The sequence below is a fragment of the Pinus tabuliformis genome, chromosome 5_1 (genome assembly GCF_031772625.1).
Source record: "Pinus tabuliformis cultivar Carrire ecotype Pingquan chromosome 5_1, CPIR1, whole genome shotgun sequence".
NCBI classification, from domain to species: Eukaryota; Viridiplantae; Streptophyta; class Pinopsida; order Pinales; family Pinaceae; genus Pinus; species Pinus tabuliformis.
Window position 1 is genome coordinate 666,176,844 of NC_142305.1, and position 72,089 is coordinate 666,248,932.

Consider the following 72,089-nt stretch of genomic DNA (forward strand, 5'->3'; position numbering starts at 1 on the left):
CATATCTGGATAATTTTGACTTCTTTTGTGGATGACGATCTTGTTCATGGTCACTTGGAGCATCCCTTCTTCTTTCATTTCTCCCATTGTTGTCATTCCTTCGGTCATCTCTCCTTCTTTGATCATTGAACCTGTTTTTCTTGCTTAGTATTATATCATGGTCCATTATTCTTCTCGGGGTAATCTTGAGCATAATGCCCTTTCTTATGACAATTGTAGCATTCAATTTTCACATATTCCTTTATTCCACCAGAATTTCGAGGAGGAGGCTTTCTTGAATTTGATGGACCTCCTTTCCCTTTCTTCTTCTTGTCATGAGCGACGTATGAAGCGGGTTATCCTTCTTCATGCTTTTGAATCCTTCCTCTTGCTATCATCCTTGACTCTTCTTGACTGAGATTTCAAACAATTTCATCAAATGAAGGGAGGACATTTGTGTTGCTTATAGTAGTGATGAATGTTTCCCAAATAAAGGGGAGACCTCTTAGAGTCACAACCACTAGTTCCCTGTCTAGCACAACTTCTCCAACTCTTAGAAATTGATATCTAACACGAGAGATCCTCATTATGTAGGATTGTATGGACTCTCCTTTGTTCATCCTGGTGTCTTCGAGTTGATCTTTCAAGGCTAGGATTTCATTCAAATTGTTGATCTCAAATATGTCAGCTACATTATCATACATGTCTTTAGAACTACTCAAGTTTCCAACATATGCAAGTAGATTATGTTGTAAACCATCAACTATAATTTGTTTTGATTTCAACTCACCTTTCTTGTGTTTTTTCTTGGCAGCAGCGGATGCATTCTCTAGAGGCTTGGGTATATTTCCTTAAATTTAGTCCAAAACATCATTGTTATTAGCTATGATCTCCAAACTAACTCTTCTTGGAGAAAAATTAGATGAGTCACATAGCTTCTCATCATCGTTGAAGAAGGAAGTCATCTTGACTTTGACTAGATCGGTTCTTTCAACTTTCCAGAGATGAGTGCTTTAAGGATTGTCTCCTTTTGGGCTTGTCCTTCACCTTGGCTTTGATACCATGTTAATTTTTAGATTTTTGTATGTTGTATCAATTACTTTAGCCCAATTCCAAAACTCAATTAGCAATATTTCCAATTACAATTAGTCTTTCCATTCATCAACAGTAATTGAAGATAGAACAATATATGCAATGACAAAGAAGAAAATCATCATATCAACAAGAGACACCAAATTTGATCAAAGACCAGGGGAAAACCCCACTAGGGTAAACCCTTTAAAATCCTTCTTCTATTAGATTGTAATAAATTGTTTAGTAGAGAGTACAATTATCCTGATACAATATGATCACCAATACAACCCAACAACTTCAGAAACTGGTTTACAGTGCCAAAATATATCAAAGACAACTTGATACAAACTTTAGGAAGCTTCAAAAAACTTCAGATGATGGTCAACTATAGTCAAACCCATGGATGCTCCCTTCAAGTTAGCATGCAAGTGTCTATAGATTCTTGGATGTTGTCTTGACCATAGCATGCCAGCATCTAGGGACAAAATTTCCCAGTTCTATGTCAACGTCCAGAATAGAAACCCTAATTTTGTGTGAGCTTCGGATCTGAGACTTCGTACCTCCATACGACCTTTTACTTCTCCAATGTGTCAAACCAAATTATATGGAAGAGAATAAGATGCTTGATGTTGTGATATCCAAATGAGCTTCTAGGTCAATTGTATTTACAAGCTTCTAGTGGTGTCCAACAATGCCCATTTGATGTTGAGGCTGACATGTCCAAGTGTGCATGAAAGTGAAGTCGACCTGATCCAATATCCATGAGTGGGTGCACAAAATCAAAAAACCAACTTCTTCTTATCCGAACTAGGTGATATTTACATCGATTTTGATCCTCTCAAAAAGAGGAATTCAATGTCATCATCATCTCCATCAAATGAGTAGTCCAAAGTGGAATTTTATCGCAGTTGCATAATTTTAACAATCAGTAGTCACCTTAATTAGTTTAGCATGGCAAGAGGTGACAATTTCATAATCAAAGTGTAGGAATTGAAATTACAGAATTAAAGTTGTAGGAAGCAAAGGAAATAAAGACAAAAAAACAAAAATTATAGAAAGTAAAGTTGCAAGAATTCAAACTATTCTAATTGCAATCAAGAACCTACATTATGTTGCAAGGAAAAACAATGTTATGTTATTATTACAGAAAATTAAACTAATCCAATCAAGTAAGATAGAAATAAGGATATATGTGATCCTACGATAAATCCAATAGTTGTGACAACTTCTTATTCAGTTCCTCCTATTTCACTTAATCATGCTAAATTGAATAAGTTAGGGGCTTTGCAAATAATCAACATGATATCCCATGAACTAATGCGAAAACAAATATTTCGATTATGTTCTACAAGAAACCATATATTTCTATAGGAAGGCCTGTAACTCCACAAGAAACTCCATAAATGATATAATTGCGGCAGTCCAATGAAATAAAGATGAAATATGGTGCATAAAACTAATTCTAACTCATAGAAACTATAACCATCACTCAATAACTAAGAAATTTTATATTCCAAGCATATCCTAGAACATCAAACTATACTAAGATCATTATATAGAAAACTAAAACAATAAAAGTTTAAGGAAACATGTAAAATTACGCTGAAAGGAGTACCAAAAGGGTTCTAGAGTTCTTGTGGGTGGGTTGTCACCAAGGTGCTCAAGAACCTTGAACAAAATTAACTTAGAATACTTGCAAAAATATTTTCCTCTTCAATAATGGAAAATTGTCATTACATAAATGGAAATTGAAATCTATAAGACTGCAAAGTAACAATATAATTCTTCATCTACAAAGATTACTTCCTTCACTGGCTCAAGCTCCCCCTCTTATACAAAATGTTAAATTAGTATCCTCCTCAATAGGAGGGTTGTTTCTCCCTCCAAAAATCTTTAGAGCCATGGAAACTAGTTCCCTAGGGTTTGTCTTTAAGTTTTGATAGATATGGCTTTTTAGTGATCTTATAGATGTATATTGATAGTTGAGGGGACAGGGCCCTTTTCTTCATGGAAGGTTGTTGGAGGGGATATTGTAGGAGCTCATTGGCCTTCAAAACCCTATCAAAATTAGGATGTTAAGGTTTCCGAAGTTCAAACAAATCATCAGTATGGTTAAATCTCTTAAGCACACACTCAACATAAGAAATAACGTGTAAAATTGCAAAATGCATAATAATCAAGGATGGAAATGATGTTATTCCTGGTGATAGAGGTTATATAGGGGTCTTTACATGTATAATTCAAGGGCCCATCACTCTCCATTTCCAAACACTTATTTGTATAAGAAATTCATTCTATAAGCAAATGAGGAGAAGTAGTTATCACAACTGCTAGAGTAGGGTGTTATCTTACCAAGTACCTCATCATGTGGGACACCCATCATATTTGTGCATATAAAGGATGAAACTTGGTGAATATATATCTACTACGAGGAATTAAACAAAATTACACTCAATAATAGTGCCCTCCATCCAATACTACTGACCTATTGGACCAATTGGACCAATTGCAATAATCCAAACACTTCACCAAGTTAGATTTAAAATTAGGGTATCACCATGTTTAAGTCAAATAAGATACCTACAAAATTACCTTCAAACCCAAACAAGGTTTTTACAAGGGTTTACTCACGCCATTTACTCTATGTAATGCAACAAATATGTTCATGAGATTAATGAATGATATACTACATCCATATCTAGATTCATTTTTTATTGCTTGTTTAGATGAAATACTAATATATAGTGCTACTTGGGAGGAGAAAATCTCACATTTAATGTTGGTGCTAGAGAAATTGAAGAAGCACTAATTATTGGAAAAATTAAGGAAGTGTGAGTTTGCCTCAAATCTTTAGTGTATTTAGGCTATGTGATTGGTGGAGGAAAACTTAATACAGATCGTGTAAAAAGGAAGGCCATCATGAAGTGGTCAGTGCCTACGAATGTTTTATAGGTAAGTAGTTTTGTTGGGGTAGAATAGTACAAGAGAAAATTGATAATTTCATTTTTAGCAGTAGCTGCACCACTCCATGCCATAATATAAGGTTGCACGAGTTTTCATTAGGGGAAGGGTCAACATCAGTATTTTGAAGAGTTAAAGAAGAAAAATTCAAGCATCAATTTTTTCATTACCAAACTTGTAGCAACCCTTCGAAGTAGAGAAAGATGTGAGTGTATGTTACGAGAGTGGTCTTGATGCAAGGAGGAAGGCTTGTATGTTAACATTCCAAAGTGTTTCATGAAGTGGTTCACAACTACCCTACCTACGACAAGGAGCTCTATGTCCTAGTACAAGCTATCAAAAATTGAAAACGTTATCTAATGGGAAAGAATACATTCATCCACATAGATCACCAATGACTACAATACATGCAGGGCCAAATTAATTTAGACAAACTAGGCATTACAATTGGATGGGGTTTTTACAATAGTTCCATTTAATGATCAAGCATAAGAATGGAAGCACAAACAAGTTGGCTAAAATTCTTTCAAGTCCATCCACATCAAAAATAACAACTTTGGGAACTTTGATGTGCATGGAGCCTTTCACCCATGAAATATACAAAGAAGAATAAACAAAATATGAGGAATTGAGGGAGATGTGTTAAAAACTACAAGGACAAATTCATGTGGATGATGGTGGTGGAACAATTGATTATCATCTCCATGATGAATTACTCTAGAGGGTGGAAAATATATGTGTTACTAAAGGTAAGTAAATATAGCTAATTAGAAAGGCTCGCACCTCCAAGGTCGTTGGACATTCTGGTGTTGGGAAGATAATTGCCAATTTGTAGAGGTATGTGTACTAGCCCATGTTGTAAGAAGATGTAGCTAGGTTCATTAGAGGATGTATACTTTGTTGTACTAGCAAGCCCAGTAATAGGAAACAGAATCTATACCATCCCTTACTTGTGCCTAGTCATCCTTGGGAAAGCATTTCCATGGAATTTATGGGAGCAACCAAGAAGGGACATGAAAATATATTTTTGGTAGTTGATAGGTTTAGTAATATGTGCATTCTCATGCCCTATAAAAAGGCCATCAAGGGGAATAAGAAAAAAATAAATCTTTGAACATGTCTCAGTACATTCAGTGGAATACTGAGCATCATTTTAAATAATGACACTATATTTCTCAGTGCATTTTAGACTACGTTGTGGGAAAAGATGGACACAAAATTGAAGAGGTCTACAACATTCCATCCACAAAAAGATGGGAAAAAAGTAGTCAATAGGAATTTGGTATAGCTTTTGAAGGGTTATAATCATAAGCATCCAAATACCTAAGATGAAAATCTAGTTTATATGTAACACCCCTACACAAAGTAGTCAACACTTCAACTAGTAAGTGAACGTTTAAGAGTTGTTTTGGATTTTTTCCACCTTCACCTTTAGATGTAATATATGGACAACAAATAAGGGTGAGGAAGTATCTCACAAGGTATGCCTTGAGGGAAAAAAATGTTTATAAAATTAAGAAAATCAATTTGAAAGTATAGGAGACATTGAAGAAGTCACAGGAAAAGTACAAATCTATGCATGATCAACACAGAACAAAAAAATTCATTTAAAGTGGTAGATAGTGTATGGTTATAGTTGAATAATTGGAGGCTATAGGAACCTAGCAAGAAAATCAAATATCTGTGATATGGTACTTTCAAGATACTAGAAAGGGTGGAAGATAATTCCTACATTCTCATTTTATTCCCGTACAAGCACATTTACTCAATGGTGAATATGGAAAATATGAAAAGTTATGAGTCTTACATGTTGGACCAGGAAGAGAATTAGGTCCTACCCTCCATGGAAGAGTAAGCTCCAAATTCTTAGGTATAGTTGACATCATATATAGTTTTGTAGAAGAGGTGTAAAACTATAAAACAAGCGAAGAATGGCCTTTGGTATATTGGGTTGAAAGGATAGCATCTAGGTAAGGCTAATTGGTAGGGAGAAGGTAGAGGAAATTTTTCCTCACCTCATTTAGTAAAGATATTGGGGACTAAAAGCCACCAAAGTAGGAAGATATGATCCAAATTGAAACACTATATAAAACATTTGAAGACTAATTTGAAGACTTAAGAAAACATTTGGGGCATAAAACATTCCCTCGAGTATCAGACCCTATGACACTATTATACACTTGAAGGCATTTAAAATGGTGCAAGAATCAAATCAATTGAAATTTGTTGGTCAAAGTTGTCATTGATGTCAATATGGTATTGTTGAAGATGGCTAAAAAACTAATAATGGCCTAACCCTAAGTGATTGAAAACCCTAGCCTTAACCTATGGAGACACCCTAAGTGTATACCCTAAAGGATTCATGACAAAGAAAAGGCAATATTTCTAACAAGAAATAATGAAGCAATTAACACCTAAGGCACCAACTATGAATGTTGAGGTGAAAAAATTGAACAATATTTGTATCAATACACATCCTTTTGTTATCTACAAGGACACATCCTTTGCAAGAAACAGACATTGTTCTTGTTACAACAACCAATTTTGGGAGAGCAGAGTTCTTCATTTACACAAATTTATATAAAAATTAGTGGGAACAATCACCATAAATAATAGCAACCAATATTTATGTTGTGAAATTTATAAAATATTTTATAGTACCATATAGAGTGTATTATAAATTCTACAGATAAAAGGCTCATAAAGAATTACGCTAGCTATCATAAGTATCTTCTCTAGTACCTGGATCAAGACTAAAAGGCTTCGACTTATGAAATGGTGTGGATGAAAGAAGAAATTCAATTAAAATCAATAGTTATTAACCTCGACAAGTTGGCCAACATGTCATCCCTCCTCTCCCAAGAGTCATGACTGTTCAGAATTTTGACTATTATAAATACAAGCCTACATTCCAATTCGGCTCAATGGATTTTCGAACAAAAAAACAACAAAGCAATGTGGATTTGAGCTATTTCCTATGGCTTTTTGTATCATTGTTAAGTTTTTGGCATCTTGAAGAATATGTTCCTATAGCTTTTCACAATTTTGGAGAAAACAACTTGATGGTCTTTTCATGGAAAATTTTCGACACTTTTGAACAGACCTGTAGCCCTTGAACGTAGAGAATATCAGACCTGTTGAGGGAAAACCTTGTCTCTTGGGTGCAAAGGACTTTGGCCTTGTTTCTATGTTTTTTTTATGTGGTCCTTTTGTAATATAAATTTTGCAAATCTTAGTCTTTTGAACCATTACAAAGTCTAGACCTATTGGATTACAAAGCTCAGAATTATTGCATTACAAATCTTGGACCTATGTCATCACAGAGCTTGGTCCTAAGGTAAATCATAGGTTGTTCCTAAGGAAAATCATACAACTCAGACTTGAGATCTGTTGCACCTAGGAAAGACCTTGAGATCCTCTAACTTACATTTCACAAAGATTGTAGTTTTGTTGCAGCTTGCATTGATTATGGTTTTCCTGTGGCTCTATACATTTGTTATCCATCCGAAATTATGAGATGTAACCTTTGTAAAAGGCATCTGAAATTATGTGGATATTTTCATTATGATTGGAATACTAACTTGATATAAGATTTGAAGCAACCATTTGTGTCTATTTTGAAGATCTTCATCGGCCAACTTGTAAGTATTCTAGAGAAAATTTTGAAGATTTTCTAGCAGCCTTGAAAAATATTTATTGATCAGTATGTTGAAGAGATTTAAGTATCTTATTGAAGATGGAAATACCTTTCCCCTTTTGAAGATTGGAATTGGTCTTTGAAGAGAAGTCTATTGAGCATCATTTGGAGCATATTTTAAGTCTTGAAATCAAGAAGTTTTTGGGGCATAATTTGAGCAGGCTTTGAAGAATATCTTGGAGGAAAATTTGAGGAAATTTTGAAGACTGTTTATTGCACACTCTTGAAGCAACTTATTAAATATTCTTGGATATATTTGGAGAGCATGATGAAATCATGAAGGCCATCATGGAATATCATTGAATGAAATTGTTTTGGGTATCATGAAGAGCTTTCAAGATTCCTTCATTGATTAATAAAGTTGTCATTGATGAGTTAAGCGAGGACATAGTTGAAGGAAAACTTGAAGATATTGTCAGGGATTTTTGGAGAAGCTGTTGAGGAAGCTTTGAAGAACCATTGAACATATCTTAAATAATTTAATCATAGGGTTGCAGCTCTAGAGGATAAGAGTCCTCAAGAAGATCAAGTCGGAACTTGTGATAGTGTAGAGGCTGGAGACTCATAAAAACAAGGTTGGAGCCTTTTGGAAGATAGGGTTGGAGCCTCGTGAAGTCCAAGTTGGTGCTTTGAAAATTACAAGTTGGAGCCTGATGGATTGGAGATTGGTATCTTCATCTTGAGTTGGAGCCCTAAACAATATTGCATTTAATTTATTGTAAATAAATGAATGGAGTCTGTTAGTGTGAAATTTATTGGAAGGTGTACCAAAAATACTTCACTTAAATCACTAGGTGACAAGTGACCCTAATAACAAGTTGATGGCTACTTTTGATTCAGATCTACCATAAAAATGGAAAACCTAAAACAAAAGTATAAACAATCCAAAATAGAAAGCAGCAGTAAAAATATCCAATGCAATAACCCAAAAGGAAAGACTTTAATTGAATAAATCTTTTATTAAAAACACCTGGTGAAGGAGATATAAAGATGGGTCTGTAAGTCCCCCTCTATGGGATGGGTCCCTTGATGTCCTTGACGCTTCAAAAAATGATATTCTCTCTCAATATGTGAAAAACGCAAACAAAATGTGGAGAACTCGAAATGGGAGCTGAAAGAAAAAAGGCGATAATGGTGACGATGATTATGATCATGGTGAATGAAGAATGAAAAACCTCCTATTTCTAAAAAAATATTGAGTTAATCTCGAAAATGGACAATAATAAAATAATATTAACCAAATCAATCTAAATGCTTGGAATACTTTATTATTTTTATTGGAGAGGGAAAAGAAATTTAAAATGGTTAAATATCTTTATTTAGAAATAATTAACAAATGAAATGAGTTATTAATTATTTCACCAGAATTAAAAATGGTATGAAATTGAAATAAATATTAAATAGTGATTTAACAATTATTCCAATAATAGAAATAAGAAAAATTAAATAAATAGTGATTTATTTAATTGTTCCTAAAGGATTTAGTCAAATGTGACAAGGAATAATTATTTAACTAATGATTTAATCATTATTCCTAGGGAAAATTAAATAAATAATGATTTATCTGATTATTCTCATGGGTCTTTTTATTTAAATGAGAAAATAATTTAATAAAAGTGGTTTACTAAATTCTTTTCCATAGTGAAAGTGATTTTACTATGGTAAAATTAAATCTGCATGGTGTATTTCGATCCACCTAGTTAGAAATGGCTAGGTGATAATTTTTTAGTGATAACAGAGTCCTCAATATTCTCATTAATAAAATTATTATTCTATATTGTTCATTTTGTGTTTTGTTTTTAAGTGATCTAAAACTGGCAAAGTAGAAATTGTAAAAGGAAATACTGTTCCTCCCCCCAACCCCCCCCGCCTCATTACTTCCAACAATTGGTATTAGAGCCAATACCTGTTGAAAAATCTAGGGAAAATTATTAATGATTCTTCCATCATTGACAACTGCTTGTGATGTCTTTTATTTTTTTGAGTTAACTTTCTTTATGTTTCCTTGTTCTTTAATCATCCAACAGTTATCAAAACAAGAAAAAGAAAGTACACGTACACAAAATGTTGGCTCCAAGCCAGGGAAAAACCTCTCCTCTTGAGAGTAAAACACTTGAATCTCTTCTTATAGATATTTAGATGATGAATAGCAAGACCCTTGACAAAATTGATACTAGGTGACCTCCAAGATGTTTGTCACTATCCTCTGCACTGTTTGGCCTATAATCCACAGTTTATAGACTTGATATCACTGTAATACCTCAGTTCTTAGTCCCCTAATACCTTCATTGTCTAGTAACAATCCTCGGTTCCTTCTTTCTTGGCTTCCATAGTTCTCTGCTTAGGAATAGGTTACTTCATTCATGAGACAGTCCTTCATGCTCTTTGTTTATGATAATGGTCAAACAAGTCACCACTGAGAGCTATACCGAAAGCAGTCACTGTATATATATATATATATATATATATATATATATATATATATATATATATATATATATATAGTTCTTTGATAGCAATGTTTTGAATTCTGAGAGCTATCACTGTGTGTGGATATATATAATTCTGAGAGTTTTGTATAAGCTTCCTAGAGCTATCACTGTGTGCGGATATATACCTCCGAGAGTTCTGTATAGACTTCTGAGATCTTGACATGATATATATGTAGAGACTTCACCAAGATATTACCCTTGCTCACTGTGTATGTATATCTTCTTCGTTGACTGTATTATCAATTTATCTGAAGACTTGTTTATTGAATCAACGTTTCTCCTTATATATATCGATCAGCTATGGTACATTAAGCCGACTTGAGTGCCTTAATGTTAGGTCGACATATCATCAAGGAGATCATTGTTTTTTTGTAGAGCCGACTTGCACGAGGATAGTGACACTTGTTCTTGGAGCGTAATCCTTTGACCTTATGAATTTTATAATAATTATGATGAGACATAAAATCCTAAAGACATCAAGAATAAGTCTTTGACCTATGGTAAACACATATTTCTCATGAAACCCATGATGCAAGGAATAATAATTTTTCTTCTTTTACATAATATTATAATTACAAGTCATAATGAAAACCGAACCTAGTTACATTTTCTTCAACACTCTCTCGTAACGATGGAGGTATTCATTAAATGGTACAAGGCTATTCAACACTAAAGAGATATCATAAAAAGATTTGGACTAGTAATCCATCTGTATAGCATCATTATAACCAACATTTTCACATAGCAAGGCCTTGAATAACAACTCTATCTCTTAATAGATCAGAGGACAATGTTGTCAAGACCAATGATGGTAGACACCTTCATCATTGCCTCTCAAGGTACATATCCACCCAAGTGTTCACCGAGTATGACCTTCTAGGACTATTCTTGTCTTGGGTTCCTAGCCCTCAAAGAATATTGATCCTCTTGCCTACTCTTATCTTAGATTCCCTACACATCCTCAAAGAGTATCAGATGCTAGATGAGTATATCTTAATTGAGGAAGATATACCCAAGTTTCCTGTAACCAGGAACTTGACCAAGATACTTTGTGATTGGGAACTTGTTGTAAGTCCCTCTTAGCTAGGGACTTGTCCATTCATTAGAAACATCTTCTTCGTGGGTCCTTCAATTGCTGGATTTCCTTCTTGTTTTGATGTCATGAAGTCTTTGTTTAAACTTCTTCTTGGTAGGGCATTGACCATCGACCACTTTCATTCCTGACTTGTCATGCCATTCCTTTCTTTATGGAAAGTGGCCTTCTTCATATTAGTAACCCTCATCATATGGCTACTTCTTCATCATGCTTCCTCTATCCACCACATGAATGCTAGTTGTACTTGTATTTACAACTCTTGTTTGAGTGGCCTTGCATGAACTTATCCAGATATTTTTCAATAAATAAAAACATATTAAATCAATTCATACCTTACAAGATGACTCTTCATCATGACATATTTATGTAGGTATCAGCATCCTGCATACATGTTGACACATCTCCCAAATATATCCATTGTCTAGGGTTTTCATCTTTTCCATTAGAGTCTTCATATCTTTCTGGTAGATTTTCTAGTCAAGTCTTCTTGATATTTTGGATGTTGATTACCTTCATCAAGGTTGCATATCTCACGATCTCTTCCCTCCTCACACATTTCACTCCTAGTAGCTGTCAATCTAATTTTCTTCATTGTAGTCAACTACCTCATATATGAGGAGATATTATGTTGATTTCATCTAGTGTGACTTATGTATTTCTGCATCCTTTCGGAGGAGGAGATCATTTTCCTTTGTTCATGCTTCTCAAGATAGAAGTATTGATCTACAATCATACAACATGACATTATAAAACTTAAATACAAGTATACATACCTCATTTTACCTTTAGGTTGTCCAGGCTTCTTTCAATAGCTTCCTTGATTGAAATATCTTCAACCCCTTGAACTTCTCTTACATCATCATATCATTATTCATGAACTCCACAGGTTGGAGTTTCTATTGAAACATGTGCTTCATCCCTGGATCAGTGAATCTTCTAGTGAAGATTCCACCAGAGAGTCTTGAGGATCTTAAAGATCCCTATCTATCAGATGTTTCCCTTTTTTTGCATGATGATAATTCTTCAAATGTTTGAGTTCTACAAAGTTGTTGCCTACAACTTTCCTTCTTTCATAGAGACCCTAAGTTGTTGACAGAGGTATCTTACTTATCCTTGTGATTATAGTCACCCTCATGATGATGTCAAGAGATCTTGTTTCTAATACTTCCATAATGTCACATCATATCTTGATAATATATTGTAGTCACATTCTTTGCAGGATCTAGGAGCCCAAAAGGAACTTATAGAGAAATACTAACTTAAATAATCCTACTCCCTCTTACCATGGGCTGCATTCACCTCCTTCCATTATATTCAGTATCATGAATTTTTTTTTTCTTTCTATCAATGTTCTTTTAAGAACCATGTTAGTGTTAGTTTTTCCAACCTTCCTCCAGTGATCAAACATGCTCTTACAAAGTGATTTTAAGGTGTCAAGGTCAAATTTTTTCATTTCAATGAGTCTTCAAGTAAAATTTGGTCACTAGGCATTAGGTTTAGGGTTTGCTTTTACTCCTGTCAAAGTTGTCCAAAACTCGGTCCATGTCACCATTCATATGAGTGTGCCATCATTCAAAGAGTTGTCATCATCATGTCAAGTTCCATTGGGTCATTTTACACCTTGTTCATGCTTCAGTTGTGCCTAGGTAAAGTTCATTTCCCTCTCCTAGGGTTTTGAAGGCAATTTCTCTTGGACGGTCAAATCATCAGCAAAACTTGTATCCTTATGTTCATCCACCTTCCCCTATCCTTAATGTACCTTATTAAACACTTCCCATCACTGAGATCCCCCAAATTTCTCATTTTCACACAAACCCTAGTTTTTTGCTACAAACCCTATTTTTGAGGCTAGGCCTGTGTTTTGCCATTTTTGACCCCTTCCCCTCACTCAATTTCAAATATTACACTTTCCCATACTTCCTAACATCCCTCCCCACCTAGAAAAATTTCCTCAAGAATTTAGAAGCCCCCTATCCCCTTCATTTCGCTTCATTTCGACAAATCCCCTGTTCCACACATCGGGATAGGTTTTAGTCAAATGATGTTTCTGAGCAAGGAAACATGAATTTGGAAAAACTGAGAGAGGTTTTTTTCCAAAATAGGCCAAGAAAGAAAACATTAATTCACTTTTTACACAGGTGTCATGGTTTTAGAGAAATGTAAAAAATACAATTGCCTTGGGAGAATTGATGCACCTCTGAAGTGACCTTGGGAAAATCAAGATTTCTCCTAGCTTGGTTGGCCAAATGACTTGCTTGATGAGTCAAATGATAACTAGACACAAAGAGATTTACAATGGGCTATCATGAGCTCAATTTGGAGTTCAAGAAGACATTAAAAAGTTGACTGTAACAGCACTCTTCCTTGAGGCAGCCTCATTTGGCACATTTTGACCAGTCTTGGGAGATTTGATTTTTGATAGGGAAAATGAACTCCAGATTGAAAATTTCTAGTTGGGTTGGAAAGTAGATTCAAATACCTTTCCAACAAGCTATCCTGAACCCAATTTGGACATCGGGAAGGCCTCCAAAAGTCACCTGGAAACATGTGCGGCGCACTGGGAGAAATTTTCTAGTGTAAATTTACACTAGCACGGCGCAATGGGGAGGCGCGGCGCACTGGGCTAAAAGGCTTGAAATTCATTGAAATCTTTCTCCAAATTGCAAATTCTTCATTCCACAATTATGTAGAGCCTCCATTTTTGTGTTTCATCCAATTTTGTGCTAGGGTATGGTGGTTTATGGATGCTAATGATTGAAACAAAAATTCAAACCCTTTCATTTTGAATTCCTCACATGTAAACTGCTACCTAGGGTTTCAAAAATTGTTTGCCACCAAGGTTACTCTTTTCCATTATTTCTCTTGTCCTTAATTCCCTTTGTTCCTTTACTCCATTTTTCCCCATCCCCTAAAGTTACTAAACCCCTATCCTAAATTCCCTTTCCCAAAACTTTCAAAGGTGAAACCCTAAACCCTATCCCACACATAAAACCCCTCAAACCCTCCTATATTTCCCAAAAAAATCTCTCCCAATAGTCCCTAATCCCTCACTATTTTTCCCTCCCCTTACTGTCCCTCATGTCATTATTTTCTCTTGGTGACAAAGGTCAAGCACATCATCAAAGGCATTACAAGACAGTGTGACATATCAACACCTATTTGTCCAAGACAGTTTGTCCACCAGCAGACATGACATCTGATCCATCATATGATCATGAAGAAGAAACACACAGTGATTCACCAATAGAGGTACATGCACCCAGGAGGCCTCATAGAGGTGGCAAAACATTCGTGAAGACCAGCAGGCTGCCCAACGAAGCCTAAATGAGAGGACACCCATTCAGCAGGAGATAGAAGCTGATCGAGAGATTTAGCTCGAGAGGATCAACATCCAATTAGAGAAGTTGCTGGTGAAAGAAAACAAGGATAAGTACATGCTCAAGCACATGAAAAACCATTATTGGGCATGCAATCATGTTTGCAAGGTACGAATAAGGAATTTAAAGGCAAAACTAAAGAAGGCAATAAGGAAGCAAAAGAGGCAAAAAGAGCATGATCGACTCTGGATATTGGCTGAGGCAATCCTTGGCCCACCATAGCTCTTGATGAAGAAGCTCCAGCCAAAATTTCGAGAAATTTGGGGCACTTTTTGCATTTTGAAATTTTTTGCACTAAAAAACAGGGTTTTTCTCCCTTTGGCGCGGCGCACGCTTTTCCTAGAGAGCTCCAAATTGCAAAAAGTTTACATAATTAGATTTTTCATGAAACATCATGAATGTTGGTGCATGGCCAAGAATTTTGGGCAAGTTTTGAGTCCTCAGGAGGTCAAAAACACTCAAAAAATGACCTCTCTACCCCTATTTTGACACACAGGAAGCAGTCTTGGGAGATTGAAGTTTTGGAGGGGAAAATGGGCACCAAATTTAGAAATTCCACTTCGGTTGGAAAGTAGACAGGCTGGGATTTCCAATGAGCTATCTTGGGCTCAATTTTTACTTTAGAAAGTGCCTCAAACTCAGCCTCAAAGTGGTGCGACACATAGAGAAATTGGCACAGCGCACAGAGGATTTTTGCTCAATTTTTCACCTTCCAGCTCAGAAATTCGGCCAGTTTGACTAGTTTTGCTTTGTGATGTGATTTTTGATCTAAATTGATATAATTGGATAAAAATGATGTAATTTGGGCACTTATTTACTTGTTCTAGAGGATTCATTCACTAAAAAGTGAAAATTTAATGAATGAATCAGTTTCCTACCTTATAGAGGCAGGTTGTTTTGATTGCCTAGATTTTAGTTCTTTGTTTAGAATTGGTTGAAACAGCTCCTATAATGATGAGCTCGACCCCTAGATGCAAGGGAATGGGTTGGGCTAGTCTATATCATGTAATTTCTAAGTCATTTTCAGGGTTGGACACTAGGGATTGCTTTGGAATACCTTGTACATTCTATCTCTGCATTTTTGGCTAAGGAAAGACCAGGGTTTTGCAGCGCTGTTTGGGATCCATGTGGCTTTATGTTTTGATGGTGTTTTTCTCTAAGTAATTGTAATTTCATTAGTGTTATGTGTATCATTTTCTTGTCTCTTCTTCTAAATTTGAACAAATAAGTGATTAAGGTAGAATCCATTAACTGTTATGCTCTGCCTTTGAATTTGTTTAAATTTCCATGTTTTCATCTGTTTAAGGAGAATTCTTGAGACTCTCTTGCTCTCCTTAGCTCATCAACAGTCTGATCTATTCCATTCACCCACTTCAAAGCATCAAAATGATTGCCTTCCTTGCCCCAATCAGAACTCTGCAGAAACTGTGCCTGATCCCCGGACCCAAATTTGCCTGTCCCTTTTTTCCAACAAAACCCCCAAAAACTAAAATCAAACCCTTTTACTTTATACCTAGCCTAAAATTAGCTGTCATTTCAGTCATCTCGAAGTCCCATCGCTTGTCTTTCATCGAGATCGACCCGGAGAGAGCCCTCTCTTGTCCTCGTAGGGCTAGCTACGAGGCTGAGCGTGGTTTAATGTGGACCTAGAACCTTGTCTTTTCAGCCTGAGACAAATCTAAGCTCTAAAAAACCATATTATTAGTAATTCCTTTACTAGCTTCCCTAATGTATACCTTATGAATTCAAAGGAGACCATATTTAACGACTTTACTCATCTATGAGGACTAAGACTATCCTCCTCATTTTATGAAAGGACCTTTTCTATGAGGATTATGACTGTCCTCCAGTATTTCTATTTCCTTGCAAAAAAAAGTCATTGGACCAAAAACATGAAAGATACTTACTTGGTATGTGAAGAGGAGATCTTCACCTTAATGTTTCATTTGCTTGAGTTTCCCATCATGAACCACTAGTATCCTTTGATCAGCACTTCCTTGGAGACTTTCTAGCACCATAGCATGACATTTGTGATCTTGACATTATCTTGACTCCTAATTCATCTTCAAGGTGTTTTTGACTCCTACATTTGAAAACATTGTTGATATGCTAGTGATATTGTTGTCCCACAAGTGGACTTTATCACACTCAGCATTCCTAGGAGTGCATCAGCAAACACCTATATTGAGCATTATCCAAATTATGATAGTGATATAGAAGGACTCATGTGTTGATTCGAGCACCATGCTATTGAGATCATGTTTATAGACAAGATCCTAAATTGTGACAAGTATATTGTTATGAAACTATACCAAGACAGTGATGTCTATGAGAACTATACGAGTTGTGTAGAGAGGCACAGTGTTGTGAGCCCAAACTTGTCACTAAATTCATGATTGTTGCTCCATCGTTACAACTTCACTGAGATCTTCATTGTTATTTCACTGAGATCATACCTTTACTCAAATCATCATTGTAACACTGAGATCTTGCACGGAGATATAATCAATACTTGTAACTATGTCTAGAGGTCGGGATTATAACTTCATTCAACTTGTTACTGTGTGACTCATTCATCATGAATATACCTAGACTGAGTATGCTTCATTGAGATACTTTATATCACAGTTAAGCCGAGACTTAGGACAATGATAATAGTCACAATGAAATGCTGAGACATGGTATGCTGAGATTCGATCTTCTTCATAAGCTGAGACTATAACAATGATTAGATATCATGCCGAGATTGTATTACAAGATCATAGGTACTGCAATTTTGTATGACTATTATCGTGATCACAGGAATTCCTAGATTGTATATTCTCGTTCTTCACCGAGACAGAGTATCTACCATGATTGTATGCCGAGATACAAACCTTCACTCTATTAACCAAGATTTATATAAGAGTTTTTAATACTTTCATTCCTGTGATGACCCTTTGATGATGACTGTGGAGACACAAGATCTTGATGTTTGTAGATTTCTTGTTGTAGACTTGATCCTTCATTTTGACAAAACGCTTCATCTTGCCTTAGATACCCTGCCTGATACTTGATTGTTGAATGTCTCTTTTATGCCCTTCCTTAGACTATAACATAGCTCTGATACCATATTGAAGAATCTAGGGTAAATTATTAATGATTCTTCCATCATTGACAACTACTTGTGATGTCCTTTATTTTCTTGAGTCAACTTCTTTATGTTTGCTTGTTCTTCAATCATCAAACAGTTATCAAAACAAGAAAAGAAAAAAAGTACATGTACACAAAATGTTGGCTCCAAGCTAGGGAAATACATCTCCTCTTGAGAGTAAAACCCTTGAATCTCTTCTTATAGAAATTTAGATGATGAATACCAAGACCCTTGACAAAATTGACACCAATTTACCTCCAAGATGTTTGTGACTATCCTTTGCATTGTTTGGCCTATAATCCATAGTCTATAGACTATACTCCTTCAGTAATTGGTCTCCTTATACCTTTTTTGTCTAGTCATAGTCCTCTGTTCCTTCTTTCTCGGCTGCCACAATTATCTACTCAGGAATAGATTACTTCATTCATGAGACAATCCTTCATGCTCTTTGTTTATGATCAGTGGTTTGACAAGTCACCACCAAGAGCTATACCAAAGGCAGACATTATATATCTATCTATATATATATATATATATATATATATATATATACAGTTCTTTGAGAGTAATGTTTTGACTTCCGAGAGCTATCACTGTGTGTGGATATATATACTTCTGAGAGTTCTGTATAGACTTCCGAGAGCTATCGTTGTGTGCAGATATATACCTCCGAGATTTCTATATAGACTTCTGAGATCTTGACACAATATATATGTAGAAACTTCACCGAGATATTACCCTTGCTCACTATGTATGTATATCTTCTTTGCTGACTTTATTATCAATTTATCTGAAGACTTGTTTATTGACTCAATGTTTCTCCTTATATATATCGATCATCTATGGTACATTAAACTAACTTGAGTTACTTAACACTAGGCCGACATATCATCGAGGAGATCACTATCTTTTTGTAGAACCGGCTTGCCCGAGGATAGTGACAATTGCTCTTGGAGCGTAATCCTTTGACCTTATGGCTTTTATAATACTTATGATGAGACATAAAATCCTAAAGACATTAAGAAGAAGTATTTGACCTATGGTAAGCACATCTTTCTCACGAAACCCATGATGCAAGGAATAATATTTTTCTTCTTTTACATAATATTATAATTACAAGTTGTAATGAAAATCAAACCTAGTTACATGTTCTTCAATAATACCTTCACTCATAGCCTAATATCTTGAAGGTACATCCTTAGAACACAAATGGAAAAGTCAAGAAAGAAGGCTTACAAACCCTTTGAAGGTGTCGCCTCCTCAGTGGATAATCAAATTAGGAAATCTCCATTATTCAATGGAAACTTTGAAATATGGAAGGAAAGAATGAATAATTTGTTAATGGCTTAAGGTGTTGAAGTCTCAGAATCAATGGTTGTTGGAAGCACAATATAAGAAAAAGAATCCAAAGTGAATAATTCAATAGCAATGTAGTCATTTTTGAGTGGGCTACCAAATCCTATAAAGGAAAAAATGGAAAATTGTTCATCAACAAAACAGCTTTAGGAAAAGCTTCAAGATCTTCACTCTAAAGGATTATGGCATCATTTGAGCAGGATTTGAAGAATATCTTGGAGGACAATTTGAGGAAATCTTGAGGACTGTTTATTGTACATCTTGAAGCGGCTTATTAAAGATTCTTGGAGATGTTTGGAGAGAATGATGCAATAATGAAGGCCATCATGGAATATCATTGAAGGAACTTGTTTTGGGTATCATGAAGAGCTTTCAAGATTCCTTCAATGGTTGATAAAGTTTTCATTGATGAGTTAAGCGAGGACATAGTTGAAGGAAAACTTGAAGATATTTTCAGGGATTTTTGTAGAAGGCATTGAAGAAGCCTTAAAGAATCATTGAACATATCTTAAAGAATTGAAGCATAGCGTTGCAGCCCTAGAGGATAGGAGTCCTCAAGAAGATCAGGTTGGAACCGGTGATAGTGTAGAGATTAGAGACTCATAAAAACAAGGTTGGAACCTTTTGGAAGATAGGGTTGAATCCCTAGAGGTTGGAGCCTCGTGAAGTCCAAGTTGGTGCTTGGAAAAGTACAAGTTGGAGCATAGTGGATTGGAGATTGGTATCTTCATCTAGAATTGGAGCCCTAAACAATATTGCATTTGATTTATTGTAAACAAAGGAATGTAGTCTATTAGTGTGAAATTTATTGGAATGTGTACCAATAATACTTCACTTAAGTCACTAGGTGTGTTATGAAACCAACTCACAAAAAGATAGAAAAGATAAATCAACGTCTTAGAATCCAGCCTCTTCGAGGGGGAAACCTCCTTCACATTACACAAATGAACAATTCTTGGATGATACAAATGAAAAAACCTCCTTTCTATATATAGGATTCTAAGGGGTCACAATATAACTAAGCCAACCTAACAATAATAATATAAAGGCACAAAAATAATAATAGTGGGATTCTATGGGGCACAATAATAACAATAAGGGATACAATGACAATAGTAATGGAGGAGTCACTAGTATTATAGGGACCTAAAATGCCCTTCTCCTTCAAAAAAGCATCCTCAACGCTTGAGTAGTTCTGGATGCTTCTATATAAAATTCTCATCCTCTCATGTGGAATCTTCAATGGGTAAGTTCTTCCACTTGATGAGATACTCTCAAATTGATCGATTTTGTAGTTGTCGAGTTCTTGTTTGTTTGACTGCTTCAGGTTCCAATATGATTTTTCCTTCCTCATCAAGTTCTGGTAATATTGCTTGAACTGGAATCTTGTTACCTATAACCTTCTTTAAGCATGAAACATGGAAAACTGGGTGCACTCGGGAAGCTGTAGGAAGCTCCAATTTGTATGCCACAGTACCTATCTTTTGCAACACCTTGTACGAACCATAATACTTTGGTGATAATTTATTATCCTTTTTAGCTTGCTTGAGGGACATTCGTTTATATGGTTGTAGTTGTAGGAATACCCAATTACCTACATCAAAACTTATTTCACTACGATGTTGATCTGCTTGTTGTTTCATCCTATTCTGCACCAAGGTGAGGTTATCCTTTAAGAGTTGGAGAACTTGTTGTTGATGCTCAATGTGATCTTCCACTTCTTGAACCTTAGAATTTTCTCTTAAATATGATGTGATGGATGGTGGATGATATCCATAAAATTCCATAAATGGGGTCATTTTTGTTGCAATATGGAAGGAAGTGTTATACTGTTAGGTCCCTATAATACTAGTGATTATCCCATTACTGTTGTAGTTATATCCCTTATTAATATTGTTGCGGCCCTATTGTCCCAATATTTTTATTATTGTGCCCCATAGAATCCCTTTATTGTTATTTTTGTGGCTTTATATTATTACTGTTAGGTCGGCTGGGTTATATTGTGACTCCTTAGACTCTTATATATAGAAAGGAGGTTTTGTCATTTGAATCATGCAAGAATTGTTCATTTGTGTATTGTAAAGGAGGTTTCCCCCTTGAAGAGGTTGAATTCTAAGGTGTTCAACTATATTTTATATCTTTTAACGAGTCGGTTTCATAACATTTGGAATCAGAGCTTTAGATTCTAGGGTTTCGCTGCTTCAAATATGTCATCATCGCATTTTCGCTATAACTTTTTTTCTGCAACGTTTCAGAAGTGAAAAAAAAAAAACCCATTTGAGAAGAAATCGAATTGAACCTCAAGTCAAAATTTTAGAGCTCTTCGCGCTACATTTGCAGAGATATGATCTGAGGAAGTTGGTCTTTTTGTAGACTCCTGAATTACGTTCCAAACAGGTGACCTAGGGAAAATCGTCATAACTTTCTCTCTGAGCATCAGATTGAAGTTTCGTCAAAAGCTACAGAAAGAGGTCAGACTATAGTTTCTTGTATATATTTTTCAAAGCCAAAGGTCGAAACAGGGACACGTGGCATGTCGTACAAGTTCGCTCTACTGAAGTAGTCTATAATCAGGTCACTGTGGGAGATTTGGCATAACTCTTCCTTGGAGAATCCAATTTGGATCAGACTGGTGGAATTAGAAAGAGGACATAGAGGGCTACTGCAGGTCACAATTTCAGAACTGGATGATCCGAAATTACAGAGATACATCAAAGGAAATATCAAGCTCCTTCAAGGTGAAAAAAGGTGTGTAGATTTTTTAAATTTTTTCTTAAGCTTGGTTTGAAAAATTCAAAAGTCATAGTAGAGCATTGTTATCGGTAATTGATGCCCCGACGAAAGAAAATTCAAACACCTAGTAAGTAACCTGAAAGCGCTAGCATGACTCATGAAGAAGAGGAAGAAATGCTACATGATATATCAAAATTACAAGACCAAGTGCAACAAATGTCACTCTCACAAAAGCTAACAGAAACAAAGATAAATGGTGTGGAATCTAAGATAAAGGGCGTGGAAGCTAAGATGAATGGCATGGAATCTAAGATGGATGATTTGAAGACAGATTTGAAGACAGACATGGAAGAATTGAAGATAAATATGAATAAGTTGCTACAAGAAATGGTCACTAATGGTGAAAGGGTAGTAAAGGAAACTCATGATGAGAACAAAAGAAATGTTAATCATGATTACATAGACTCTAATGTTGGATCGAAGACCCACCATATTCCAAAAATCGATATGAGGAAGTTTGATGGCAAGGACCCCGCAACATGGATATTACAGATGGAGAAAATTTTTTATCTCAATAATGTGCAAAACACACAAAAGGTACATATTGCAACTTTATATTTGGAACCAAATCAGTTTGTATGGTATCAATGGCTTTGCTCTCGTAAAACAATTATCACTTGGGCAATTTTTACGGAAGAATTGACAGCACATTATGAGGACACAAAAAGCAACACTTTTTTTAGCCAATTGATAAGTCTCAAACAAAAGGCTTCAATAATGGAGCACATTGAGGAGTTCCAAAAATTGAACATAAGAGTAAAAAATATTCCAGAGGAGCATAGGATTGATGTGTTCATAGGGACTTTAAAGGATAATATCCAACATGATGTTTGCCTTTGGGAACCTGTTTCATTAGAGAAGGTATTCAGGTTAGCAAGAAAAATGGAAAGCAAAATTATGGCAACCAGGAAGCATACTAGTCACAACTATAAATATGGAAGTGTTGTTACCCCTAGCCTTCCACAACCTATAAGGTTGACACCACGACAATTGGAAGAAAAAAGAGAAAAAGGGCTTTGTTACAGTTGTGATAGCAAATACACTAAAGGTCATAAGTGTGCTGAGAAGAAATTATTCTACATAGATTGTGAAGGGGAAGAAGAAAAGGAGCAAGAAAGGTCAAAAGAAGAGGATATACTCCAGGAACAAAGCCTAGATAAAGAAGAAATGAATCTGACCATATCTTGTAATGCATTGGCTGGAATTACCACTCCTCAAACCATCAAGATAGAAGGGTAAATCAAGAAGAAAAAGGTAATAGTGTTGATTGATTTAGGAAGTACCCAAAATTTTATTCATTGTAAGGTAGCAAAAGAATTGAATTGCTTCCTATATCCAGCACCAGAGTGTCAAGTGATGGTTGCAAATGGAGGAACGATAAATTGCTTTGGAAAGTGCCATAATATCAAGCTATCCATGGGAGAATATGTATTGACGAGCCCAATGCTTTCCATTCCAATGGGAGGTACTGATGTTGTACTAGGAGTCCAATGGCTACAGTCCTTGGGTACAATAGCTTTTAATTTTCAAGAACTTTTCATGAAATTTTCTGCGGAAGGAAAGGAAGTTGAATTAAGGGGTATTGCAGGGAAATTCGGAAAGATAATCAGCTCTAATGGTATGACAAAGCTTCTAAAAAGGGAACAAAGAGGTGTAATTGCACAATTATGTTTGCTAGATGTTTCCACATCGGAATCATCTATTTCTCCAAATCCCCAAATAGTCTTGGACAATCATTCCAAGGTATTTGAGACTCCCAAAGGTCTCCCACCTATTCATGATCATGATCATGCTATTCATCTAATTCCAGGAAGTGTTCCTCCAAACATCAGGCCCTACAGATATCCCTATGCCTAAAAGAGTGAAATTGAACATATGGTTGCAGAAATGCTAGAGGCTGGTATAATTCAACCTAGTCAAAGTTCTTTCTCTGCTCCAGTAGTATTGGTGCACAAGAAGGATGGGTCATGGCGCATGTGTCCGAATTATAGGGAGCTCAACAAGCTCACTATTAAAGATAAGTTTCCCATTCCTGTCATTGATGAATTACTGGATGAATTGCATGGATCCATTTACTTCACCAAGTTGGATCTTCGTTCAGGATATCATCAAATCAGAATGAAGACTGAAGACATTCTGAAAACAACATTTAGAACTCATAAGGGTCATTCTGAATTTTTGGTCATGCCCTTTGGCCTTACCAATGCACCTTCTACATTTCAAGGTTTGATGAATTCCATTTTCAAACCCTTCCTTAGAAACTTTATGTTAGTATTTTTTGATGATATACTAATCTACAACAAGTCTTGGAAGGATCATGTTGAACATGTTGATAGGGTACTATAACTATTGGAGGAGAAAAACATATATGAAAAAATATCCAAATGTTTCTTTGGAGTACAAGAGGTGGAATATCTGGGTCATATTGTATCCCATGAAGGAGTTAAGGTAGACCCTAGCAAAATTAAAGCCATTAAGGAATGGAAAATCCCCACATCCATAAAGAATCTGCGAGGATTTCTCAGGTTGACAGGGTATTCTCGTAAGTTTGTTAAGAATTATGGGAGAATAGTAGCACATCTAACAACATTATTGAAGAAAGATGCATTTTCATGGACTCCAGAAGCAACAAAGGCCTTCGAACATCTTAAAGAGGTAATGTGCCAAGCACCGGTCTTAGCTACACTAGACTTCACAAAAACCTTTATTGTGGAATGTGATGCTTCAGGAAATGGAATTGGTGCTGTTTTAAGGCAAGATGAAAGACCCATTGCTTTTGAAAGTCGTCCAATCAAGGGAAAGTTTTTACACAAAGCTATTTATGAGAAGGAAATGTTGGCAATACTACATGCACTTAATAAATGGCGACCCTACCTAAAGTGAAGATACTTCAAGGTAAAAACGGATCATGATAGCCTTAAATACTTTTTAGAATAAAGATTATCCTTTGAAGAGCAACAAAAGTGGGTCACAAAGATGTTGGGTTATGAATTTGAAATCATCTACAAAAAAGGGAAGCAAAATGTGGTGGCAGATGCACTCTCAAGAAAGGATGAGGATGTGGAAGCATTGTTGTGTGCCATTTCTATTATCCAACCAAATTGGATAAACGAAGCAAGGGAGGAATGGAAGAATGATGAAGAAGTGTGGGGACTTATTCAAAAGTTACAACAAGATTCCAGTACATCTGATACATTTAGTTGGAAAAATGATTCGTTATGGTACAAATATCGCTTATACCTCTGTAAGAATTCCCAACTCAAACAAAAGATTCTTATGGAATTGCACACTTCTCCCTTAGGAGGGCACTCTGGATTTTTAAAAACGTACCACAGTGTTAAGAAGGAATTATTTTGGGATGGCCTTAAATCGGATATTCAAAAGTTTGTGGCAGTTTGGTTTGCCAACAAAATAAAGTTGAAACAATTAAGACCCAGGGCCTATTACAACCTTTATCCATTCCAAGCCAACGTTGGGAGGAGGTTTCAATGGTTTACCCAAGTTTGAGGGAAAGAGTGTCATCATGGTGGTAGTTGACAAACTTACCAAGTATGCACACTTTTGTGCATTATCACATCCATTTAAATCCAGTACAGTTTCTACTGCATTTATGGAAACAATTCAAAAGCTACATGGAAACCCAAATATTATTGTAAGTGATAGAGATACCATTTTCACTGGAAATTTTTGGACAGAATTATTTTCTTGTCTTGGTACTCAATTAGCTCATAGCTCATCTTATCATCCTCAATCTAATGGGCAAACTGAGATAGTAAACAAATGTTTGGAAGGATATCTTCGTTGCTTTGTATCTGATAAACAGACACAATGGGTCAAATGGTTGCCTCTAGTTGAATGGTGGTATAACACTTCCTTCCATATAGCAACGAAAATGACCCCATTTATGGCACTTTATGGATATCAGCCACCATCCATCACATCATATTTAAGAGAAAATTCTAAGGTTCAAGCAGTGGAACATCAACAACAAGTCCTCCAACTCTTAAAGGATAACCTCGTGTTGGCATAGAATAGAATGAAACAACAGGCAGATCAACATTGTAGTGAAAGAAGTTTTGATGTAGGTGATTGGGTATTCCTATGGCTACAACCATATAAACAAATGTCCCTCAAGCAAGCTAAGAAGGATAATAGATTATCACCAAAGTATTATGGTCCGTACAAGGTGTTGCAAAAGATTGGTACTATGGCATACAAATTGGAGCTTCCTGCAGCATCTCGAGTGCACCCAGTTTTCCATGTTTCATGTTTAAAGAAGGTTATAGGCGACAAGCTCCTAGTTCAAACAATATTGCCACAACTTGACGAGGAAGGAAAAATTATACTGGAACCGGAAGCAGTCATAGAAATAAGAACTCGACAGCTACGAAATCGATCAATTTCGGAGTATCTCATCAAGTGGAAGAACTTATCCGCTGAAGATTCCACATGGGAGGATGAGAATTTTATACAGAAGCATCCAGAACTACTCAAGCGTTGAGGACAACACTTTTTTGAAGGAGAGGGGCATGTTAGGTCCCTATAATACTAGTGATTACCCCATTACTGTTGTAGTTGTATCCCTTATTAATATTGTTGCAACCCTATTGTCCAAATATTTTTATTGCTGTGCCCCATAGAATCCCTCTATTGTTATTTTTGTGGCTTTATATTACTATTGTTAGGTCGGCTGGGTTATATTGTGACTCCTTAGACTCCTATATATAGAAAAGAGGTTTTGTCATTTGAATCATGCAAAAATTGTTCATTTGTGTAATGTAAAGGAGGTTGCCCCCTCGAAGAGGCTGAATTCTAAGGAGTTCAACTATCTTTTCTATCTTTTTTCTAGCTGGTTTCATAACATATACCACCATTCAGCCGGAGGCAACCATTTGACTCACTGTGTTTGTTTATCATATACAAAGCAACGAAGATATCCTTCCAAACATTTGTTTACTATCTCATTTTTCCCATCAAATTGAGGATGATAAGATGAGCTATGAGCTAACTGAGTACCAAGACATGAAAATAATTCTTTCCAAAAATTTCTAGTGAAAATGGGATCTCTATCGCTTACAATAATTTTTGGGTTTCCATGTAGCTTTTGAATTGTTTCCATAAATGCCGTATAAATTGTACTCGCTTTAAATGGATGAGATAATGAACAAAAGTGTGCATCCTTGGTAATTCTGTGAATTACCACCATGATAACACTCTTTCCTTCGGACTTGGGTAAACTTGTGATAAAATCCATTGAAACCTCCACCCAACGTTGGCTTGGAATCAATAAAGGTTGTAATAGTCCTGGGGTCTTAATTTTTTCAACTTTGTTTTGTTGGCAAATCAAACATTTCGCCACAAAATTTTGAATATCTGATTTAAGGCCATCCCAAAAAAAATCCTTCTTAACCCTGTGGTAGGTTTTTAGAAATCCTGAGTGTCCTCCTAAGGGAAAGGTGTGCAATTCCCTAAGAATCTTTTGTTTGAGTTGGGAATTCTTACATAGGTATAACCAATCCTTGTACCATAACGCATCATTTTTCCAACTAAATGTATCATATGTACTAGGATATTGTTGTATCTTTTGAATGAGTGCCCACACTTCCTTGTCATTCTTTCATTCATCCCTTGCTTCGTTTATCCAATCTGGTTGGATAATAGAAATGGCGCAAAGAAATGCTTCCACATCCTCATCCTTTCTTGAGAGTGCATTTTCCACAACATTTTGCTTCCCTTTTTTTGAAAATGATTTCAAAGTCATATCCCAACATCTTTGTGACCCATTTTTGCTTCTCCTCTGAAGATAATCTTTGTTCTAAAAAGTATTTAAGACTATCATGATCTGTTTTTACCTTGAAGTGTCTTCCCATTAGGTAGGGTCACCATTTCTTAAGTGCATGTAGTATTGCCAGCATTTCCTTCTCATAAATAGCTTTGTGTAAATACTTTCCTTTGATTGGACGACTTTCGAAAGCAATGGGTCTTTCTTCTTGCATTAAAATAGAACCAATTCCCTTTCCTGAGGCATCACATTCCACAATAAAGGCTTTTGTGAAGTTTGGTGTAGCTAAGGTTGGTGCTTGGCACATTGCCTCTTTAAGATGTTCAAAGGCCTTTGTTGCTTCTGGAGTCCATGAGAATGAATCTTTATTCAATAATTTTGTTAAAGGTGCTTCTATTCTCTCATAATTCTTAACAAACTTGTGATAATACCCTGTCAACCCGAGAAATCCTCGTAGATGCTTTATGGATGTGGGGATTTTCCATTCTTTAATGGTTTTAATTTTGCTATGGTCTACCTTAACACCTTCATGAGATACAATATGACCCAAATATTCCACCTCTTGTACTCCAAAGAAACATTTGGAGATTTTTGCATATAATTGTTTCTCCTCCAATAGTTTGAGCACCATGTCAACATGTTGGACATGATCCTTCCAAGACTTGTTGTAGATTAGTATATCATCAAAAAATACTAACACAAATTTTCTAAGGAAGGGTTTGAAAATGGAATTCATCAAACCTTGAAATGTAGAAGGTGCATTAGTAAGGCCAAAAAGCATGACCAAAAATTCATAATGACCCTCATGAGTTCTAAATGTTGTTTTTGGAATGTCTTTAGTCTTCATTCTGATTGATGATATCCTGAATGAAGATCCAACTTGGTGAAGTAAATTGATCCATGCAATTCATCCAATAATTCATAAATGACAAGAATGGGAAATTTATCTTTAATAGTGAGCTTGTTAAGCTCCCTATAATCTAGACACATGCGCCATGATCCATCCTTCTTGTGAACCAATACTACTAGAGCAGAGAAAGAACTTTGACTAGGTTGAATTATGTCAGCCTCTAGCATTTCTGCAACCATACATTCAATTTCACTCTTTTGAACATAGGGATATTTGTAAGGCCTAATGTTTGGAGGAACACTTCCTGGAATCAATTTGATAGCATGATCATGATCACGAATAGGTGGGAGGCCTTTGGGAGTCTAAATACCTTGGAATGATTGTCCAAGACTTTTTGGAGATCTGGAGAAATGGATGATTTTGATGTTGGAACCTCTAGTGAACATAATTGTGCAATTATGCCTCATTGTTCTTTCTTTAGAAGATTTGTCAGTTCGTTAGAGTTGATTATCTTTCTCGGTTTCCCTGCAATACCCCTTAATTCAATTTCATTTCCTTCTACAGAGAATTTCATGAAAAGTTCTTGAAAATTAAAAACTATTGTACCCAAGGATTGTAGCCATTGAACTCCTAGTACAACATCAACACCACCCATTGGAATGGAAAGCATTGGGCTATCAATACATATTCTCCCATGGATAGCTTGATATTATGGCACTTTCCTGAGCAATTTATGGTTCCTCCACTTGCAACCATCACTTGACACTCTGGTGCTAGATATAGGAAGCAATTCAATTCTTTGGCTATCTTACAATGAATAAAATTATGGGTACTTCCTAAATCAATCAACACTATTACCTTTTTCTTCTTGATATGCCCTTCTATCTTGATAGTTTGAAGAGTGGTAATTCCAGCCAATGCATTACAAGATATGGTCAGATTCATTTCTTCTTTTTCTAGGGTTTTTTCCTGGTGTATATCCTCTTCTTTTGATGAATCTTGTTCGTTTCTTCCTCCTCTTCACAATCTATGTAAAATAATTTCTTCTCGGCACACTTATGACCTTTAGTGTATTTTATATCACAACTATAACAAATCCCTTTTGCTCTTTTTTCTTCCAATTGTTGTGGTGTCAACCTTGTAGGTTGTGGATGGCTAGTGGTAACAACACTTCTATCTTGATGATTTTGAGTGGTATGCTTCCTTGTTGCCATAATTTTTCTTTCCATTTTTCTTGCCGACCTGAATGCCTTCTCCAATGAATCTGGTTCCCAAAGGCGAACCTCATGTTAGATGTTATATTTTAAATTCCATATGAAAACATCAATCCTATGCTCCTCTAGAATATCTTTTACCCTTATATTCAATTTTTGGAAGTCCTTATTGTGCTCCATCATTGAACCCTTTTGTTTGAGATTTATCAATTGGCTAAAAAAGTGTTGCTTTTTGTATCCTCATAATGTGCTATCATTTCATCTGTAAAAATAGCCCAACTGACAATTTGTTTACAAGAGCAAAGCCATCGATACCATACAAACTGATTTAGTTCCAAATATAAAGTTGCAATGCATACCTTTTGTGTGTTTTGCACATTATGGACTCCATCTATAGTATCCATGTTCCGGGATCCTTGCCATCAAACTTCCTCATATGGATCTTTGGAACATGGTGGTTCTTCAATCCAACGTTAGAGTCTATGAAATCATAACTAACATTTATTTTGTTCTCATCATGAGTTTCATTTACTACCCTTTCACCATTAATAAGCATTTCTTATAGAAACTTTGTCAAATATGTCTTCAAATTCCATGCTTATCTTCAAATCTGTCTTCAAATCGTCCATCTTAGCTTCCACGCCATCCATCTTAGCTTCCACGTCATTCATCTTAGCTTCTACACCTTTCTTTAAACCATCCATCTTAGCTTCCATGCCTTTCTTTAAACCATCCATCTTAGCTTCCATGCCTTTCTTTAAACCATCCATATTAGCTTCCATGCCATACATCTTAGCTTCTATGTCTTTCTTTAAACCATCCATCTTAGATTTTGTTACTTTTTGTGTGAGTGACATTTGTTGCACTTGGTCTCATAATTTTGATATATCATGTTGCATTTCTTCCTCTTCTTCATGAGTCATGCTAGAGATTTCAGGTTGCTTACTAGGTGTTTCCATTTTCTTTCTTCGAGGCATCAATTACCGATAACAATTCTTCACTATGCCCTTTGAATTCCTTCAAACTAATTTTTCAAACCAAGCTTATGAAAAAAAATTTAAAAAAACTACACACCTTTTTTTTCACTTTGTAGGAGCTTGATATTGAATCTGATGTATTTCTATAATTTTGGATCTCCAAGGTCTGAAATTTCTTCCTACGGTAACCCTCTGAGTAATATTTCTAACTCCACAAGTCTGATCAATATTGGATTCTCCAATGAAAATCTATGCCAAATCTCCCATGATGACCTGAGTATAGACTTTTTTAATAGAGCGAAATTGTACGACATGCCGCAGGTCACTGTTTCAACCTTAGGTTCTGACAATGGTACCCAAAAAGCTACAGTCTGTCCTTGTTCTATAAATTCTTATGAAAATTCAATCTGATTCTCAAAGAGAAAGTTATGACTATTTTCTTAAGGTGACCTGTTTGGAATGTAATTTGGGGGTCTGCAAAAACCCTAACTTCCTCAAATTATATCTCTGAAAATGTAGCAAGACAGGATATGAAATTCAGAGCCAAGGTTTAGACAAATTTCTTCTCAAATGGGTTTTTTGTTTAGCTTCTGAAACTTCGTAGAGAAAGCGTTATAGCGAACATTCCACAACGACTTGTTTTAGATGAAATTCTGGAGCTTGCAAAAACCCTAACTTCCTCAGATCATATCTTCGAAAATATAGTGAGACGAGAAATGAAATTCGGACCCAAGGTTCAGCAAGATTTTTTCTCAAATGGGTTTTTTTTTTCGCTTCTGACATGTCGCAAAAAAAAAGTTATAGCGAACATTCCATGATGACCTGTTTGGAGAAGCAAAACCCTAGAATCCAAAGCTCTGATACCAAACGTTATGAAACCAACTCACAAAAAGAGATAAAAGGTAGATCAACGCCTTAGAATTCAGCCTCTTCGAGGGGGCAACCTCCTTTACCTTACACAAATGAACAATTCTTGGATGATAAAAATGACAAAACCTCCTTTTTATATATAGGAGTCTAAGGGGTCACAATATAACCAAGCCAACCTATGGGGCAAAATAATAACAATAAGGGATACAATGACAATAGTAATGGGGGAATCACTAGTATTATAGGGACCTAACAAGGTGACATGTGACCCTAACAACAAGTTGATTGCTGCTTAAGATTCAGACCTGCAATAAAAATGGAAAACCTGCAACAAAAGTATAATGATCCATAATAGAAAGCAACAGTAAAAATATCCAATGCAATAACCCAAATGGAAATACTTTAATTGAATAAATCTTTTATTAAAAACACCTGGTGAAGGAGATATACAGATGGGTCTATAAGTCCCCTTCTATGGGATGGGTCCTTTGATGTCCTTAACGCTTCAGAATATGATATTCTCTCTCAATATGTGAAAAAACCAAACAAAGTGTGGAGAACTAAAAATAGGAGCTTAAAGAAAAAAAATGTGATAATGGTGATGATGATTATGATCATGGTGAATGATGAATGAAAATCCCTACTATTTCTAACAAAGTATTGAGTTAATATCGAAAATGGAGAATAATAAAATAATTTTAACCAAAGCAATCTAACTGCTTGGAATACTTTATTATATTTATTGGAGAGGGAAAAGAAATTTAAAATGGTTAAATATCTTTATTTAGAAATAATTAACAAATAAAATGATTTATTAATTGTTTCACTAGAATTAAGAATGGTGTAAATAGTGATTTAACAATTATTCCAATAATAGAAATAAGGAAAATTAAATAAATAGTGATTTATTTAATTATTCCTAAGGGATTTAGTCAAATGTGACAAGGAATAATTATTTAAATAATGATTTAATATTTATTCCTAGAGAAAATTAAATAAATAATGATTTATCTAATTATTCTCATTGGTCTTTTTATTTAAATCATAAAAAATAATTTAATAAAAGTGGTTTACTAAATTATTTTCCACAATGAAAGTGATTTTACTATGGTAAAATTAAATCTACATGATGTATTTCGATCCACCTAGTTAGAAATGGTTAGGTGATCATTTTTTGGTGATAAGAGAGTCCTCGATATTTCTCATTAATAAAATTATTATTTTATATTGTTCATTTTGTGCTATGTTTTAAGTGATCTAAAACTAGTAAAGTAACAATTGTAAAAGAAATATTTATTCACTCCACCCCCCCCCCAAGTATTTCCAACAATTGGTATCATAGCCAATACCTGTTGAAGAATCTAGGGCAAATTATTAATGATTCTTCCATCATTAACAACTGCTTGTGACGTCTTTTATTTTCTTGAGTTAACTTCTCTATGTTTTATTTTTCTTTAATCATCAAACAATTATCAAAACAAAAACAAAAACAAAAAGTACACATACACAAAATGTTGGCTCCAAGCCAGAGAAAAACCTCTCCTCTTGAGAGTAAAACCCTTAAATCTCTCCTTATAGATATTTAGATGATGAATACCAAGACCCTTGACAAAATTGATACTGGGTTACCTTCAAGATGTTTATCACTATCCTCTGCACTGTTTGGCCTATAATCCATAGTTTATAGAATTGATATCACTGTACTCCTTAAGTTTTTAGTCTCCTTATACCTTCACTATCTAGTCACTATCCTTGGTTCCTTCTTTCTTGACTTCCACAGTTCTCTTCTCAGGAATAGATTACTTCATTCATGATACAGTCCTTCATGCTCTTTGTTTATGATAATAGTCAAACAAGTCACCACCAAGAGCCATATTGAAAGTAGTCATTGTATATATATATATATATATATATATATATATATATATATATATATATATATACAGTTCCTCAAAAGCAATGTTCTAACTTCCAAAAGCTATCATTGTGTGTGGATATATATACTTTTGAGAGTTTTATATAGACTTCCAAGATATATCACTATGTGTGGATATATGCCTCTGAGAGTTCTATATAGACTTCCGAGATATTGACAGGATATATATGTAGAGACTTCACTGAGATATTACCCTTGTTCAATGTGTATGTATATCTTCTTCACTGATTTTATTATCAATTTATCCGAAGACTTGTTTATTGACTCAACGTTTCTCCTTATATATATTTATCATCTATGGCACATTAAGCTGACTTGAGTGCCTTAACATTAGGCCGACATATCATCAAGAAGATCACTGCCTTTTTGTAGATCTAACTTACACGAGGATAGTGACACTTGTTCTTGGAGCGTAATCCTTTGACCTTGTGACTTTTATAATACTTATGAGGAGACAAAAAATCCTAAAGACATCAAGAAGAAGTCTTTGACCTATGGTTAACACATCTTTCTCATGAAACCTATGATGCAAGGAATAATAATTTTTCTTCTTTTCCATAATATTATACTTACAAGTCATAATGAAAACCAAACCTAGTTACATTTTCTTCAACACTCTCTCTTAACTAGGGAGGTATTCATTAAATGTACAAGGCTATTCAACACTAAAGAGATCTCATAAAAATAGGTGGAATCATAATCCATATGTATACCATCATCATAACAAACACTGTGACATAGAAAGGACTTGACTAACAGCTCTATCTCTGAATAGATCGGAGCACAATGTCGGTGAGACCAATGATGGTAGACACCTTCATCATTATCTCTCAAGGTACATATCCACTCGCGTGTTCAATGAGTATGACCTTCTAGGACTATTCTTGTCTTGGGTTCCTGGCCCTTAAAGAATAATTATACTCTTGCCTACTCTTACCTTGGATGCCCTACACGTCCTCAAAGAGTATCGGATGCGAGATGATTACCCAATTCTCCCTTCTTTCTTCCAAAGTGAAGACAAGAATGATGTGTATACCTCGTCCTCTTAATTGAGGAATATATACCCAAGTTTCCTCTGAACAAGAACTTGACCAAGCTTCTTTATAATTGAGAACATGTTATAACTCCCTCTTAGCTAGGGACATGCCCATTCATCAGCAACTTCTTCTTCATGGGTCCTTCAGCTATTGGATTTCTTTCTTCTTTTGATGCCATGAAGTCTTTGTTTGAAATTATTCTTGGTAGGGCATTGACCATTGATCACTCTCCTTCCTGGCTTGTCACGTCATTCCTTTCTTTATGGAAAGTGGCCTTCTTCATATTTGGAACCTTCATCATATTACTACTTCATCATGATTCTTCTATCCACCACATGAATGCTAGTTGTACTTGTATTTACAACTCTTGTTTGAGTGGCCCTTCATGAACTTATCCAGATATTTTCAATAAATCAAAACATATTAAATGAAGTCATACCTTACAAGATGACTCTTCATCATGACATATTTTTGTAGGTATCAACATCCTGCATACATGTTGACACATCTCCCACAGATATCCATTGTCTAGGGTTTTAATCTTTTCCATTAGAGTCTTCATATCTTTCTCAGAGATTTTCTAGTCAAGTCTTCTTGATATTTTGGATGTTGATTGCCTTCATCAGGGTTGCATATCTCATGATCTCTTCCTTCCTCGCACATTTCATTCCTAGTAGCTTTCAATCATATTTTCTTTATTGTATTCAATCACCTCATATATGAGGACATATTATATTGATTTCATCTGATGTGACTTATGTCTTTTTTCATTATTTCAGAGGAGGAGCTCTGTTTCCTTAAATCATGCTTCTCAACATAGAAGTATTGATCTGCAACCATATGTCATGACATTATAAATCTTAAATACAAGTATACATACCTCATTTTACCTTTAGGTTGTCTAGGATTCTTTCAGTAGCTCCTTGATTGAAAGATCTTCAACCCCTTGAAGTTCTCTTACGTCATCATATCATTATTCATGAGCTCCACAGGTTGGAGTTTCTATTGAAACACTTGCTTCATCCCTGGATCAGTGAATCTTCTAGTGAAGATTCCATCAGAGAGTCTTGAGGATCTTAAAGATCCCTATCCAGCAGATGTTTCCCTTTTGTTGCATGATGATCATTCTTCAAATGTTTGAGTTCTGCAAAGTTGTTGCCTACAACTTGCCTTCTTTCATAGAGACCCTAAGTTTTTGACAGAGGTATCTTACTTATCCTTGTGATTATAGTCACCCTCATGATGATGTTAAGAGATATTGTTTCTAATACTTCCATAATGTCACATCATATCCTGATAATATATTGTAGTCACATTCTTCGCAGGATTTAGGAGCCCAAAAGGAGACTTATAGAGAGAGACTAACTTAAATAATTCTACTCCCTCTTACCATGGGCTGCATTCAGCTCCTTCCATTCTATTCAGTGACATGAATTTTTATTTTCCTCCTATAAATGTTCTTTTGAGAACCATATTATCATAATTTTTTTACTTGCTTCCCTAATGTATACCTTATGAATTCAAAGGAGACCTTATTTAACGACTTTACTCATCTATGAGGACTAAGGCTATCCTCCTCATTTTATGAAAAGACCTTTTCTATGAGGACTATGACTATCCTCCAGTATTTCTATTTCCTTGCAAAACAAATTCATTAGACCAAAAACATGAAAGATACTTACTTGGCATGCGAAGAGGAGATCTTCACCTTAATGTTTCCTTTTCTTGAGCTTCCCATCATGAACCACTAGAATCCTTTGATCAGGACTTCCTTGGAGACTTTCTAGCACCATAGCATGACATTTGTGATCTGGACATTATCATGACTCCTAATTCATCTTCAAGATGTTTTTTAATCCTACATTTCAAAACATTGTTGATATGCTAGTGATATTGTTGTCCCACGAGTGGACTTTATCACACTCAGCATTCCTAGGAGTGCATCACCAAAAACATATAGCAAGCATTATCCAAATTATTATAGTGATATAGAAGGACTCATGTACTAATTCGAGCACCATGTTATTGAGATCATGTTTATAGACAAGATCCTAGATTGTGACAAGTATATCATTATGACATTATACCGAGATAGTGATGTCTATGAGAACTATACGAGTTGTGTAGAGAGGCACAGTGTTGTGAGCCTGAACTTGTCACCAAATTCATGACTTTTTCTCCATCATTATAGCTTCATTGAGATCATCATTGTTCTTTCACTAAGATTATACCTTTACTCAACTCATCATTGTAACACTGAGATCTTACATAGAGATATAATCAATACTTGTAACTATGTCTTGAGACTAGGATTATAACTTCGTTCAGCTTGTTATTGCGTGATTCATTCATCATGAATATACCTAGACAGAGTATGCTTCATTGAGATACTTTATATCATAGTTAAGTTGAGACTCAGGACAACGACAATAGTCACAGTGAAATGTCGAGACATGGTATGCTAAGATTTGATTTTCTTCATAAGTCAAGACTGTAACAATGATTATATATCATGTCGAGATTGTATCACGAGATCATAAGGACTACAATTTTGTATGGTTGTGACCATGATCATAGGAATTTCGAGACTGTATATTATCCTTCTTCACTGAGACAAAGTATCTACCATGATTGTATGCCGAGAGACAAACCTTCACTGTGTTAACCACGACTTATACAGGATTTTTCATTACTTGCATTCCTGTGATGACCCCTTGATGATGACCGTGGAGACACAAGATCTTGTTGTTTGTAGACTGCTTGTTGTAGACTTGATCCTTCAATTTTGACAAAACCCTTCATCTTGCCTTTGATTTCCTACCTGACTCTTGATCCTTGAATGTCTCTTTGTTGCCCTTCCTTAGACTGTAACCATAGCTCTGATACCATGTTGAAGAATCTAGGGTAAATTATTAATGATTCTTCTGTCATTGACAACTGCTTGTGATGTATTTTATTTTCTTGACTTAACTTATTTATGTTTGCTTGTTCTTTAATCGTCAAATAGTTATCAAAACAAGAAAAACAACAAAGTACACGTACACAAAATGTTGGCTCCAAGATAGGGCAAAAGGTCTCCTCTAGAGAGTAAAACCATTCAATCTCTTCTTATATATATTTAGATGATGAATACCAAGACCCTTGACAAAATTGACACCAAGTTACCTCCAAGATGTTTCTCACTATCGTCTGCATAGACTTCCAAGATCTTGACACAATATCTATGTAGAGACTTAACCGAGATATTACCCTTGCTCATTATGTATGTATATCTTCTTTGTTGACTGTATTATCAATTTATCTGAAGACTTGTTTATTGACTCAATGTTTCTCCTTATATATATCTATCAGCTATGGTACATTAATCTGACTTGATTTCCTTAATGCTAGTCCAACATATCATCAAGGAGATCATTGTCTTTTTGTAGATCTGACTTGCATGAGGATAGTGAAACTTGTTCTTGGAGCGTAATTCTTTGACCTTATGACTTTTATAATACTTATGATGAGACATAAAATCCTAAAGACATAAAGAAGAAGTTTTTGACCTATGGTAAACACATCTTTCTCATGAAACCCATGATGCAAGGAATGATATTTTTTCTTCTTTTACATAATATTATAATTACAATTCATAGTGAAAACCAAACCTAGTTACATTTTCTTCAACAATACCTTCACTCACAACTTAATAGCTTGAAGGTACGTCCTTAGAAAACAAATGGAAAATTCAAGGAAGAAAGCTTGAAAACCCCTTAAAGGTGTCGCCTCCTCAATGGATAATCAAATTAGGAAAGATCCATTTTTCAATGGAAACTTTGAAATATGGAAGGCTAGAAAGAAAAATTTCTTAATGGCTCAAGGTTTTGAAGTCTGGGAATCAGTGGTTACCAGAAGCACAATAGAAGAAAAAGAATCCAAAGTGCATAATTCAATAGCAGTGAAGTCAGTTTTGAGTGGGCTACCAAATCCTATAAAGGACAAAATGGGAAATTGTTCATCAACAAAACAGCTTCAGGAAAAGCTTCAAGATCTTCACTCTAATGGATTATTAGTCATAATCTATGATCCAAAAGATGAACCAAGAATACAAATGAAAGAAAAAATGAAGGGACTAGTTGTATAAAGGAAGATGATGATAAAGAAATTCTTGAAGTAGAAGTTGGAATAGATCTTAAGGAAAAGCTTGTAGCTTCCCTAGAAGAGATAAGCAGATTGAAAAAGGAAAATGAGGAGCTCAAGAAGCAAGTGCAAGATGGTGACCATGACCTTCACAAGACAAGGATGGAAGTTGACCTTCTCAAGCTTCAATTATAAGAAAGATATGAGGAGCTCACCAAGCTAAAGGAGGAATTGCATCAAAACAAGAAAATACATCATGAAGAAGTCATATCCATGACAAATCATACGAATAAAGCAAAGAATGATATTTTGTCAAACCATCTTGAACAAAGACATGAGAACTTGAACAAACTTGAAGCAAAAATTGGTCAATATGAGAAAGAAGTTTCCTCCCTTAGAGCTCAAATAGAAGAAGCAAAGAAATAAGCACAAGGAGCCGAATAGTGATGGAAGGCTTGGCCCTCCAAGAAGGACAAGTAGGTGAAGCAGAAAAGGACAGAAATCCCATGGCATACCAACTTGAACAAAAAGATAAAGAAATATTAAGATTGAAATTAGATGTTTCCTCTCTCAAGGCCCAAACATGTGAAGCAACAAGGATGAAGGAAGAAATGGAGAACCATCTAGCAAAGAAGGATGAATAATGTAAGATGATGAAGGAATAAATTATTACCCTAAGAAAAGAAGTTGATAAGTTGAATAAGAATCTAAGGAGTTCACAAAACTTGGATGACATTCTAAATCATCAAAGATCCCCCCTCGATAAATCTAGTCTTGGTTATGCAGGTGGACCCTCTACAAAAGTTAATGCAAACCCTAATGCACAAAATACCAAGGATGTGGAGAAGCATAAAAGTGATGTTAACACCCCCAATTCCAGCAAAATCAAGGAGAATAATCAAGATAACGTTGGAAGAAATCCTACTCTAAGAAGGCGTGCAGAAGATGTCAAGGATGCAAGAGGCAACAGATATCATCAAGGGATCTTGAGGCAAAGAGACTTGAAAATTAAAACAAGGCAAGAATCATCTTCCAAGTACCAAAGTATATTTTTTGGTTATCGTTGTTCTTGTACAAATTTTGGGCATATGGAAAAGGAATGTAGGGCATATCACAAGGAAAAAAATAATGGTCCCTATCAGTCTCCTAGAAGTAACTTTGTAAGAAGAATTCATGCTTCCTCATTGATGAATAATATGTAATGCTTAAAATGTCATAGTATTGGTCATATGGCTCGTAATTGTAATGTGGCATGGGTTCCTAAACAAGCTAAAACCATGATTACCAAACAATAAATGAAATTTACACAAGTATAGAGAAGGAAGCAAATTGGATCAAAAAGACTCTTGAACACTTAAAGCATCAAATCATGTTGTTGATCTGATGAATAATCCTTGGCATATATATTCCAAGTTTTGATAATATTTTTCCAAAAGGAGACTATGCAAATTGTTAGGGGGAGCTTGTGATTATTTGACCATTCTTGAAAAATGCATAAGCCCTAGGAAACTTGTAACACCCTCCTCCCACATCTACCCAAGTAACCAGTCAAACGGGGTAAACATTTGATGAGTATTTACTATGATATGATTTGAACTCCTCAGTCGCCTTAGAGAAGTGGAACCAACAAAAACACACCATACAAAAATTCCACATCAACAACAGGACTCCTAGGAGCCAACCCAGCCACTCAAGTAACTAGCCCCTTAGACAAACTGAAGTTTTAGACCATTAAACCCCTGAACACTCCCTTGATATGGACAAGCATGCATCCAAGAGGCTCCATATGCTCCCACATCATGGGTATGCATGCGTCCAAGGACTTTTCTTCCTAGTGTTGTACCTGCATCTGTGGGATTTGAGCCACCTTTTCAGGCCTAGAGCCCAGGTCACTACCCAGAACTCAATGACACTCTCAGAACTAAAAGATAATGAAAAAATAATCATACAAATGCAAATACTTGAATAAGGACTTAACTAGACCCCTACTAGCCATGACAAGAATTTCTTCAAACATGTCACAATTATGTAATCTACAGGTTCAAACAACATATCTAAGCATTGGGGTCTCATACTCATCTGAGAATCACTAAGAAGCATTGATTCCTCAATACATTAGTTGTAGTTTCATCCATTAGGACATGGATACATTGTTCATTTGTTTACAAGTAAAAACATTATGAGATCCATACATAGCCATTGTCATAATACATGTTCATAACCAACATAATAGCAATAGAAATACCAAGGAAATCGCAACTATATCATCCACATATAAAAAAGTATAATACTCATGAAATAACAAGGATAAATAACCTCATATTAATGATGAAAAGGCTAACCATTTGTGGGACTTCTACAAACTACTCGACCATAGACATGGCTGATCCAAATCTCTCTTCATCTAGTCACCCTGTGTCGTATTCCAAGCATGAATGTGAGGTCTCATAAAACACATCAATCAAAAACCATCCAGGGCTTCCAAAGGCCAAACCACCTCAACGCATCGAACAGTGATTCCACCTCATGGTCGGACATCAAATAACCTTCATCAGGTCAGTCTCTACCCAAGCCTTCTAGGGCTCTAGAGAATTTGTTCCAACCAAGGCTCCAGGAGTAGTAACTCAACCCACAACTAATGTCATGATCCAGAGGATTTGTACAACCAAGGCTCTAAGACTAGTAAATCAACCCAACAAGGGCTCCAAAGTGTTTGCCTAACCAAGGCTATAGGACTAGTAACTCAAACCAAGTTGTTACAGGGCTTCAGATCGTTTGTCCAACCAAGGTTCCAAGAACTACTCACACTCAACCCAAGCTAAAGGAAACATGAGAACCAACCATAAAACAAAGAAATAAACCCACAACATCGTGGCTATCTAGGAAATGGCAAGGCTAGGAAAATCCAATGCTAATCCAGGAAATCCTCCATGCCAATGACAAATCATGACCAATAAACCACATGCATATGCCATGCATGCCAAACCTAGTGAGGAAAACATACATGCAACTTGGTACATGCAAGAAAAACCCATTGTAGTTTTTCTCTCGATGTCCTCTTGTGCTTTCCTGCTCTTCCATTTCCTTCTTGCTCCAAAACTCCAAGTATTCCACACTCCTCCAAGAGTATGAGAAAGAGAATAGAGAGAGAGCTCCAAAACTAAACTGAAAAAGGTTTGTGAACTAGTCCTCGAAAGCCTTTTTATTAATGAGGCCTCTATTTTCTTCATTTTCCATTATTTTCCATCATTTTCCTCCTCACATGAAACATGTGACCTTTCACCTCCCTTTTCTCTCCTAATTTCCATTGTTTTCATAAATAAATGTGCCAAAATTCCATTTTTCCATTCCAAAGCCTTTTCCATTGCCTTTTTCAATTTCCTTAGCCATTAATCAATCACCAGTGATCTCTATCACTATGTTTTTTCCCAACATTCAGCTTGGAATACATGTCCCATAAACCGTGGTTATTATTTTTCCTTTATTAACTTTTATTACATGGAGTTTTCACCAGGGTTGTTACAGAACCCTCCCCCTCAACGGAACACCACCCTTGGTTTTCAACAACACCTACAACCAACAAGGTTGTTATAAGAAAAAAATACTTCCCATGGAGCTTTATAACTTAGCTCGTTGCAACATTTACAATGATCATCCTGCTGAGGATAAAACTAACATGACAACACAACAAGTATAACATCATAATGACATGACACCCATGCAGCTTATTAGAGCTTTATAACATAGGCCATGGCGGTATTTACATCCATATACATATGTACATATACCAAACATCACCAAAACATGAACCAAAAACATATGCGAAATACATATACCAAAATATCTACTCAACAAGTGAATAAGGAAGGATACATAGCCCACATCTGGTCCGCCATATCTCATGTAACTTCATTGGGCTGAACCGCTTCCATTGCACTTTAACTTGCTCAATTGTTCAGTTCCAGAGCATGAGAATCTTTCTCTGCAAAATGCACAATGGTTCCATCTAGAAGTCTCTTTCTAGCTCCACCTTGCAATACAAACCATTCAATCATATGATCATCATCTTTAACATACTTCTTAAGAAATGACACATGGAAAACATCATGGACATTCACTGTTGAAGATAATGCAAGTCGATAGGCTACTAGCCCAATCCTCTCAATAATCCTGAAAGGTCCACAAATTGGGGTACTAGCTTGGCACATGATCTAATCCACAAGGAGATCTTTTTCGATTTGATGCACAAATACACTTGTTCCTTAAACTGTAACTCTTTGAACAACCTATTCCGATCTACATATCTCTTCTGTCTATCCTGCACTTCTTTCAAGTTCTTCATGATTACTTGCATTTCTTGCTCCATGTTTGCCAACATGTCCAATCCAATCAACACCCCGTTAACTAGATCACTCCAACTGATGGAAGTATTACAACTCCACCCATACAATGCCTCAAACGGACTCATCCTCAGTGACTCTTGGTACCCATTGTTGTAACCGAAATCTACCAGTGGAAGGTACTCTTCCCACTTCCATTGTTGACGTATCATATACCTCCTCAACATGTCCTCCAATATCTTGTTGACCCTCTTTGTCTGTCCATCTGTCTGTAGATGATAAGTTGTACTAAAGGCCAACTATGTGCCCAAACCTACAAATAGCTCCTTCAAAAACTTGGAAGTGAACTTCGCATCCCTATCTAACACAATCTTCTTCGGAACTCCATGCAATCTGACCATGCCCTTGATGAAGACATGTGCTACATCACTCGCTGAGAATGTAGACTTCGATGGAATGAAGTGCGCTACATTTGTCAACCTGTCCACCACTACCACGATGGAATCATGTTGTCTCACTTTCCTCAATAAATCTGTGATAAATTCCATGGAAATAACCTTCCATTTCCACTCTAGAATCGAAATCGATTGTAGCAGTCCACCTGGATGCTTACACTTTGCCTTCACTTGTTAACAATCCAAGCACCTAGCCACAAAATTTGCTATGCCTCTCTTCAAATTTAGCCAATAATATAATTTCTTCATTGTTTTCAGTATCTTCTAATAACTCAGGTGACCTAAAAATTATTTCGCGTGAAACTCTCTCAAGATCACCTTCTTGAGCTCACTACTATCTGGCACATATATCTTATCCCAAAATTTAACTAATCCATTTGTTGTGAGATGATAGTTCACATCCTATGCACCTGCATTTGTAACTGTACCTATACTCTGTTGCAACTTATGTGCAATCTCCATATACCTAACATCTTGCTAACCTACCTACAAGACCCTATCCTATAAGTTTGTCCCATAGGATCTCATAGAGGCTATGTGATTTTCATGTATCTTCCTATTAAGAGCATCTGCTACCCTATTCTCTTTACCTTTGATATAATTGATCTCAAATTCGAACTCACTAATCATGGCCAACCAGTGAGTTTGCCTACCATTTAGATTCAGTTGGTAAAATAGATACCACAAACCACTCTGATCAATCATCAATACAAACCTCCTGCCAAGAAGAGATTACCTCCACATCTTGAATACATGTATGATCACTTCCAACTCAAGATCATGTGTTGGATAGTTCTACTCGTGCTCATTCAGTTTTCATGACTCATAGCATACCACCTGTCCATCCTCCATAAGGATTCCAGCAAGTCCTCTCTTGCAAGAATTTGTACATACTACAAACTCTTTATCCAAATCTATAATATTTAACAATGTTGCATGTGTCAACAACTACTTGAGCTGCTCAAAACTGGCTGCACACTCCTCTATCCATTCAAACCTCTTACCTTTCCTTTGCAATGATGTGATAGGATAAGCAATCTGCACGAAGTTCCTGATGAACCTCTTGTAATAACCTACTCACCCCATGAAAGATCTCACCTCATCCACATTCCTAGGAACTTCCTACTCCATCATAGCTTTTACCTTTTCTGGATCCACTGTTATGCCATCCTTGGAAACCACATGCCCCAAGTAGTGTACCTTAGTTTGAAAGAAATTGCACTTACTGAGCTTAGCATACAACTGATTCTCTGTCAACAATCTCAACACTGTTGTTAAATTTTCAACATCTATTCTTCATTTTTAGAATATACCAATATATCATCAATGAACACAATAACAAACTTTTCCATATAAGTATGAAACACACTATTCATTAAGCATATATAGGTAGTTGGAGCATTAGTTAAACCAAATGGAACTACAAAAAAATCATAATGCCCATACCTGGTCCAGAAAGTTTTCTTGTATATGTCCTCTTATTTAATGTGTACCTAATGATATCTGGATCTCAGATCAATCATTAAGGACACTGCTTCTCCCTTCAACTAATCGAATAGGTCATCAATCTTAATTAATTCATACAAGTTCTTGATGGTCACTTTGTTCAACTGATTGCAGTCAATGCATAGCCTGAGAGTACCATCCTTCTTCTTCACAAATAGTACTGGTGCACCCCATGGTGATACACTTGGCCTAATGTATCCCTGGTCCAACATTTCCTTCAACTACAACATCAACTCTACCAACTCTAGAATGCTCATCCTATAAGGTGCCTTTGATGTCGAAGCTTCCCCTTGCACTAACTCAATAGAAAATTCTACTTTCCTATGAGGTGGAAACTCTAAAATATCTACAAGAAATATATCCTAAAACTATTGTAGAACTGGGTACCTTCTCAAAACATCTACATCCTCAACATCCTTACCTTTGTCACTAGAAATATGCACTGTAAATAACATACACCCTTCCCTGTGACTATGCTTGGCCGGCATAGTTGTCACCATTCTAGCTGAGGTTTCTTCCTTCTTACCCCGCAATAATCTTGGTTCCCCATTGTCATCCAATCATTCAATGAATTTTTCATAACAATCCACCTTGGTTCTATGAAGGTGCAACCAATCCATGCCCAAAAACATATTGTATGATCCCAATGATAATGCATTCAAATGTGCTAAGGTAGGCATACCATTCAAATAAAATGCACAAACTCTTACCTAATGGTGAACTCACTTCTTTGTACCTGTAGCCAGCAGCACTAATCAAGACTTTGCATGCACTTCTTTATTCAAACCACACTTATCCACTAAGTCAGGACTAATATAACTATAGTTAGATCCAAGGTCAATCAAAATAGAAACAACTTGATCACAAAGCTTACTGTCCATCTCAATGATAGATGCCTGATGATCTGCCTGTTTGTTATCCAGCACTGCATAGATCCTAGGAATACTATGTCCAACATCTCCCACTGTCTGTGCCTCTTGAGCAATGTATATTTAAGGTCTACCACCCTAATGTTGCAGACAATCTCTCCTATGATGATCTCCTTCACAAGTCCAACACCACATGGACTCCTTATTATGTTCTTTAGATTGAAGTCCCTATCCTCTGACAGATGCATTGAACTTCTTAGTTGGCACTGTATTCTCTTTATTACCTGCATCTTGAGGTATTTCTCACTTCTTGTCCCATTTTACTTTGTTCTTTACATTACCTTTCTAGTCTGGCTTAGTCTCATATCTTTGTTTCGATTACTCATAGCAATTCTTTAGCTTTCGGATGGCCTCCTCCAATGTTCTAGGCTCATCTAACTCAATCTTGTCTTTGAATGCAATCAGTAATCCACTAATGAACCTCTAAATCTTGGCCTTGTCCCCCTTGAGGTAAGGCACATGCCTTAGTAGCTCCAAGAACCTACTAGTTTACTCCTCATCTGCCATCGATCCCATCTTTAGCTCATAGAATTCTTTTTCCCTGTCATTAAAGTATCTCTCCAATAGGTACTTCTTTTGGAATAACTTTTTGAACTCACTCCATTTCAAGTCCTCCTCATGAATGACTCTGAAATTCTTCATGTCTTCCCACCAAATATTTGCTTTACCTTTGAGACTAAATGTAGTTGTTTTGGCTTTCATGTTCTCTGAATAATCATGCAACTTGAAGAACTTCCTCATACCAAGAAACCATGCCTCTACATCCTATGATTTATTCATCTCTCCATCAAATGTAGGTGCATTTTCTTTCTTAAACTCATTTGGAAAATATCCCATGTCACTCCTCCTGCAAGATTGATAATGATGCCGATCATAATGTCTATCAGAACCAGAACTAGAGTGGTACCTATGTCCATTGCCTCTCCTATCTGGAGTATCCAACAACCTTCCATCTCTCACTGTGTCATCTCTATCTGACTTGTGACCACCATGAGACCTACTTCCATATACCCCATTAGTTTTTCCCCCTACTCATGGCTGATCTGAAGTGGTCCTTGTCACTGCAATTATGAAAAACTCTGAAGTATCACTACATTTACCTCTGCTTGTTTCTTCTGTGCCTATATGATTATGTCATGGTTTGCCTTACAACTCCTTATTTTTGCCTTTAATCTTCTTATTGTATCTTCCAAATCAGAAGAGTTTCCAACACCACGCTGCCCATCTAATCCATAAGGAGAGTCTTAAGAACTGTAGTCTAACATCTTGCCAGTCATCTTTGGTATTCTTCCTGCAAGGTATATCATGTCATCTAAACCAAATCACAATAAACCAACATACGTTAGCATAATTTGAGGAGGATACCTCATCTGCATGATCAAAAAATCAGTGTAATATATGTATAACATAATCATGACAATATATAGAAATATACCACGTAAGCATATAACCATATACCCATCATTCTAGCTAGATTCTAGTAATCAATGCATGACCATATCAACTACACATACCATGACCTCATACAGGACAACAACCACCACACCACTGCACACTTTCCCACATGTTCATACTAACATCCATAAACAATGCATAATCAACCATACACTCATGATGACACACTCCACAACAACACCATCAACTTCCCATGGCGACATCACTACAACCATGACCCATACCATACAAATGAAACAAGAACATGGTCTTAAAACACAAGAAACACACATGCAACTGACATGAATGCATGACCAACACATAGCCCATCTAATACAAGGGGTGAACCATGCTCTGATACCACTCTGTAACACCCTCCTCCCACATCTACCCAAGTAACCAGCCAACGGAGCTAAACATTTGATGAGAAGTTACTATGTTATGATTCAACTTATTAAGTCACCTTAAGGAAGTGGAACTGATGGAAACACACCATACATACCTTCCACATTAGCAACAAGACTCTTAGGATCCAACCAAACTACTCAAGTAACTAGAGCCTGAGAACAACTAAGGTTTTAGACCATTAAACCCCCAGATGCTCCCTTAATATGGACAAGCATGCATTCAGGAGGCTCCAGGCTCTCCCACGGCATGGGTATGCATGCATCCAAGGAATTTTATGCCTAGTGTTGTGCCTGCGTCTTCGTGATTTGAGCCACTTTTTCAAGCCCAGAGCCCAGGTCACTGCTAAGAACTCAATGACACTTTCAAAACTGAAAGATAATGACAAATCAATCATACAAATGCAATTACTTGAACAAGGAATCGATTGGACCCCTACTATCAATGAAAAACATTTTGTCAAACATGTCACAATTATGTAATCTACAGGTTTAAACAACATATCTGAGCATAGGGGTCTTGTACTCATCTGAAAATCACTAAGAAGCATTGAGGTCTCAACACATTAGTTGTAGTTTCATACATTAGGCCATGGATACATTGTTCATTTTTTTACAAGTAAAAACATGATGAGATCCATACATAGCCACTATCATAATACATGTTCGTAACCAACATAATAGAAATAGAAATACTAAGGAAATCATAGCCATATCATCCACATATAAAGAAGTATAATACTCATGAAATAAAAAGGAGAAATAACCTCATATTAATGATGCAAAAGAGAACTAGTTGTGGGACTTCCATGAACCACCTGATCGTAGACATGGTTGAGCCAAAACTCTCTTCAGGTAGTTAGCCTCGTTCCATATTCCATGCATGAATGTGGGATCTCATAAAACACACCAATAAAAACTATCTAGGGCTTCCAAAGTCCAAACCACCTCAACCCATCAAACAGTGATTCCACCTCACGGTCGGACATCACAAAACCATCATCAGATCGGTCTCTACCGAAGCCTTCTAGGGCTCTAGAGAATTTGTTCCAACCAAGGCTCCAGGACTAATAACTCAACCCACAGTTGTCGTTAGGCTCCAAATAATTTTTCTAACCAAGGCTCTAGGATTAGTAACTCAACCCACCAAGGGTTCCATAGCGTTTTTCCAACCAAGGCTCCAGGACTAGTATCTCAGCCCCCCAAGGGCTCCAGAGTGTTTGTCCAAGTATGCCACACTCCTCCAAGAGTGCTCCAAGAAAACTCTAAGTGTCCCAGAGTATGAGAGAGAGAGAGAATAGAGAGAGAGTTCCAAAACTGAATAGACAAAAGCATGTGAACTGATCCTCAAAAGCCTTTTTATTAATGAGGCCTACATTTTTTTCATTTTCCACTATTTTCCTTCATTTTTCTTGTCGCATGAAACATGTGACCTTTCACCTCCCTTCTCTCCTAATTTCCATTATTTTCATAAATAAATGTGCCAAAATGCTATTTTTCCTTTCAAAAGCCTTTTCCATTACCTTTGCCAATTTACTTAGTCATTAATCAATCACCAGTGATCCCTATCACTATGCTTTTTCCAAAAATTCAGCGTGGAATATGTGTCCCATCAACCATGGTTATTATTTTTCCTTTATTAACTTTTATTACATGGATTTTTCACCAGGGTTATTACAAAACGCTTGACAAGTCATACATGGAAAATCATACACATATATATATCTCTTGATGGATTATCTCTCAGAAATTGTGCATGAATTCGTGTTGCATAAAAGCATCATCTACTTCATCCATTTCCATGAAAGAATGCAAAGGATTAGGGGGAGAAAATCCATTAAAGAAAAGCATGATATTGTTCCTTCACTACACATCCATTGTTGAAGATTTTGTCCACTTGATCACAAGGAGCCAATCTTTCTTGGGTTCCATAAGCAAAAAGAAGAGGAAGAGGATTTTATACAGGCAGGGGGAGCTAGTTTATAATGAAGAAATTCCATGATATCTCTTGTACCATATTGCCAAAAGAAGGAACATAGGATAATAGGGGGAGCATCATAACAAGAAGAAGCATGATAGTGGAATCACTTGATGGAAAAAGGAAACAGACACCCCATTTTCCATTGATGTCAAAGGGGGAGAGCATGCTAAAAGGGAGAGAATATTGCCATCAATGACAAAGGGGGAAATTGTTGGTCAAATTCGTCATTGATGTCAATATGGTATTGTTGAATATATCTAAAATTCTAATAATGTCCTAACCCTAATTGATTGAAAACCCTAGCCTTGACCTATGGAGAAACCCTAAGTGCATACCCTAAAGGATTCTTCATGACAAAACAAGGGCAAGGATTCTAACAAGAAAGAATGAAGCAATTAACACCTAAGGCACCAACTATGAATGTTGAGGTGAAAACATTGAACAATCTTTGTATCAATACACATAATTTTGGTAGCTACAAGGACACATCCTATGTAAGAAATAAACATTGTTCTTGTTACAACAACCAATTCTGGGAGAGCTAAGTTATTCATTTACACAAATTTACATACAGATTAGTGGGATGAATCACCATAACTAAAAGAAACCAATATGAACGTTGCAAAATTTATTAAAGATTTCATAGTACCAGCGAGAGTATATTATAAATTCTACATATATCAAAGGCTCGTAGAGAATTATACTAGCTATCATAAGTATCTTCTCTAGTAGCTAGATCAATACTAAAAGACTTCGACTTATGAAATGGTGTGGATGAAAGAAGAAAATTTAATTAAAATCAATATTTATTAATCTAGACAAGTAAGCCTACATGTCGGACCTCCTCTCCAAAGAGTCATGACTATTCAGAATTTTGACTAGTATAAATACAAACCTGCATTCCAATTCGGCTGAGGGGATTTTTGAACAAAAAACAATAGAGTAGTGTGGATTTGAGCTATTTCTTGTGGATTTTTTTATCACTATGAAGTTTTTGGCATCTTGAAGAATATGTTCCTATAGATTTTCGTATTTTGGAGCAAAAACCTCAATGGTATTTTCATGGAAAATTCTCAACACTTTTGAACAAGCCTATAGCTCTCTAACGCAGATAATCTCGGACATATTAAGGGAAAGCCTTGGCTCTTGGGCATAGAGGAATTTGGCCTTGTTTCTAAGTTTTTTTTTGTGTGGTCCTTTTGGAATAGAAATTTCACATATCTCAGTCTTTTGAACCATTGCAGAGTTCGGACCTGATGGATTACAGAGCTCAGACCTGATGGATTACAGAGCTCAGACCTGATGGATTACAGAGCTCAGACCTGTTGGATTACAAAGATCGAACCTATGTCATTAAAAAGCTTAGTCCTTAGGGGAATCACAGGTTGGTCTTGAGGAAAATCATAGAGCTTGGACTTGAGATTTGTTGCACTTAGAAAAGACCTTGACATCCTCTAGCTTTCATTTCACAAAGATTATAGTTCTCTTGTAGCATGCATTAATTATGGTTTTCCTATAGCTCTATACCTCTGCTATCCATCCAAAATTATGTGTATCTTTTCATTTTTCTTGGAAGGCTAACTTGACATAAGATTTTAAGAAAACATTTATGTCTATTTTGAAGGTATTTGTGGGCCAACTTGTGAATGTTCTAGAGCAAACTTTGTTGATTTCGTAGCAGCCTTGAAAAATATTTATTGATTAGTCTATTGAATAGATTTAAGTATCTTATTAAAGAGGGAAATACCTTTGCACCTTTTGGATATTTGAATTGGTCCTTGAAGAGCAGTCTATTGAGCATCATTTGGAGAAGATTTGAAGTCTTGAAATCAAGAAGTTTTGGGGGCATCATTTGAGCATGCTTTGAAGAATATCTTGGACAATAATTTGAGGAAATATTGGAGACTATTTATTGTACATTCTTGAAGCATATTATTGAATATTCTTGGATATATTTGGAGAGAATGATGCAATAATGAAGGTCATCATGGAGTATAATTGATGGAACTTGTTTTGGGTATCATGAAGAGCTTCGAAGACTCCTTCATTGATTGATAAAGTTGTCATTGATAAGATAAACGATGACATAAATGAAGGAAAACTTGAAGATATTGTTAGGGCTTGTTGTAGAAGGCATTGAGGAAGCCTTGAAGAACCATTGACCTTATCTTGAATAATTGAAGCATAGGGTTGGAACCCTAGAGGATAGGTGTCCTCAAGAAGATTAGGTTGGAGCCTATGCCAATGGAGAGGGTTGGAGCTTCATAAGAACAAGGTTGGATCCTTATGGAAGATAGGGTTCAATACCTAGAGGTTGGAGCCTCATGAAGTCCAAGTTGGTTCTTGGAAAAGTACAAGTTGGAGCCTGGTGGATTGGAGATTAGTGTTTTCATCTAGGATTGGAGCCCTAAACATTAGTGAATTTGATTTATTGTAAATGGAGGATTGGAGTCCTATATATTTCTCATTAATAAAATTATTATTCTATATTTTTCATTTTGTGTTCTATTTTTAAGTGATCTAAAATTGGTAAAGTAACAATTGTAAAAGAAATATTAATTCACCTACCCTCTTAGTATTTCGAACAAAATTCGATGCAAAAGTTATGCCTCCTGAAAGTTGACCTATCATGATTAACCACCATAATTCAAGAGAATGCCATGTCAACCCCCGTTACTCATGGAAAAGGGGCTAGCCACATGGGGAATATGAAGAATACTCTAGAATAGTTGATTTGTATCTCATGTTGAGAGTTGATTGGGTCAAATTTAAACCCTAGTTAGCTAATTTTCTATGTGATAATCATGCTACTAGGAGGAAAAGGGATTCCATTTTATTTGCTTACATTTTTTTTCCAATGGTAGATCAGAGTAGACAAGTGTGGATAGATATAGAGCATAATAGAAGGGGTTTGTGTTATGTAATAGCCTATGGACCACAGGTCTCAAGGAACTACATAAATATTTTATTCTCCCTTATACTTGCATCATTTCCATTTCATATAAAAGAGAGCAAAGAAGCCTCACCTTATAGTTGTAATTTTTTCCCAAAAGGGTTTCCTAGAGAATATCTAGGTGACCATTGTGATTTTTGAGTGATTGTATTTACTTATTATCTATTTTATACATATTATTTATTGCATGCATAAACAAAAAAATAATAACAACACTCAAATGTAAAAATAATTAACCCTTCATAGTCTAGATTTCGATTTATTTTCATAGATATGCTATGATGAACTATCCACTAGAATGTTCACTATAGTTTACATATCACTTTCAACCATGGATCAAATCAATGACATTTCAAGGCCTTGAATTCCTTTCTCCATAAATTTGCACATATGTAATCCATCTATTGATCCTATCTTACGAGAATGATCTCAACCATCCATGAGATCCCACACCCATAATTTCATACCTAGAACCCATGAGCCACTTACCATTATCGATCCATTCCCAAAGCTACCATTGATCTTCTCATGGATTGGAAAGTTTCCTATTGCTTCACTTTTGAACAAAAACACCCTTACACCTTAGAAAAATAGGAGAATGCATGGGCCTCAAGGTGAATGCAAAGCATGGAGGTTCTTGAGGCCCATGCCATCTAAGGGAGTTTCTTAGAGGATATTCTATAGGGTAAGTATGGATTTTTAGAAATACTAGTTCTTTCCAAACTTAAAGTTGTTTAGAGTACTCATGGGTTACACATTCATGCTTTGAGGGTCCCTATTGCTTCAAAATATAGTGGGTCATATTAGGTGAATCTGTTATGAATCAAATATTCATAAAAAATATATTAATTAATAAATCATGTTAAAATAATAATTAATTATATTATATTAACAAATGCCTCATTAACTATGAAGGGGCATATGTCAAAATATTTGACCACTCATCTTCGTAGCTAGTCAATGCCTATATAGGAACACCACCATGAAGAATTGTAATCATCATTCAGTTTTAATAATAATACACAACTACTTATTATAGAATCTACATAATTACAATTTCAACTGGCATTTTGTCTCTTACAGTGGTATCAGAGCATTGATCTTCACTCCTATCATTCCTTGTAGTTCACTATGTTCATCATTTTCTACTGCTGCTAACCTTGTTCTCTCATTCCAGTCGTCGTCATTCCACTATTGTTCACCACCCATAATATTTCGATCCACAGTCGTTCCCCTGTCAATCATTCTTTTTCCTGTCCTCGTATTTACCCCTAGGCCCCTCTTCCCAGTTGTCTTTCCCTAGAAAAACACCATATTTTCTTGTCCATGCCTCATCCCTGCTGCAACTAGCGCATCTTCCATCCAGTTTCATCGACTACCGACCACACCAAACTTCCGTTGTCAATCCACTGAGCCATCGTTCCTTTTCTTGTAAACACCATCTTCTGCACAACCACTACTCCACCATTCATTCATGTTGGATGTCATTTGTCCCTTGTCATTGATCCTTCCTGTTCTGACAATATTTGTTTCCTTCATCGTCTTCCCTGACCAAATGTCGTGTTGCTCCACAACAGTCACATTTTTTTTTAAGATGTCGCCTCGACAATGTTAAGAAGAAGTAGGAAGAGTTAGGAGAAAGACAAAATAAGATAATCAAAACCCAAGAGGAATTAGAAAGCGATATTAAAAAAAAATAGACAACATTGAGAAAATGTTGTAGGGAATGCAGAACTAAGAAAGATTCAATTATCATTGGTAAGCCTTTTTGAGATTAAGAGATGAAGACAAGCAAGAATCAACCCGTAAGGTTAAGGAACAAGAAGAGAGGATGGATCAATTAATATAAAGGATGAATTCATTTTTCGTTAATCCCTTGAACGCTCAGGAGCCAATACAAAGCCGCAAAACTAATGACAGCGATGATCCCCCAAATCATGAGATCCTGCAAATGTCGCAAATGCACTTCTCAGGTAGCCAGTATTATACAAAATTTCAAAATAAGGACTATCAGTGAATTAAGAAGGAACTACCCAAGTACAATGGTAAATATCATAGAGGCACTATTGTTTGGGTTAATAAAATGGAGTCCATCTTTTAGTCAAACCCGCCAATAGATAAATGATATAAAATCATGATTGCATCCAATAATTTGGAAGTTGAGGCATATGATTGGTTCCTATCATGGTCCACCAAACATGAAGCTCATTCATTTCTTTGGAAGAACTTTGTGTATGCTTTGTTAAAAATGTTTTATGGCGAAGAAGAAGATGACGTCTACGAATATTTTTGTTCATCTCAAGAAAAAAAGGGTTTGTAAGTGAATACACCCACAAATGGGAAGTATTAGCTACAAGACAAAGAGGATTTATTGATGAAAATTTGTTTAAAATGTATAAAAGTGGACTTAAAGACTATATTCTTACATAATTGAAATTGCACAAACCTTAAACTATCGAAGAAGCTAGACATGTAGCAAAACTTATTGAAAAAAAATTAAGTTCAAAATGCCATCATTCAAGGAATACGAAGGCCAACAATAATACTCAAGAAAAAAAGAATCAAACAAATGTAGGTTTTGTGGAGACAAATGGACAGTGGGACACAAATGCCTTAAAAATAAATTGTATGCTTATGAAGTTGAGAAAGAGTTAGACACTTCAAGTAATCAGTTAGAGAAAAGAATAAAAAAGAAAAATAATTGTCGCAAGTGTGGATAAAATAGGGCACCGGGACATAAATGTGAAGATACGTTCATACGCTATTATAAAATAGTAGATGGAAAGAAAATTGAAGTACAATAACTTGAAGAAGAAATCGTTGTCATAGAAAACGAAGATTCAGATCCTGAGGAGCCATCATTATCTACAATCTCATGTGTTTAACAAAATCAAGATGAAGAAAGAAATTCTTTAAAAGGTCAAAAATAAGTCACTGCAAAATACATTCCACCACACCTTCGAAAGCAAAGAAACTAGTCTCCAAAAATAAGGAACATTAAGCGTACTACTCTACCAACAAACATGACAAGGAGATTACGTCCTAAAACCATGAAGCTTAAAGGGATCATAAGAGACAAAAATGTCGATATATTTGTAGCTTCTAGCAGTACTCGCAATTGTATAAACATTGACCTTGCTAAACAACTTAATCTTTGTATATGCCCAATCAAGGACCTAACCATGTTTGTCGCTACTAGGAAAAAGTTTGAAGAGGTAGGATAATTCCATATTGTTTCAATCCATATACAAGGGAATAGTGCTGCAAACATATCTATTTTCCTACCACTCAAAGAAATGGATATAGTTCTAAGTGTAGAATGGTTAATACAACTAGGAAGCTATACTACAAACCTTGAAGAACAGTTCATGGATTTTAACTGGCAAGGATGACATTATAAATTATATGGTGTTAATGCTTCCAGCTTCAAGGAAGATGCAAATATACAGGAAGACTTCACCAGGAATAAACAAATTTGAAGTAAAAATTCCATTCCTTAGTAATGTGTTCAACTAGAGGAGACCCTTCTTGTTATGCTTTGACGACAAAGCATCTCTAAAGGGGGTAGAAATTTTATGAATAAAATATTCATAAAAATATATATCAATTAATAAATAATATTAAAATAATAATATTAATAATAATTAATTAGATTAATAAATTCTCCATTAATTATGAAGGGGCATAGGTCAAAATATGTGACCACTCATCTTCGTAGCTATTTAATGCCTATATAGGAACACTGCCAAAAATAATTGTGATCACCATTCAGTTTTTAATAATAATACACAACTACTTATTATAGAATCTATAGAACTACACAGTATACACATAATTACAATTTCAACTGGCATTTTGTCTCTTACAGACTCATAAGGCAAAGGCCAAACCCTGTTGCAACAATGAGGTAGATTTCCATTATCACCACAATAATCTTCCTCCTGCTATTTAGTGGAATTTCACCACAAGGAAGGCTTCCCAATGATAACCTAAGAGTATATTCTAGGTTATAAGGTTCAATGTGATTAAAACATAGGCTAGGTGAAGATACTCAATGAAGGAAAATGGCTCAGTACTTCTTAATAAGGAACAATGTATCATGCACCTAGACTAGCGAAGGATTATATGACCTAGGGTTTCTGATATGTAAATGGTGAGCCCTGGTATTGTACCAAGAGTGTTGCAACTCCCAAATAATATTCAACTTTACTTATCAACCCGGGGTTTCATACAAACTTAGAGATGGAAGTGCTATATACACAGTAGATGCATCATTCTACTCATGCCACTCGCAACTGTGTCACTTGATCATTAGGGCTCCAGACCATTCCTCTACTGAACTGAAAGGAGAGTAACTACTGAAATCGTAATGCAAAGTCTATTCCTAGTGCAGAGAAAGTAAATGTTTTTCAACTCAAAAATGAATGTTTTCAACTTGTAACGGCTATAAAAGAGCACAAGAATTATTCTAATTTTCATAAACAAAACTAATCTAACTTTCACTCAATCATCTGGCTATTGGAGTTGCTTGAAAACAAAAGTTTATCCTACCAATTCATAACTCAAGGATGCATGCATTGACTATCTAATTCTCACTTGCATAGTAAATAAAGTCCTAATTTCTAAATTCAGAATTAAAGAACTAATGCTATTTGATCTTGCAGGTGGAGAAAAAAAACTTAGCATTAAACAACAAATGTATATATATTTTATTAAATAACTTGGATGTTTTACAATATGGGAGGCCCTGGCTTAAATACAGCCCTGGGTTCCTCTTGGTGAATGGGCATGATCTTTGATCATGCCCTTTCCCTAGTTAGCTAATAGTTATAGGTTAATTTTACATAAAATTGCTTCCCTCTTGAAAATATATTTTTTCCTCAAAGCATATGTAGCGATCGGTGTTGTTGACAAAATGCTTTTGTCTCCCAAGAAGCTTCTTCTTATGGTAATTCCTTCCACTTGATCAGGTATTCTTTGATTACTCGTGATCACAACTTCTTTTCCCTGATGGACATGATAGCTTATAGCTCTAGAATAACCCTTCCTTCGTCATCTAAAGTCAGAAGTGTTGTTTGAGTTTATTGATGTTCACCAAGTGCTTTTTTAAGGTAGGATACATGGAAAACATTGTGAACATGACTTTTATTGGAAAGGCTTAAACTATATGCTACTTGGCTAATATTTTTGTTGATCTGGTATGATCCATAAATTTTGGTGCCAATTCGTTTTTTCCCTTCTGTTTTAAGGACAACTGTTTGTAAGGCTGGAGTTTAACAAATACTCAATCTCCAACTTCAAACTATTTCTCGGTTATATTTCGGTTAGCTTGTTTCTTCATCTGATTCCTTGCATTATTTAGATTTTATTTTATAGTTTGGATGACTTTTTGGGTTTCTTCTAACTATTTTTTAATAGATGGAAACTCCATCTTGATGATAGAAAATTCCTTCCATTTCGGAGGTTCGTATCCATACAGATCATGAAATGGATTCATTTTCATTGACAGGTGGTAAGTGGAATTGTACCACCATTCAGCAAGATGTAACCACTGAACCCACTTATTTTGTTTGTTTTTGGTATAACAACATAAGTAGGCTTCTAAAAATTTATTGACAATCTCTATTTGGCCATCCATTTGAGGATGGTAAGCTGAACTCATGTTGAGGTAGGTTCCTATATGTTTGAAGAATTCCTTCCAAAAATTACCCTTAAATTTGGCATCTCTATCGCTCACAATGACCTTGGGAAATCCATGTAATTTGTAAACATTTTTGCAAAATATCTTAGCGATTTGTTTTGTTGAGTCTGATTTCCTCATTGCAATAAAGTGAGCATACTTGGTGAGTCTGTCGACTACTACAAGAATTTTATCCTTACCATCAGACACAGGTAAACCTTCAATAAATTTCGTTGATATTTCCTCTCATTTCTGATTCGGGGTGTTTAAGGGATGAAGTAGTTTGAGGGTCATAACATTTTCATTTTTATTCCTCTGACATTTATCACATTCTACCACATATTTTTGAATATCATTACCCATCCCCTTCCAAAATAATGACTGAAGTGCATTATAATAGGTTTTAAAGAATCCTACATGTCCAACTAACAGTGAGTCATGCGACTCTTTGAGATTCTTGTCTTTAAATTTGGAATTTGAATTCAGATAAATTCTTCCCTTACAGAAAAGAATATCGTTCTTCCATTCAAATTTTGAATTCTGAGGCAAGTTATTGATTATAGCACTTGTTTTCGGATCTTTTTCATATTCACTTTGAATATCATTAAGCCATTCAAGAACAACAATTGAAACTACAATTAATGATGGTTCTTCATCTTTCCTCGACAAGGCATCAGCTACTAAATTATCTTCCCTTTCTTATGTAATATATCCATGTCGAAGGTAGTGATTCTTTCTATCCATTTTTGTTGTTCTATAGATAGTGTTTTACGCTGGAGGAGATGTTGAAGACTATCATGATCTTTTAGTATTAAGAACTTATGTCCCAAGAGATATTGTCTCCATTTGGCTAATGAGTGCATAATAGAAATAATCTCCTTGTTGTATGTAGACTTGAGACATTTGTGCTTATTGAGCTTTCTGCTTTCAAATGTGATTGGGTGACCATCCTGCATTAGTAATGCTCCTATGCCAAAACCTGAAGCATCACATTCAATTACAAACAGTTTTGAGAAGTCTGGAGTTTCCAATACAGGGGCATTAGACATAACTTCCTTCAAGTCTTCAAAACACTTTTCTGTTTCATCATTCCATTGAAATGAGTTCTTCTTTAGAAGGTTTGATAGGGGTGTGATTATATGGGCATAGTTTTTAATAAATCTTCGATAATACCCGGTCAACCCTAAGAATCCTCTTAGCTTGGAGATATTAATTGGTTTGGGCCATTCCCTTATAGCCTTAATCTTATTTGGGCCTACTTTAACTCCCTCCTTAGATATTATATGTCCGAGATATTCTACTTCTTCCTTCCCAAAAGTGCATTTGGACTTCTTGGCATAGAACTGATGCTCTTCCAACACAGTAAGAACTTTCTCCAAATGTTGTAGGTGCTCCTTCCAAGTTTTACTATAAATTAAAATGTCATCAAAGAACACTAACACAAACTTCCTTAGATATGGACAGAATATCTCATTCAAAGTAGCATGGAATGTTGTCAGTGCATTGGTTAAAACAAAAGGCATTACTTTAAACTCGTAATGATCTTCATGTGTTCGAAATACATTTTTTGCTACATCTTCCAATCTTATTCTGATTTGGTAATACCCTGACCTCAAATCCAATTTTAAGAAGTATTTAGTGCCATGTAGTTCATCCAACATTTCATCGATAAAAGGAATTGGAAACTTGTTTTTAATTTTTATTTTGTTTAGTTCTCGATAATCAACGAATAATTTGAACGGACCATCTTTCTTTCGAACTAATAAAACTGGAGCAGCATACAGACTTTTACTTTTTACGATGATGCCACACTTTAAAAGATCTTGGACTACTCTCTCAATTTCAATATTTTGATGATGTGGATATCGATATGGTTTGATGTTAATGGGATCTGATCTTGCTTTGACTTCTATTATATCTTGATTTCTCTTTAAGGAGGCATCTTCATCGGAAGGTTTTGGAATACTTTTTCATGCTTTTTAATTAGCTCTTGGAATTCTTGTGCTTCTTCATTGACCAAATTCGAATTTAACATTTCTAATTGATGACATTGTACTACATAAGCTGGCACTTCCTTCCAAATAATTTTCATCATTTGGAATGATGATACAATTTGGTTCTCAGGTCGCTGGAACCCATATAATTTGTATTTTTTCCCTTCCCATTTAAATTTTATAAATTTCTTTTTATGGCTGGAAGAGTAAGTACCGAGTGTTTGTAGCCATTGGATATCTAAGACCACGTCCACTCCTCCTAATGGTACCCTATAGAATATATATTCTAAGTTAAAGTCTTGAATCTGCAATTTGAATTTATGGCATTTCCTTACCTTTCCAATTTTCTTACAGACAACTACCATAACCTTCATGTTGGGCATGGGAAATGATAAAATTTTGAGTCTCTTCGCGATGATTGACTCCAAAAAATTATGGGTGCTACCGGTATCGATCAAAACCATTACATTGTTCTTCTTGATATGTCCTTTTAATTTTAATGTCTGGAGTTGTGATATACATGTCATAGTCGATAATTATACTTGCGAAATTCTCTTGCCATCTAGTTCTTGAGATAATTAATGTAATATTCGATTTATTCTACATCTAATTCATCAATGTCTAAATCATTAGTCACTTCACGTTTATACAGGTTCTTGGTCTCTTTTCCTTTAGCACATTTATGTTTAAGGTCCCATTTTTCGCCACAATGCTTGCACTTTCCCTCTTTCATTCTTTGCATTTCCACGTTAGTTTTTTCTCCTTCACGAAGATGTGGTGGAACATATTTTGTGTTTTCCATGTTTGCAGCTTGGGAAAATATTTGTCTCGAATATAATCTTTCAGCATTCGGCCACTGCATTTTTTCGTGCTTCTTTTCACCAGATTTTTCCTTCTGTCTGGCTACCTCTATAGAAGTGATATCACGAAGCTCAAGCTCAGCCTAGATATAGGGTTTAAGTCCCATGATGTATGAATAAATCAGACGAGCTTCTGATAAACCAAGTACTTGTGTAGCCAAGGCTTCCCATTCTCGAGTGTATTCATCCACATCTCCTTTTTCTTGCAATCTGGTGAGTGTTGAGAAGAACTCTTCTTCCTTGACACCTTGGAACCTTTTAAAGAATGCATTTTTAAATTTCCTCCAACTGATAACAAGTGTTTTCTTCTTCCACCACATATACCAATTATATGCTTCGTCTTCCATTTCATGGAAGCATACCCGATATTTTCGTCATCATTGTCAATATCGTAAATCTCGAAACATTCTTCTGCATTATTGAACCAAGCAATGGTGCATTTCTCGTCACCGTCAAATTTGGATAGTTCAAGTTTTTCTCTTCGTTGACATGTAGTTATCGTCAAGGCGAAGAAAGGGTGTTGATTTGAAAACGACATATAGGTGTATGGATTCCAAAGCTGCCTATTTTGAACATTTGTGTTAATATTTTCTTGATTAAACATGGAAGATGTCTTTGGAGACTCATGCTTCTCATGTGCGTCTGACGATTTTGATGAATCTGGAGAATTGAGATGTTGAGTGGCCTCACTATTCTCAGGTATTTGATCAGGCGTAATCTTCATATTGTTACTAATACATGTCAGTATCACCATTGCTTGATCCACCTTAACTGAAAGGTTTGCCTGATCCTTTTTAAATTCATTCTTGTTCTGGTCGAGTCGACTCTATTCTATTTGTTGTATCTTGCAGTGCCTCGATTTTGTCGCCCTGTTCGGTCACCTTAGTCTCAAGGTCTAACAATATTTTATTGAAACTGGCCATAGACATTGATGAAGCCATTTAGCGGGTGTGAGGTAGATTATAGTTATCCAGCGTAACCTTTCTTTCATTAAATTGACCTAATTTTTTTTAAATACTAATTAATATATAATTATTAAAGCACCTTAATATATCTATATCTATATATATATATATATATATATATATATATATATATATATATATATATATATATATATATATATATATATATATATATATGTGTGTATATATCAAAGTATCATAATTATATGAACGCGGCTATGGCTTCTTTACAAGATGAGGCACTGAACGAATGGAAAGGGACATCGACTAGTGATAGCGACAAGGACATGGTGGCAGGCGGCACAGGTGGGCAACGACGCAAGTGACTAGCAGTGGTCAGTGGTTGTCAGCATAGATGCAGATGGGCAGGCAGCATGGTGGTTGAGGTGGAGTACGATGACTGCTGATGGCACGATTTGGAGCGGCTAGAACACAAGACGTTGACACAAACTAACGGGGAAATGATGTGGGGATCATTTTGTGGATGGTGGATAGATAGAGTGAAGAGCGATGGAAGTTGGATAAGAAAGAGATGTGGGTACGGACAGGATCAGGGACACCAGTAGTTTGATAGGAATGCATACGTGAAGAAGGAAACGAGTGACAGGGAAACCAAGGATCGAAACCACTCTGATACCAAATGGAGCACAAAACTTAGACAACAAATGTATATATATTTTATTAAACAGCTTGGATGTTTTACAATATGGGAGGTCGTGGCTTAAATACAGTCCTGGGTGCCTCCTGGTGAATGGGCATGATCTGTGATCATGCCCTTTGCCTAGTTAACTAATAGTTATAAGTTAACTTTACATAACAGCAGGAAAGGAAAAGGAATGAGGGGACTGGTCTAGGTGGCACTTCTAGTCATGGAGTCTAAGTTGAGGGGTCAAAATACTCCTAAAATAAGTTATCTTATCATTCCAGGTCAAAACAAGTTGTTACAGGTGTTGGACACCTAATCCCCTATGGGTTGGTGTAGAATGTGAACAGCGATGAGAGTCCAAGAGACCTTGGGATGTGGAACCTAATGGTCACACAAATGTACTATAAATGCATATCATGTCAATAATAACGTAACTCAAGGTTTATCATCCACCTTTGTTGTTTACATTCCATGTGACTTTAACATGGTATCAGAGCATCAGGTCTACAGGTTTGAGTTTCTTATGCTCTGTATTTCTCAGATGTGTCTGACAATCCTTTCCATAACGTCTCTATTCCTACTTCTCACCAACAATCTTTCCATTAAGCTCTGACCATACTAGCGTATCCTGGATTTGAAGTTCAAAGGGAATACAAAACAACTTGGCGCTGTATTGAATTCCACAACGGTGAATGAAGCAATGAGTCTCTCCTTTTGTTATGTTTGCTGGTTCATATGCTGAATGTATATGCAACGATGCGTTCATATCTGTGCATTGTGTTAGTATTTTGAAAGTCATGCATACCGGTTTATGGTTAACTCCCCATACCACTGTTGTCATAAATAACGCCAGGTTGACATAATAACGCCCCTCACCTCCACGTTGTCTGTTAATATAGATGGGGTTCAGTTGAATGCTATGTGCCATACCACAGTTGAACACATCAATTGTTGTATCTAAAGCCTCCCACCTATTATTAAACTGTCCTTTTCAGTGCTATTCACTGCTTCTCAGTTTTTCAATTTTCTTTTGGATCCCATTTTCTACGTATTTGTCAGGCCTATCAATAATGTCTTTGCCCACCATTCCAAATCTAGCTAAATTTAGATGCATGAGTGAAACTCATCTCTTGAATAAATAAATAAAATGACCCCAGTCCTTTGCCCATCAATTCTTCCATTCATTTTTCCTATTCTGACTTGGGCGTTTCCTCTTCCCTTAGCTACCTAATGCACTTGACAACTTGATTTTTGTCTTCATTAATTCATTGTGCATTTAATTTTGATTAACGCTTGTGTTTTCATTGGTTATGAAGCTAGAAGCTTGAAACAATAATCTGTGATAGTAATTTTATATGTTGGTCATTCCTCTGCATTGAGACCTATGCATACAGTGTGGTGAACATTGCAATAACGTACAGTGTTTTGAACCTACAATTATTCCTCTGGTCGAGACAGGTACATGAGACTGATTTTTGTGAAGGTTGTGACTCCCACTTGAAAGTTGTATGCTCATTCTCTTCCAACAATTTCCTAAAATTCATTTGATAACAGTATCTTTCATGCTGTAAATGTATATGTTTCTCAGTAAAACTCGTTAATGAACGTCTCTCATATCATTCACCTGATACAAATTGGTGATGAGTGATGAATATATAAGGACCTGAGCAATGGTTGTTAGTAAAACTCTTACCAATTTCAATGTGAAGGAAATTTAGGGGCAGTCCAAAACTTCACTTTTTTGTCATTGCTAGTTGTAGCTAAAATTGTTGCGAGACCATTTTCTGTTGCAAGAGGCTGAGGTGCCCAAGCCATACATGTGATATCCCCATCATGAGCTTTATCTGTTGTATCAAGAATTTCTCCAGTCTCAAAACTTAACCATTGTAACATAGAACCATGTGTCACGGCAATGACCTTATCATCTGGTGAGAGGGCCATTCGGTCATAATGCAGCACTAAACCCTTTTCATTTTGCAACGGTATTGGAAACACCTTCAAACACTTGGGATCTTCATCAAGATGGTATCGAACAATATTATTAGGTTCATATATTTGGTTCCATTCAAGGGTGAATTGTGAGAGGTGATTAATTGAAGTCTATGCGCCGATTAGAATGGATATATATAAAATGCGTAATTTATAAATACAAGTTGGCATGTGACTTCATGTTGGCTCATATACCTATGATTTTGTTCGTATAACATATATGTTGAGTAATATGTATGAACACGGAGTTATGCAGTGAATGAATTTGGCTATGCACAAGGAGTGCCATTTATGAGTAGAGCTTCGAGGTTTGCATCCTGTCAGTACTTATTATGGAATTTTTGTGATGTAATTCCCCCATTTTGGAGTACAGGTGATTAGATTAAGGGAGCATTGGTGGTTGCCAATTAATGCAGAGGTCTTGCCCAAACATGATGCAATAGGGGAGTACATGCAAGTTGGTATGTACGGCATATGCATTATATCCTCTCTGTTGTTGATTGTGTTATATTGGAGTTTGAAGTTTAGCGTTGAGTTCCTCATTGTTTTACTATTTTTTGAGGTTGATTTGCTGAAAAATGGATTTAATTTGTAAAGTATTAGAGTTTCTCAAAACATTGATACAATGTATTGTTGAAGACACAGTAAAAATCAACAAAGCCAATCTTGCTCATATTCAAATATGTCTACAAGATGCACATCAAAAGATTGATTTTTTGCAATTAGAATCTCAGCTTCAACAAGAAGAATTAAAACAAAAGATTTGTCATTCTGAATCTGTTTCTATTCAGAAAATTGATACACACTCCCATCAGCTACCAGAAAGTAATCATATCAATGAGATTAAGATTGATTCAGATGCAATACCCATCTCAAGAGTAGAGTTGAATGTAGATGTTAAAATTGGCAACCAGGGAAAAACTTCATGTGGGTCATCTTATTCATGGATAATAATATTTTTATTAGATTCCTCTCGTCGAGAGGTGTAGGATTGATATAAAGATCATCCAATTCCGATAAGTATTCATGGAGATATGAATTTATTTTGATTGTGGAATTATTATCAAGCCGACCTACAACTCATGTAGGCTCAGAAGCCCAATAGTCGCATCTATTCACCCACCAACGTTGTGTATAAATATAAGAGGACTTTTCCTCATTTAGACTCACTCATCTCATCACATCTCTCTCTCTCTACTGCGCAGATATGAGTCTCTTCTCTACTGCGCTGAAATGGGTCTCTCTCTCTCACACATTTGAAGTCGGAAACTGCTGAAACCGAAGCTGCAACTGCAGAAATAAAGATTGACTTGCGTGGCCTAGAAGATCTCCTCTTTGGAACTGCGTTGTAGGTTCATCTGAACCTCCTTTGAAAGCCGCAACTTTTGGTGGTGGAATGAAGTTAATCTGACGAACGGTTTGCAAGATATCGACTGCCCTAGTTTGAAGCCGGAAACTGCTGAAACTGAAGCTGCAACTGCAGAAGTAAAGATTGACTTGCGTGGCCTAGAAGATCTCCTCATCTAAACTGCGCTATAGGTTCATCTGAACCTCCTCTGGAAGCCGAAACTTTTGGTGGTTGAATGAAGTCAATCCGACTGTCGGTTTGTGAGATATGGTCTGCCCTAGTTTGATAATGAAGCCGCTAATGCTGATGCTACTGATCTAGGGTTTGCTACTGCTGATATGAATCAGATTTATTGTACTATTTCTCTCTGCTGAATTATTGAAGATAAAAGAATATTTGATCAAAGGGTTTCCCCACACATTGTGGGGTTTGTCCCTGGCTAGCCGCCACATCTTGTGTCTCTTGTCTTGGCTTGTTTTCTGTCGATCGTTTAATGTTCTATCTGCACTTTACTTTATGTACATGTGATTGCTAATTGGTGGAATATAATAAGAAAAAGAAGTAAACTGTTATAAGCATAGAACATACCATAACTTAACATGGTATCAGAGCTGAGGTGAAGACAAAGCCCGAGCAAGAGCAAGAGCAATCATTGAAGAGAAGATTGGCAAGGCTATCCTAAAAGAACTATGGGGTCCTCAACACTGTTTCCTGCCGAAGACAAGCTCCGTGAGAAAGCTGACTATCACGGATGAAAGTATGTCTATCGATCTAACCCTTGAAGATCAAGGATTGATGGACCATGTAAGAGGCAATATTGTTGAGCCTTCATCAAATGCATCTGCTGCTGCCTGGAACAAATGGAAAAATGGAGAAGTCAAAACAAAGAAGATCATCCAAGACTCTATCGACAAGCGCTTGGTGGCCTACATCTCTGATCTAGACACCTCCAAGGAAATCTACGACAGACTGGTGAGTTTATTTAAAGTTAATGATGCAAATCAAGTTTTGTTTCTTAGAAATAAGCAGAGGGAAATCAAGAAGGGTAAAGATGAAAGTATGCAAGCATACTTCTTAAAAATCACCGAGATCAAGAACGATCTCCTATCTATTGGGGAAACTATTACTGACAGAGAAATGGCACTCACAACTCTTGAAGGATTACCATCTGAATGGTATGTGTTCAGGACTACTCTTCTGAACTATAATTCCTGGTTTCAAGGAATTAATGGCTAGATGCATTCAAGAAGAAACAAGGGAAGAAGTGTAAGAAATGCCCATGCCTAAAGGTCCTCCTGTTGCCTTTTCTTTTCATGCAAAGAAAAGAAATAATTCCGGGACTAAATCAAAAGGAAAGGCTGGACCTAAGGCTAGAAGAAAATGACGATGTTACATTTGCGATAAAGCAAGTCACTATGCAAGGGAGTGCCCTGATAGAAAGGACTCACTCTAGGACGATGATCAAAATCCCTCTGATGGAAATCAAACGAATGACAAATTCAACAGCAAAGGTAAGAGGAGAGCTGGGAATCAAGGAAGAGGACAAGCATTCAAGAAGGCCAGAAATTCCAGGATGTATTAAATGCACCTGACCTCAAAAAGAACCTAGTGTCCATCTCGGGAACGAAAGACAAAAGCTACAAGGTAACCTTCAGCGATGGCAAGGTATGTATATGGAAAAATAATGTTAAAGATGCCTTTACTCTTAGGTTTAGTGATTCATTATATCAAGTCGATGGAAGTCTGCTAGGTGTCATGTCTTATGACACATCTCTTCAGTCCAAACTTTGGCATTAGAGGTTTTCCCCCCTTCATTATAAAGCTATACTCGGTGTAAGACAAATGGTGATAGGGATGCCCGAATTCTGAATAGAGAATGAAGGTGTATGTCCAGGATGTGCTAAAGGAAAGCTCAAAAGGGGACCATTCCCCTCAAGCCAAAGCAATACCTCTGATATATTACAATTGGTTCACTCAGGCATACCTGAGGTTGGCATTAAGAGGGAGACTACTACACCACATACTCCTGAGCAGAATGGTGTGGTGGGAAGGAAGAACCGCACGATGATGGAAGCTGTCTGGGCCATGCTACATGATCAAAGACTTCTGATGTTTCTATGGGCTGAAACTACAATCACCGTCGTATATGTACAAAATTGATGCCCTCATCAAGCATTTGGTTCCAAGACTCCTAAAGAAAAGTTCACCGCAAGGTGAACAATCTTTCAACTTTGAGGAGCTCTCAAGAAGCCAACACCAGGGAACCGAAAGAAAAGGATGATGAATCAATACCTGATGTAGAAGAACCCATGGATCTGATAGATTCTCATCCACATGAGCCTTCCTCTTCTAGGAAGAGGCCTTCATGGCTTAGGGGGATACTTGATGATGCTAAAGGACATGCTGCACCCTGAGGAACCTTCCGTCAAAGTAAGAAACTTAATAGGTATCAAGGATACCTGACCATCATGAGCAAGATCATACAAAATGAGCCTTCGTCATTCTCAGATGTCGTCAACCATCAAGTATGGAAGGATGCTATGACTGTAGAATATGAGTCTATTATGGAGAATGATGTCTGGGAAGTAGTTCCCAGACCCTGGACAAGACAATTGTTACTTCAAAATGGCTTTACAAGATAAAGCATGCAGCAGATGGAAGCACGGAAAAGTATAAGGCTCGTTTTGTTGCTCAAGGTTTCTCCCAAAAGGAAGGTATAGACTATGATGAGATATTTGCACCTGTTGCCATATATACGACCATCTGCTCAATCATAGCCCTTGCTGCTTCACAAGGATGGAACCTACATCAAATGGATGTCAAGACTGCGTTCTTGCCTAGCTCGATCAAAGAAGAGGTCTACGTGGAGCAACCCGAAGGATTTGAGATTTATGATCGAAAATCTCATGTATGCAGGTTGAAGAAAGCTCTCTATGGGTTGAAGCAAGCACCCCGAGCATGGTATGAGAGGATCAACAGCTACTTGATGAAGTTGGGATTCACTAGGAGTGAAGCCGATCCTAACCTTTACTTTAAAGTTGAAGATGACAAGCCTCTCATACTGGTATTGTATGTGGATGACCTCTTTCTAACAGGTGTAGACCCTCTCATTCACAAATGTAAGAGGGAGCTGGCCTCTGAACTTGAAATGAAAGACCTAGGACTAATCTACTTCCTAGGACTTGAAGTATGGCAGAAGCCAAGGGAAATTTTCCTATCTCAAGGGAAATATGTGGTAAAGATATTGGAAATATTTGGTATGATGGACTGCAAGCCTGTGACTACCTCGAGGATCTTAACTTTTAGAAGTTATATGGTAGTGATGTCGGACCAGATTTTGGAAATGCCTCTGAGTTTCATAAACTAATTCGCATTTATGTTCTTGGTGAACCTCCATCCGAACATATTTTTTTGCAGTTAGCATTGTGAGCTCATATTTGGTTGAGCCTCACTGGATTGATGCCAGGAATCTTGTGAGATGTCTTCAGGACACAATCTCTCATGGATTAAGATACACTGCCGGAGAGGTGAGACTACTTGGATATACTGATGTTGATTGGGCACGCAATGTGGTGGACCGTAAGAGCACTTCCGGGTGTTGTTTCACCTTGGGATCTGCTTCGATATCCTGGATGAGCAGGAAGTAGAAGTCGGTGGCTTTGAGCACCGCCGAAGCAGGATATATTGTTGCTAGCATAACCTCGTGTGAGGTAGTCTGGTTGCGAAATCTCTTCAGTGAGCTGTTTGGATTTACATTGGATACCAATGTGATTCTCTATAACAACCAGAGGTGGGATTCGATTATTGAGGAATCCCGTATTCGTCGATTGCTCCAGCAGATAGACATCATCTTGGATATGGTAAGTTGATGAGCAAGGAGGCTCCATCGCATTAAGATGATGTACAGGTTGATACACCTTGTCAAAGCCCCGAGGAAAGATCTAATCTGTGATTTTCCCAAATGACTTAAAGTCGGTAAGAAACCCTTGTACAAGGGTCCTGCATGTTGCATACAATGAGCTCTGGGAGCTCTGAGGGCTTGTGGTTATTACTGGAGCAACATACGACCATAGGGTGACTCACCCTCCCCTGGTGGTGCACACTGGAATAAGATGATTCGCTCTCTTGTGGGACAAGATGATTCGCTCTCTTGTGGAACAGGATGATTCGCTCTCCTGTGTAGCAGGATGATTAGTTCTCCTGTGAGGCCTGGATTGATGTGTTCTCTTGTGAGGCCTGGATTGATGTGTTCTCCATGGCGATTGTAGTAGGATTGATGTGTTCTCCTGTGAGGCTTGGATTGATGTGTTCTCCATGGCGATTGTAGCAGGATTTATGTGTTCTCCTGTGAGGCCTGGATTGATGTGTTCTCCATGGCGACCTAGATTGATGTGTTCTCCATGGCAATTGTAGCAGGATTGATGTGTTCTCCTGTGAGGACAAGATTGATTAGTTCTCCTGTCGAGGCATCCTACCCATGCAGTCTGGGACTCATGGGAAGTACCTCTCATCTGATCAATGAGCAGGGAAATGAAGTTAGGGACCATAGTAGTACTAATGGACGCATCGTTGTAACTACCGTACTCCCTACGCTAGGATGACCTCCATTGATCTGGGATCAATGATACTGGTCTGGGACCAGCGGTAGGAGTTGTACCATACTATGACGCTAACTTTGGGTTGGTTGAGACTGGTCTGGGACCAGTGGTACATACTCTGAGACTGACTTTGAGTCAGTATGATACATCCTCGATCATTTCTTCTTCTTCATAATTCGGACAAAAGCAGAGTAGAACAGAACAATGCAAGAGTAGAGCAGAACAGATCAAAACAGTACAGATCAGTGCAGGGCAGAACAAGACAAAGCAGAACATGCAAAATAGAGCAGAGTAGGGCAAGGGTCAGGCTGTACAAGCCAGTGCATTTTATTGATGAATAGTAACGACCGATAGACAGATTGCAGATGAAGTTCTCCCTGGTTGAGAGAGTGTTAAAATTGGAAACCAGGGAAAACTTCATGTGGGTCATCTTATTCATGGCTAATAATATTTTTATTAGATTCTTCTCTTCGAGAGGTGTAGGATTGATATAAAGATCATCCAATTCCGATAAGTATTCATGGAGATATGAATTTATTTTGATTATGGAATTATTATCAAGCCGACCTACAACTCATGTAGGCTCAGAAGCCCAACAGTGGCATCTATTCACCCACCAACGTTGTGTATAAATATAAGAGGACTTTTCCTCATTTAAGCTCACTCATCTCATCACATCTCTCTCTCTCTACTGTGTAGATATGAGTCTCTTCTCTACTGCGCTGAAATGGGTCTCTCTCTCTCACACATGTGAAGCCGGAAGCTGTTGAATCTGAAGCTGCAACTGCAGAAGTAAAGATTGACTTGCGTGGCCTAGAATATCTCCTCTTTGGAACTGCATTGTAGTTTCATCTGAACCTCCTTTGAAAGCCGCAACTTTTGGTGGTGGAATGAAGTTAATCCGACGAACGGTTTGCAAGATATCGACTGCCCTAGTTTAAAGCCGGAAACTGCTGAAACTGAAGCTGCAACTGCAGAAGTAAAGATTGACTTGCGTGGCCTAGAAGATCTCCTCTTTGGAACTGCATTGTAGGTTCATCTGAACCTCCTTTGAAAGCCGCAACTTTTGGTGGTGGAATGAAGTTAATCCGATGAACAGTTTGCAAGATATCGATTGCCCTAGTTTGAAGCCAGAAACTGCTGAAACTGAAGTTGCAACTTGCAGAAGTAAATATTGACTTGCGTGGCCTAGAAGATCTCCTCTTTGGAACTGCATTGTAGGTTCATCTGAACCTCCTTTGAAAGCCGCAACTTTTGGTGG